Source organism: Dendrobates tinctorius, unplaced genomic scaffold (genome assembly GCF_039654945.1).
Source record: "Dendrobates tinctorius isolate UK_male_01 unplaced genomic scaffold, ASM3965494v1 ptg000086l, whole genome shotgun sequence".
NCBI lineage: Eukaryota > Metazoa > Chordata > Amphibia > Anura > Dendrobatidae > Dendrobates > Dendrobates tinctorius.
In genome coordinates, this window is record NW_027361754.1 from 60,759,058 (window position 1) to 60,831,146 (window position 72,089).

General features: G+C 48.0%; 1 long non-coding RNA gene and 1 other non-coding gene across 2 annotated transcripts; both read left to right on the plus strand.

Moving 5' to 3' along the window:
• Positions 1–2,975: 2,975 nt before the first annotated feature.
• TRNAL-UAG (transfer RNA leucine (anticodon UAG)) lies at positions 2,976–3,057 on the plus strand. The gene has a single exon. It is a non-coding gene; the product is annotated as a tRNA-Leu (tRNA).
• Positions 3,058–13,730: 10,673 nt separating this feature from the next.
• Positions 13,731–29,794, plus strand: LOC141097945 (uncharacterized). The gene is made up of 2 exons (XR_012234099.1): positions 13,731–13,809; positions 29,397–29,794. It is a non-coding gene; the product is annotated as an uncharacterized lncRNA (long non-coding RNA).
• Positions 29,795–72,089: the final 42,295 nt, after the last annotated feature.

Below are 72,089 nucleotides of genomic sequence, written 5' to 3' on the forward strand. Positions count from 1 at the left end.
GACCGCTGAAGGTAGGAAGAGCTGTCGGAGACACAGGGGCTACAGAGACCGTGCTAGGAGGGGGTAGGTATAAGCGATATTCACCTGGCCCCGATCCATTGCTGCACATTGCTCTGTCCTCGGCCTCCTCTGTCAGTGACGTTCAGGCAGCAGAGGGCGCGATGATGTAGTTAGAGCGTGCCGCGCCCTCTGCCTGAACAGTCACTGACAGAGGGACCGGGGACACTTCCCCTGACGAAGCTGCAGGTTGCATCGACACGCGTTGGGTGCTGGCGGGCAATGTGATCTCCCTCGGTAAATGTTTTTTTCCCCGATGCTTTTTTTTTTAACCTGGGTTTTTACAGCTTTTTCTCTTTTTCATGCTTTTTTATTTTTAAACATTGAGATTCTGCATTTAAAAACACAATTGTGTCTTTTCAACTGTTCTTTCAGGCTGCCCATAAAATCTTATCGAGAAAAAAACAGTAAAAAAAAAAAACCCACACCTTTCGGCAGCGTCATTAGTCACCAGTGGGGCAGGAGATCTCACGCAATCACGAACTGTTAAACGAAGCAGATTTTTTGCACAAACACAAAAACAATTGCGGTGTGTGTGTGTATGTGTGTGTGTATGGGGGGGGGGTAATGCAGAGTGTGAACACAGCCTTAAAGTTTTGATTCTTCATCCTCATTTCTTTCTTTTCCAAATCAAAAAAACACTCTTGTGTGTGAGCAATCTGCATCCAAAAAACTTAGGGATAGGGACAATTTAGTGAGTACGTCAGGCTCCCTTAAAAGGTCAATTCACCCAACGAACAAGGGTGCTGCTTGCTCGTCGGGTGAGATGGGCAGCACGATTATTATCGTCTAACACGCTTTCCTAGGATAATCTGCCAACACAAATCTCTTCTTGAATGGACAATCGTTTCTTAAATGACAATTTATGCTGATAAAAAAAAAAAGAAAAGCTCTAAATTAGGAAGGAGAAAAGCGGCGCTCAGCATAGGTGTAATAATAGTATAATAAGGGAGGACACTGTTACATGCAGATAGCAGCTGTTCCGCACCATTGTTTACATCATCTGAATCATACGCTCCTCTTGCATCAGCACTGTTCCACCAGGTCTCCTAATACTCCAGCAAAACTGTCAAGTCTGCGCTGCAGCCAATCAGCGGTTGCTAATAGACTGCCACACTCACATATCAGCACAGCTCTGAATATAAACTTTTCTTATTTTATTTTGGGCGGAGTTCCTTCTCTCTTTTTGGATGACGAATGCCCTTTGAAATTGCAAAGAAATTCCTAAACGGTCTGAAAAAAGAAAATTTTTTACTTTATTATAAACTAGCTGAAGAACCCGGCGCTGCCTGGGCATAGTAACTAACTATGGTTAGTTATAACAAATTATAATGATTATATCTATCTATCTATATATATATATATATATATATATATATATAAAGCTGAGTGTATAGCCCCACCCACTCCGCATAGCCACATTCACTATAATATCCCACATCATCCTGTCAGCCAAAGCCACCGGACTACTAACCCTAATATCCCACACAATCCCGTCAGCCAAAGCCACCGGACTACTACCCCTAATATCCCACATCCCGTCAAAGCCACCGGATTACTACCCCTAATATCCCACATCATCCCGTCAGCCAGAGCCACCGGACTACTACCCCTAATATCCCACATCATCCCGTCAGCCAGAGCCACCGGACTACTAATATCCCACATCATCCCGTCAAAGCCACCGGACTACTACCCCTAATATCCCGCATCATCTCGTCAGCCAGAGCCACAGGACTACTACCACTAATATCCCACATCATCCTGTCAGCCAGAGCCACCGGACTACTACTACTAATATCAGCTGACTCAAGTTAGTCTGCAGTTAGCTATTAGCTATTAGTTAGGTACTAATATTCCATATCATCCAGTCAGCCAGAGCCACCGGACTACTACCCCCAATATCCCACATCATCCCGTCAGCCTGGGGTGAGGACCAGAGCGCTGAGTGGAATTGCCCTAATTTACATATCGGGGATCCCTTTTAATAGAAGCCTGGGGTGAGAATCAGAGCGCTGAGGGATTTACCCTAACTTCCATACCGGAGATCCCTTTTTCAAAAGGCCTGGGGTCAGTACCAAAGCGCAGAGTGGATTTGCCCTCACTTCCGTACCGGGGATCCCTTTAAGAGGGGCCTGGGGTCAGAATCAGAGCGCAGAGTGGATTTGCCCCAACTTCCATACCAATGATTCCTTTAAGAGGCCCTGGGTTCAGAACCACAGCGCTGAGTGGAACAGTCCAAATTCCATGCTGGGGATCCCTTTAAGAGAGGCCTGGGGTCAAACCAAAGCTCTGGATGGATTTGCCTGGACTTTCATGCCAATAATCCCTTTAAGAGAGTCCTGGGGTCAGAATCAGAGCTCTGAGGGATTTGCACTAACTTCCATACTGGAGATCCCTTTAAGAGGGAAGATGTGCCTATGGGATGGAGGATGTGTGATGGGTATATGGGCAGGGAGGGGGGGATTCATTTCTGTCATGTGCTCTCTGCTCCTTTCTGGGGGGCAGACAATGGCTGGGAGCTTATATTTCTCCCACCCAGTCACTGTCTGCTGAGGTGTTGTCATGGTGTGAGAAAACTGTTGCTCATAGCAGCCAATCACAGCTCAGCTTCTTTTAAACAGCTCTGGTGAAATGAAAGATGCTTCGTGATTGGTTGATGACACACGCACGCACACACACACATTCAATTTTATATAGAGAGATATAAAAATAAGGAGGAAAAAAATCAGTGCTTCATGGTCATAAAATCACTTTTAGTTAATGGTGAGTTTAATGAACACTGCTTAGACACGGTAAGGTTTTAACTGAAAAGGTTAAATTTATGGGCGGCTCCCACTCTAACTCGGGGGAGGGGGGCAGGATTTGGGCTGCTGGTATTGGCTCATCCCCTATGCAATTAAAGGGCAAAATCACCTGGTAGCGTGGCCGAGCGGTCTAAGGCGCTGGATTTAGGCTCCAGTCTCTCTGGAGGCGTGGGTTCGAATCCCACCGCTGCCATCATCTTTTTATTTCACCTCTAGGTGTCACTAGATTGTCTATTATTTAATGTGTTATTATTGATGGATCCTAAACTTTTCGGGGACTAAAGTAATTCATGAATTTTCTTCTCCTAGAGAAAACTCCTTTGTAGCTACAGTAACAAGCTTTAGCAGATATATTTATCCTTTCTAGGGAAAGCTGGCCTGACTTCTGAGCCTTGAAAGCTTGCCAACATAATTTCTCTGGTTAGCCAATAAAGGAATCTCTCCTTGAATACTTTTCTCAATTTTTTGGGGGGACATAAGTATTTACATCTAGGGAAAGCTGGGAAAGAGTTTGATAGACTTGATTTTTTGGCATTTTTTTATATTCCTCATCGGTCCTAAGAATGTGCCACAGAACTTGCATGTACTTACACAATAGGAATATATATATATACTAGCTGAAGAGCCCGGCGTTGCCTGGGCATAGTAACCAACTGTTACCAATTATTTATTCAAACCTGTGAAAATCAACTGTGTGCCCACTTTGATGCCAGTTCTGGTGCCAATAACCCATTTGGGCCAGGCTGGAGGGACCTGGGTTTGATGCAGGGCGTCACTATCTGTGTGTTCTCAGTGTGACATCAGTGGCCCAAAGTCATTTAACCCCTTAAAAACATCAGTTACTTATTCAAATCTGAGAAAATTGTCTGTGTGCCCACTTTTATGCCAATTCTGATGCCCAAAACCAATTTGGGCCAGGCTGGAGGAACCTGGGTTTGATGCGGGGCATCAGTTTATGTGTACTCACAGTGTTAAATTATTATTATTATTATTATTTATTGTTATAGCGCCATTTATTCCATGGCGCTTTACATGTGAGGAGGGGTATACATAAAAACAAGTACAATAATCTTAAACAATACAAGTCATAACTGGTACAGGAGGAGAGAGGACCCTGCCCGCGAGGGCTCACAATCTTCAAGGGATGGGTGAGTATACAGTAGGTGAGGGTAGAGCTGGTCGTGCAGCGGTTTGGTCGATCGGTGGTTACTGCAGGTTATAGGCTTGTCGGAAGAGGTGGGTCTTCAGGCTCTTTTTGAAGGTTTCGATGGTAGGTGAGAGTCTGATATGTTGTGGTAGAGAGTTCCAGAGTAGGGGTGATGCACGAGAGAAATCTTGTATGCGATTGTGGGAAGAGGAGATAAGAGGGGAGTAGAGAAGGAGATCTTGTGAGGATCGGAGGTTGCGTGCAGGAAAGTACCGGGAGACGAGGTCACAGATGTATGGAAGAGACAAGTTGTGGATGGCTTTGTATGTCATGGTTAGGGTTTTGTAATGGAGTCTCTGGGCAATTGGGAGCCAGTGAAGGGATTGACAGAGGGGAGAAGCTGGGGAATAGCGGGGGGACAGGTGGATTAGCCGGGCAGCAGAGTTTAGAATAGATTGGAGGGGTGCGAGAGTGTTTGAGGGGAGGCCGCAGAGCATGAGGTTGCAGTAGTCAAGGCGAGAGATGATGAGGGCATGGACTAGGGTTTTTGCAGATTCTTGGGTGAGGAATGAACGGATGCGTGAAATATTTTTGAGTTGAAGTCGGCAGGAAGTGGAAAGGGTTTGCATATGTGGTTTGAAGGAGAGATCAGCATCAAGGATTACTCCGAGGCAGCGAGCTTGTGGGACTGGGGAGAGTGGGCAGTCATTTACTGTAATTGATAGGTTCGTAGGGGGGGTCACGTGAGATGGGGGAAAGATGATGAATTCTGTTTTGTCTATCAGTGGGACAAAGTCATTTAACCCCTTAAAAACATCAATTACTTATTCAAATCTGTGAAAATTGGTTGTTTGCCCATTTTGATGCCAATTCTGATGCCCAGAACGCATTTGGGCCAGGCTAGAGGGACCTGGGTTTGATGCAGGGCATCACTGTCGGTGTACTCATAGTGTGAAATCAGTGGTCCAAAGTCGTTTAACCCCTTAAAAGCATCAGTTACTTATTCAAATCTGTGAAAATTGGCTGTGTGCCCACTTTGATGCCAATTCTGATGCCCAGAACCCATTTGGGCCAGGCTGGAGGGACCTGGGTTTGATGCAGGGCATCACTCTCTCTCTGTGTATTCTTAGTGTGACATCAGTGGCCCAAAGTCATTTAACCCCTTTAAAACATCAGTTACTTATTCAAACCTGTGAAAATCGATTGTGTACCCACTTTGATGCTAGTTCTGGTGCCCATAACCTATTTGAGCCAGGCTGGAGGAACCTGGGTTTGATGCGGGGCATCACTGTCTATGTATTCATAGTGTGACATCAGTGGCCAAAGTTATTTAACCCCTTAAAAACATCAGTTACTTATTCAAACCTGTGAAAATCGATTGTGTGCCCACTTTGATGCCAGTTCTGATGCCAATAACCCATTTGATCCAGGCAAATGGGACCTGGGATTGATGCAGGGCATCACGATCTGTGTATTCATAGTGTTACATCAGTGGCCCAAAGTCATTTAACCCCTTAAAAACATCAGTTACTTATTCAAATCTGAGAAAATTGTCTGTGTGCCCACTTTTATGCCAATTCTGATGCCCAAAACCAATTTGGGCCAGGCTGGAGGAACCTGGGTTTGATGCGGGGCATCAGTTTATGTGTACTCACAGTGTTAAATCAGTGGGACAAAGTCATTTAACCCCTTAAAAACATCAATTACTTATTCAAATCTGTGAAAATTGGTTGTTTGCCCATTTTGATGCCAATTCTGATGCCCAGAACGCATTTGGGCCAGGCTAGAGGGACCTGGGTTTGATGCAGGGCATCACTGTCGGTGTACTCATAGTGTGAAATCAGTGGTCCAAAGTCGTTTAACCCCTTAAAAGCATCAGTTACTTATTCAAATCTGTGAAAATTGGCTGTGTGCCCACTTTGATGCCAATTCTGATGCCCAGAACCCATTTGGGCCAGGCTGGAGGGACCTGGGTTTGATGCAGGGCATCACTCTCTCTCTGTGTATTCTTAGTGTGACATCAGTGGCCCAAAGTCATTTAACCCCTTTAAAACATCAGTTACTTATTCAAACCTGTGAAAATCGATTGTGTACCCACTTTGATGCTAGTTCTGGTGCCCATAACCTATTTGAGCCAGGCTGGAGGAACCTGGGTTTGATGCGGGGCATCACTGTCATTGTATTCATAGTGTGACATCAGTGGCCAAAGTTATTTAACCCCTTAAAAACATCAGTTACTTATTCAAACCTGTGAAAATCGATTGTGTGCCCACTTTGATGCCAGTTCTGATGCCAATAACCCATTTGATCCAGGCAAATGGGACCTGGGATTGATGCAGGGCATCACGATCTGTGTATTCATAGTGTTACATCAGTGGCCCAAAGTCATTTAACCCCTTAAAAACATCAGTTACTTATTCAAATCTGAGAAAATTGTCTGTGTGCCCACTTTTATGCCAATTCTGATGCCCAAAACCAATTTGGGCCAGGCTGGAGGAACCTGGGTTTGATGCGGGGCATCAGTTTATGTGTACTCACAGTGTTAAATCAGTGGGACAAAGTCATTTAACCCCTTAAAAACATCAATTACTTATTCAAATCTGTGAAAATTGGTTGTTTGCCCATTTTGATGCCAATTCTGATGCCCAGAACGCATTTGGGCCAGGCTAGAGGGACCTGGGTTTGATGCAGGGCATCACTGTCGGTGTACTCATAGTGTGAAATCAGTGGTCCAAAGTCGTTTAACCCCTTAAAAGCATCAGTTACTTATTCAAATCTGTGAAAATTGGCTGTGTGCCCACTTTGATGCCAATTCTGATGCCCAGAACCCATTTGGGCCAGGCTGGAGGGACCTGGGTTTGATGCAGGGCATCACTCTCTCTCTGTGTATTCTTAGTGTGACATCAGTGGCCCAAAGTCATTTAACCCCTTTAAAACATCAGCTACTTATTCAAACCTGTGAAAATCGACTGTGTGCCCACTTTGATGCCAGATCTGGTGCCAATAACCCATTTGGGCCAGGCTGAAGGCACCTGAGTTTGATGCAGGGCCTCATTATCTGTGTATTCATACTGTGAGATCAGTCATTTCACCATTTAAAAACATCAGTTACTTATTCAAATCTGTGAAAATTGGCTGATTGACAACTTTCGTGGCAATTCTGATGCCCAGAACCCTTTTGGGCCATGCTGGAGGAACCTAGTTTTGATGCGGGGCATCAGTTTATGTGTACGCATAGTGTGAAATCAGTGGCCCAAAGTCGTTTAACCCCTTAAAAACATCAGTTACTTATTCAAACCTGTGAAAATTGGCTCTTTGCCCACTTTGATGCCAATTCTGATGCCCAGAACCCATTTGGGCCAGGCTGGAGGGACCTGGATTTGATGCAGGGCATCACTATCTGTCTGTTCTTAGTGTGACATCAGTGGCCCAAAGTCATTTAACCCCTTAAAAACATCATTTATTCAAACCTGTGAAAATCGACTGTGTGCCGACTTTGATGCCAGTTCTGGTGCCCATAACTCATTTGGGCCAGGCTGGAGGGACCTGGGTTTGACGCAGGGCATCACCATCTGTGTCTTCTTAGAGTGACATCAGTGGCCCAAAGTCGTTTAACCCTTTAAAAACATCAGTTACTTATTCAAATCTGTGAAAATTGGCTGTGTGCCCACTTTGATGCCAATTCTGATGCCCAGAACCCATTTGGGCCAGGCTGGAGGGACCTGAGTTTGATGCAGGGCATCATTATCTGCATTCTTAATGTGATTTCAGTGGCTCAAATTGATTTAACCCTTTCATTATCGCCCTTTGATGCCCATTTTTGTGCCAGTTTTATAATTTTTGACGCTGATTTTAAGTGTTTTCACATCAGGGCACCTCACTGCATTGTTTTTTATTATTGTGTTGCTTATTTTTTGTTGTTAAACCTGTCAAAACAAGAAAAGAAAAAATTGCCGAATAAGAAACTGACGAATAAGAAACCAACTTCAGCCTCGTTTTCTTCATGATTCGTGAATTTGGCGCAAAGTCAAAAATCATCTTCTTTTTCTGTCTCAACTTGTTTTTTGTGAGTTTTTAATGAAGGATCAGACGCCTTTTCCATCGCTCTCCTCCTAGATACAGTTGTGGCCAAAAGTATTGACACCCCTGCATTTCTGTCAGATAATACTCAGTTTCTTCCTGAAAATGATTGCAAACACAAATTCTTTGGTATTATTATCTTTATTTAATTTGTCTTAAATGAAAAACCACAAAAAGAATTGTCCTAAAGCCAAACTGGATATAATTCCACACCAAACATAAAAAAGAGGGTGGACAAAAGTACTGGCACTGTTCGAAAAATCATGTGATGCTTCTCTAATTTGTGTAATTAACAGCACCTGTAACTTACCTGTGGCACCTAACAGGTGTTGGCAATAACTAAATCACACTTGCAGCCAGTTGACATGGATTAAAGTTGACTCAACCTCTGTCCTGTGTCCTTGTGTGTACCACATTGAGCATGGGGAAAAGAAAGAAGACCAAAGAACTGTCTGAGGACTCGAGAAACCAAATTGTGAGGAAGCATGAGCAATCTCAAGGCTACAAGTCCATCTCCAAAGACGTGAATGTTCCTGTGTCTACCGTGCGCAGTGTCATCAAGAAGTTTAAAGCCCATGGCACTGTGGCTAACCTCCCTAGATGTGGACGGAAAAGAAAAATTGACAAGAGATTTCAACGCAAGATTGTGCGGATGTTGGATAAAGAACCTCGACTAACATCCAAACAAGTTTAAGCTGCCCTGCAGTCCGAGAGTACAACAGTGTCAACCCGTACTATCCATCGGCATCTGAATGAAAAGGGACTGTATGGTATGAGACCCAGGAAGACCCCACTTCTTACCCTGAGACATAAAAAAAGCCAGGCTGGAGTTTGCCAAAACTTACCTGAAAAAGCCTAAAACGTTTTGGAAGTATGTTCTCTGGTCAGATGAGACAAAAGTCGAGCTTTTTGGGCAAAGGCATCAACATAGAGTTTACAGGAGAAAAAAAGTAGGCATTCAAAGAAAAGAACACGGTCCCTACAGTCAAACATGGCGGAGGTTCCCTGATGTTTTGGGGTTGCTTTGCTGCCTCTGGCACTGGACTGCTTGACCGTGTGCATGGCATTATGAAGTCTGAAGACTACCAACAAATTTTGCAGCATAATGTAGGGCCCAGTGTGAGAAAGCTGGGTCTCCCTCAGAGGTCATGGGTCTTCCAGCAGGACAATGACCCAAAACACACTTCAAAAAGCACTAGAAAATGGTTTGAGAGAAAGCACTGGAGACTTCTAAGGTGGCCAGCAATGAGTCCAGACCTGAATCCCATAGAACACCTGTGGAGAGATCTAAAAATGGCAGTTTGGAGAAGGCACCCTTCAAATATTAGGGACCTGGAGCAGTTTGCCAAAGAAGAATGGTCTAAAATTCCAGCACAGTATTGTAAGAAACTCATTGATGGTTACCGGAAGCGGTTGGTCGCAGTTATTTTGGCTAAAGGTTGTGCAACCAAGTATTAGGCTGAGGGTGCCAATACTTTTGTCTGGACCATTTTTGGAGTTTTGTGTGAAATGATCAATGATTTGCTTTTTGCTTCATTCTTTTTTGTGTTTTTTCATTTAAGACAAATTAAATGAAGATAATAATACCAAAGAATTTGTGTTTGCAATCGTTTAAAGGAAGAAACTGAGTATTATCTGACAAATTTGCAGGGGTGTCAATACTTTTGGCCACAACTGTATGTGCTCTTGTGTAATGACTGTGTCACACCCCACGAATAATAGATCTCCCACATTCTGCCAGCTGTGGACACTTGTTACACAGCTATCAGTTAGTACTGAAGTCCCTGGTGGTGCGAACTGTTGTGTCACCTGGGAGCAACATAAGAGTCAGCAGTCAGGATGGCTGAGTGGTTTAAGAAAAGAAAATAAACCTAGAATAAGTGGCAGCATGTGTAATAACAGTCTCCAGGTCTTATAGCCTAATGTATGCACCATAAATATTTATATGTGTGTCTATACAGTTGGTGTATATATGTGTGAGTATATTTTTATGTGTGTGTATATTATTGCTATATTATTGTTATATGTGTGTATATATGTAGGTTTGTGTGTGTGTAATATATATATCCAAGAAGTATAATTTCTCCTTGCGGAGAATAACATGCTAAGCATGTCGAGGTGAGGAGACTTAAAGCCGCAATGCTCCTCTGGGAAATATGCTAATTATGCAAATTGTCTCTTCAGAGAGGAAGAGGACAAGAACTCTAGTGCCACCTATTGGAGGTAGCAATCCTAAAAGTCAATGTTGACCCTTTAACGAGCCTAGTTACATGACTTAGGGCAGTACCCCGAAACACAGTGTCTGCAAATGGAGATTCTGGCTTGGCTTTTATCCTAAGTCATGTAACTAGGCTCGTTAAAGGGTCAACATTGACTTTTAGGATTGCTACCTCCAATAGGTGGCACTAGAGTTCTAGTCCTCTTCCTCTCTGAAGAGACAATTTGCATAATTAATATATATATATATTGTATATACACAAACTTTAGACATATTTATATTTTATACCAGCTAAATATAAGCAAAAGCCTGATATATACAATATATATACAATATATACAATATATACAATATATAACTTCATTCTAATCCAGCTGCTTTTTGGGTTAGAATGAAGTTATATATTGTATATATCAGGCTTTTGCTTATATTTAGCTGGTATAAAACCTGGGGAGGTTAGGAATCCAGCTGCTTTTTGGGTTAGAATGAAGCTATATATAGTATATATCAGGCTTTTGCTTATATTTAGCTGGTATAAAATATAAATTAGGAATCCAGCTGCTTTTTGGGTTAGAATGAAGTTAACCTCCAGATATGGGACTTACACGCATTATGTACAATTACTGGTAAACAAGTTGTTAAAAAGGCTTGCCGACTTCTGGGATCGAACCGGGAACCTTTTGGTCCTCAGTCATACGCTCTCCCAACTGAGCTAACATCGGCCGGAAGCTCTAATTGTCACTTCCTTATATGAGTGCACTATAGAGAAGCCTGGGCTTAAAGGAACCTCGAATAATTGTGTGTATTAACAGTCTCCAGGTCTTATAACCTAATGTATTCACCATAAATATTTATATGTGTGTCTATACAGTTGGTGTATATATGTGTGAGTATATTTTTGTGTATGTATGTGTGTATATTATTGATGTATGTGTGTATATATGTAGGTTTGTGTGTGTGTAATATATATATTGTATATACACAAACTTTAGACATATTTATATTTTATACCAGCTAAATATAAGCAAAAGCCTGATATATACAATATCTAACTTCATTCTACCCAAAAAGCAGCTGGATTCCTAACCCCCCAACATTTAACCTCCAGATATGGGACTTACACGCATTATGTGTCAGGGATTTTCTATGTTCCAATTAGAAATCGTCCAGACCTGAATAAGTAAGATGCTTCTTTATTGGACATGCCGGCATGGAGAGAGAATGACAGCCACACCAGGTGTGGGCCGTCCTCTGTCTAACTCAATACATATTCTTAAGAGTTTAAATAGCAAAACCCAAAGGGTGTTGAAACATATTGCGTTTGCAGAATAGTAAATACAATTTGCTTAGCATTGGGCTATCCTTATCTCTGTTACCAGAGAAGCAAAGGTATGACTTTTATTTTGTGCGTTAGATAAGTTTTGCAACCTAAGCACTACACCCATGTATTACATCAGCTGAAAAGAGTGACTAGGGATAATAATGGCAGAATCATGTACGGTATATACTGTGTATATACACACACATACACACATGTATATAGATATATAGATACATACATATATACACATACACCCATGCACATAAAAGAAAGGACTTTATTACAATTATTATAACATTCCCTCATCTTGTAATAAAATCATCTATCTGTACACATTGGGGACAGATTTCTTTTTTGTCAGATTTCACAGAAGATCTTCATATAATCTAGAGGGAGAGTAATATGTTCAGTATATTTATCATTAAGTCCCAAAATTTTCATTCTTTCGTTGGATTCCAAGGTCTCCATTCCTTGATGCATAGTTTTTGTTATGGCAGAGTCAATCAGTCTTTGAACAAGTCCTCTAATGCATAGAATAGCACAGCGTCCACAAACAGTCAGCACTCCGGCCACGATGGTAAGAGATGTCAACACAGAAATGAATACTCCGGACCATTTCCCAAATCATCCTTCAATCCAGGAATATGTCATCATATCCAGAGTTCTCTGCTAATTCATTAGACAGGGCAGTCAGTCCATCAAGAGCTTTGGAGATACTCCCATCAGGATCTGTATTAGGGATAAAGGGTGCAACAAAAATCCTCCAAACATTTTATATACACCTCCCTTTTCTGCTAAGAACTTGTCTAAAGCCATCCTATTCTACCAAGCCATGAGAGGAGTTGGTCCTAATTGCTCAGCTATCCCTTTAACTGCATCTCGGGTATAATTAACAAATCTCTGCTGGTTATAGTATAAGTAGTTTATCCAATCTACATTCATTTTTATAATCACCCACCAAATTATGGATTCCCACCCGGTTGCTACCTGGCTCCTAGCCTTGTACTCGTTGGTCACTCCCATGGGAGCTCCAATGACATCTCTGTAGATACTAGAATGGAAGGATCCTTGCGGAGTTTCATGCTTCTGTCTCTTCCACTACGTACCTTTGGCCATATCCCTGTTGACAACAGGTGGAACAGCATGATTAGCTGGACCACCGCACAATCCCCTCGGGAACCATGTGGTAGTCTGGCTCTTATGCTTTTATCACCGCATAACCACCATATATCCGCTCTCAGGGTAGTGTGGTTTGACCATATGGCTGAGTACTTGGCCCTGTGGGAGACAATGATCCATTCTCTACAAAAGTCGCCTTGGAGCTCTCCGAAGTCATGCCCATGCCCTGGAAGACTAGAACAAGTAAAGTTACCAGGATTAGCAATCACCTGTGGTGGGATATCCGGTTTCTCAAGTGGAGGATATAAAAATGATAACATTTTATATTTTCCTTCACTTTCTGAGGAGACATAAGTTTTACTATACAACTTAATTTTTTAAACCTTTTTGCAATGTAGTTAAGCCATCCTAACCATTCTTTCTTCTCACAGCCTCTCTCTAGAGCTAGTTTATCTTCATAAGTTAGGTTAGACAATCTAACTATGAACCCTATAGACTCTATTAGGGTTTTTTCTGACATACCTTCCTTGGGTCTATGTATGCTATTATTCTGAACTTCTATGTAGAAATATCATATTGGCTCTAATCCTGACATATCAGCTCCTATAAACTTTGATCCCTCATCTTAGGGTTTTTTAAAAGTTCTCAGTAGCTGATTACAATTATTCTTATTTGTGCAAGGGGATGTTTCCTTTTTCCTAATGGAGAATCTGGCTTTTAAATCTGTGAAACCATTCTACCACCTTGGACTTTCCTCTCCTGCTGGGTCCATTACCCTCCAATCTCCCATCACTATGGTCACGAAGAATATACCTGTGACTAACCCTGATGTACACATCCTAGATCTGACCGTCTTGTCCGGGTAGGGGGATGAATGGGAGACTTCACCAGTTTGAAACAAGCTTTCCCTTGTGGAACACCTCCCTTTGTAGCTGAACTTTGACAAGCAAGTCAGATCCTACTCTGCCCCTACCTGTCTGACAAGTTTACAGTGTGAGCGTTGGATCCAGGAGGTGTGCTCAGCAGTCTTGACCGCAGTAGGAGAAGTCCACAGGACTTGGTAAGGACCTTCCCACTTAGGATGGTGCTGGTGTTTCTTCTTTATCACCTTCACCAGGACCCAGTCTGCAGGTTTCATGATCTCAGGTTTTGTTAGTGGGTTTCCTGGATCAAAACTACGAGTAGAAACTTCTTTGTGAGTTAATATCTTAGCCATATATTCTGCTAATGTACAATCAATTTCCTCATCTATCCTTCTAAAGAGCTTTAGCTGAGGTAACAGAAAAGATCTCACGTATATGACTTCAAAGGCTGTCAGCACTACAGATGTCCGTGTGACATACATATTTAGTACAACCAATAGGAAACAGTACAACCAATTTTTCCTGTTTCCTGCATGGTTTTTGTCAACCTATTTTTCAAGCTCCCACTGTGTCTCCCAACCAGTCCGGCTGACTGAGGATGACAGGCACAGTGGTTTCCCAACTCAATTGACAATGTTTTAGGTAATAATAACATTACTTAGTTTACTATATATTTTCTGGAACCCCAAATCTGGGTATGATTTCCTTTAGAAGGGCCTTCGGTACCATTAATGCATCAGGGTGGACAGCTTCAATCCACCTGCTGAAAGCATCCATAATAACAAGGCCGGACTTTTTCCCTCACACTTGTTCAATAAAATCCATACAAATGTGTTGGAATAAGTATTCAGGGTGAGGACATTGTCCTCTCTCTCTGGTCTCAGGTTCCCTTAGGAATTATTTTTGCACAAGTAATTCAGATTAAACAAAAATTTTAATAGTTAGTAAAGCCATACATCATAAATACGTAAGATATGACCTCTACCATCCCTCCTGTTGAGACGTAGCTTATGCCATGGCTCAATACTGTGACATCTTAGGAGATTACTGGCCAGTTTATACATATAGGTCATCTTTAAAAAAATAACCCCTTTTGTTACCAATTTTTTTTCTTTTCTTTTTTTTAAGTACCAATAGCATGTCATCCACATATAGGAGCATCTGGCTCCCTTCTGGTGACTCACATTGAGCTAGGTTAGCCGATTTTACCTGGAAAACAATAGTAGGTGATTCACAGTACCCTTGTGGGATCCTGGTGAATGTATACCTGCTCCCCTTATATATGAATACAAACCAAACCTGGCTATCTGGATGTACCAGGATGCTGAAGAAGACATTACTGACATCACTGTAAAGACCTTATGTTCAGCAGATTATGGGGGTCTGGCACTGTGGGGGCTCTTGTTATCACAGCCTCGTTTACAGATGGGGGCGCCCTCCCTACTGGAAACAAGGTTGCGTTACAAGGTGAGCTGGACAGGGTATAATCACCCCTTTTATCGATCCCACATCTGCAGGTCATGAGGACCACAAAGATTCTGGGTATGTGGTCAATTCTTCCTCTAATTCTAGGAAAGGATCAGCATTTCTCACTCGTTCTCCTGCCTTGCTGCAGGTGGACACTGGGTTTAGAAATGGTGTTCCACTTTAGTACTTGTGAACATGCCTGCAGTCTGGCATTGTAAAATGAGCCATCACCCAAATCCTCCCATTGTTATTTTCCTTACACTCTTCAACAAAATCACCAAGGAATTTCCATGTTCTACCTTTACATCTGGAGAGGGAAACATGTGGCACAGTACCTCTAAAAAGCAATTTCATTTGTTCTGTCAGTTTACAACTGGCAGCACAATTCCCATTCTGATCCCAGTACAGGGTGTCCAAGAACAGTCTAGAGCATGGTTCATGGAAAAACCTATTTTCATATTTTACATCAGGACCTCTAAAATATCTGTAATACATGGTACAGTGTAGTTCTTCTGGGGTGTGAAAATCTGCATGTGTGTACCCTTTATCTCTTGCTACCTTGATTAAGGATTCAGTAACTGAGGATGGTCCTGCAGTTATTAGATCTAGACTGTGATAGTATCTGGGTTCTCCATACCCCTGGAGCACCATTGTCTCAGCCATGGATTTTACCTGTAGTCCAGCAGCAGTAGGAATTATTCCCAGGCTCAGGGCTTGCATCATATCCCTCCCAAGCAGATTACAGGGACACACAGATGATAATATAATTTGTGCAATTGCACTTTTACCTGTGCTGGGGTCTCGGATCTCCACTGGTGTAGACAATGGTTCTCTGAGGGCCTTACCATTTGCTCCTTTTACTATTATGCAGGCAGCAGACAGTCCAATAGTAGGTATCTCATCTGGATGTACTAGAGTTCTAGTGGCTCCTGAATCAACAAGAAAAGTGACCTCATGGTTCCCCACAAGGAGAGTTACTTCTGGAAGTGAAGTATTCTGTATATACATTTCTTTTTGTACAATTTCTCCTGAATCATAGAATCGTAGAGTTGGAAGGGACCTCCTGGGTCATCTGGTCCAACCCCCTGCTCAAAGCAGGATTCGCTAAATCATCCCAGTCAGATGTCTGTCCAGCCTCTGTTTGAAGACTTCCATTGAAGGAGAACTCACCACTTCTCGTGGCAGCCTGTTCCACTCATTGATCACTCTAACTGTCAAAAAGTTTTTTCTAATATCTAATCTGTGTCTCCTCCCATTCAGTTTCATCCCATTGCTTCTAGTCTTTCCTTGTGCAAATGAGAATAAAGTTGATCCTTCTACAATGTGACAGCCCTTTAGATATTTGTAGACAGCTATTAAGTCTCCTCTCAGTCTTCTCTTTTGCAAACTAAACATTCCCAAATCCTGCAACCTTTCCTCATAAGACAGGGTTTGCAGACCGGTCACCATTCTGGTCGCTCTTTTCTGAACTTGCTCCAGTTTGTTGATGTCTTTTTTAAAATGTGGTGCCCAAAACTGGACACAATATTCCAGATGAGGTCTGACCAAAGAGGAGTAGAGGGAAATAATGACTTCACGTGATCTAGACTGTATGCTTCTGTTAATACATCCTAGAATTGCATTTGCCTTTTTTGCTGCTGCATCACACTGTTGACTCATATTCAGTCTGTGATCTATTAGTATACCCAAGTCTTTTTCACATGTGCTGTCACTTAGCTCTATTCCTCCCATTCTATATATGCTTTTTCCATTTTTATTGCCCAGATGTAGTACTTTGCATTTCTCCCTGTTAAAAACCATTCTGTTAGTTGCTGCCCACTTCTCCAGTTTATTTAAATCTTTTTGAATCCTCTCTCTCTCTTCTCTAGTATTAGCTATCCCTCCTAGCTTTGTGTCATCAGCAAATTTAATCAGTTTACCCTCAATTCCTTCATCTAAATCGTTGATAAAGATGTTGAACAATACAGGGCCCAGGACAGAGCCCTGTGGTACCCCACTTGAGACATTCTTCCAACTGGATGTGCAGCCATTTACGACCACTCTTTGGGTCCGATCACTAAGCCAGTTATGAATCCACCTAACAGTTGCCTTGTCCATTCCATACTTAATCATTTTTTCAATAAGGATTGTATGAGAGACTTTGTCAAATGCTTTGCTGAAGTCAAGATATACTATATCTACAGCATTTCCTTGATCCACCCAATCAGTGATACCGTCATAGAAGGAAATTAAGTTAGTCTGACATGACTTATTAGTTACAAACCCATGCTGACTCTGTTTAATCACTTCATTCTTATCCAGGTATTGACATACATGTTGTTTAATAATTTGTTCAAAGATCTTTCCTGGTATAGTTCCTGGTATAGTTAAATATTTCTTCAGGAATCTTACTTCCTTCCTCTGGCAAAAAGGAGTCTGATATTTGTGATATGATGTTGTTTGTATCAGTTACATTTAGTCATTCGTCTTGTATGTCTGAGGCGTATTGTCTATCTGGGCATTGTCGGATAAAGTGTCCAGTCTTCCCACAATGCCAACAAGATAGTCTGTCTCCTACTCTCTTACCTCTCCCCCTTCCTCTTCCTCTACCCCTGTATCCTTGTTCTTTATTTGGATCTTTTTGGGCAAAGAAGATCTCACACCCATCATCAACTAAAAATACCTGACCCTTTTTAGCTTTTTTCTTGTCTTTGAAGTACCGTTCTGCATGCCTTGCGTAATCTAAAACTTCAGTCAGTCTGGCTGTCCTGTGTGTAACCATGTGTTTGGTAATATACCCACTTATTTGGGACTGACAACCCTTTAAGAAGGCATTTTTTAATTGCTGTTCGTAGGGGGTATCATTCATCATATTAGCAGGTGGGACTATGCCACTATGGATGTCAAATACCTCTTTAATTCTGTGATAATATCTATCGACATCCTCGTCATCCTGCTGTATAGTCATATTAATTTCTGTCCAATTTGCTGTACCTGTGTACCTTGTCCTTACCCTATCCATTAAGTTCCCCAGGGCTGCACTCAACAGTCCTGCTTCATCAAATGGGATTGGAATTGGAGGGTTACCATTCACCCCTCTGAAGTCCCCACAGATGGAGAACCAATCAGGACCCATTATCTTTCTCACCACCCTTTCTAATTCCACACCATTCAATCTAAAACTTCGATAAAGTCCTTTCACATTTTATGAAAGTAAGTTTATCATCCAATACGACCCATCTGTCAAAGGACACATTCAGGGTCTCCTAGTGGCCCCGTCTTATCTCAAAACCACAACCACATTCCACAACAATCCTCATGTTAACAGCTTATCTCCCCACCTCTGGACTGTGTGCTGTGGGTGGTGCCTTCTCCTTGTTTGTCAAGACTAAAAAAGACATTGACAGGCATATACAATGTTTACTCTCTATCTATAATAATAAATGCCCTAAGCAGCTTCCGGTTGTAACAACTTCCGTCCAGTTGTAACCGGTGACGTCACCACACACACGCACATGTTAACCCTCAACACACCACACCGCCTCAACACACACTCCTCTCACCTTTCACCTCCACTCACTCTTTCACTCCACATACGTTCCTTTCTCTCACTCCGTTTCTCATACTCACACCGTCATCGTCGCTGCCCCGACATCTTCCTCCGCCGCCGCGACATGTTCTTGCGGCGACGCCATCTTGAGTATCGTGAAATCCCGTGATAGTCAAGATAGCGTCGCCGGAAGAACATGTCGCCGGCGAGGACGACGTCGGGATCCAAAATGGCATCGGCGAAAACTCGCGAGATTTCGCCGACGCCATTTTGGATCCCGACGTCGTCCACGCCGGCGACATGTTCTTCCGGCGACGCTATCTTGACTATCACGGGATTTCACGATACTCAAGATGGCGTCGCCGCAAGAACATGTCGCCGGCGTGGACAACGTCTGGATCCAGGATGGCGCCGGCGGAAGAAGATGTCGGGGATCGTGGAGCAGCGGCGATGACGGCGTGAGTATGAGAGACGGAGTGAGAGAAGGGGTCGTATGTGGAGTGAAAGAGTGAGTGGAGATGGTGAAAGGTGAGAGGAGTGTGTGTTGAGGAGTGTGTGTGTTGAGGGTTAACATGGCAAGAGGTGTGATGCTATCGCATCCTCCCGATGGGGCCATAATCTAGTTTGTTATAATATGTAAGAGTTAGGCCTATAAGTTACCAATAAGGACACATTGCACATTTGATCTGAAGACTGTTCTCTAAGGATACCTGATGAGAAAGGACCATATCCAGTCTCATTCCAGGGATACCTTCTCGGTACAATCTTAATAACTTTCTAGCCTTCAGATGAAATGGTCAATAACAATCCTGCCTTACAATGAGGACAAGATCATAAAATATATATCTATGGGATAAAGTCCCATAATGATGTTACATAAAATTCTTAAACACAAAAAGACAAACAAGATGAGGACTATACACAATATAAACCCTGGAGCACAATGGATTTCTACCCACTTTTAAGAAGTTTGACAAATATCAGTGAAATTCATATGTCAACAAGAAGATAAAAAACCAATAGCAACAATTCAATTACTGCTACTAATATCCAGGATTCAAATAATCCTCAATGATTACACTATGTCCTAGATATTTACCAGCTTGTATCTCTATATCCTGCCACCTCTGTCCAATGAAGACCTGTAAGGGCCTAGTATGACAACACAGTGTGACAAACGTGAACGGTCCCCAAGGAATGGGGTCACGATGATAAATGTGGTCACTGATCTGATACGAGGGAGTAATACCTCATGTAGTATGCATGTTGCATGCATGTGGTATATATGTAGTATGCATGTTGCATGTAGTATATATGTAGTATATATGTATGTTGTATGCATGTAGTATATATGTGGTATATATGTAGTATCCATGTTGCATGCATGTAGTATATATGTTGCATGTATGTATGTTGCATGCATGTTGTATATATTTGGTATATATGTAGTATGCATGTTGCATGTAGTATATATGTTGCATGCATGTAGTATATATGTAGTATGCATGTTGCATGTAGTATACAGTATATTGCATGCATGTAGTATATATGTAGTATGCATGTTGCATGCATGTAGTATATACACTCACTGGCCACTTTATTAGGTACACCTGTCCAACTGTGTGTTAAGACTTAATTTCTAATCAGCCAATCACATGGCGGCAACTCAGTGCATTTAGGCATGTAGACATGGTCAAGACAATCTCCTGCAGTTCAAACCGAGCATCAGTATGGGGAAGAAAGGTGATTTGAGTGCCTTTGAACGTGGCATGATTGTTGGTGCCAGAAGGGCTGGTCTGAGAATTTCAGAAACTGCTGATCTACTGGGATTTTCACGCACAACCATCTCTAGGGTTTACAGAGAATGGTCCGAAAAAGAAAAAAAATCCAGTGAGCGGCAGTTCTGTGGCCGGAAATGCCTTGTTGATGCCAGAGGTCAGAGGAGAATGGGCAGACTGGTTCGAGCTGATAGAAAGGCAACAGTGACTCAAATTGCCACCCGTTACAACCAAGGTAGGCAGAAGAGCATCTCTGAACGCACAGTGCGTCGAACTTTGAGGCAGATGGGCTACAGCAGCAGAAGACCACACCGGGTACCACTCCTCTCAGCTAAGAACAGGAAACTGAGGCTACAATTTGCACAAGCTCATCGAAATTGGACAGTAGAAGATTGGAAAAACGTTGCCTGGTCTGATGAGTCTCGATTTCTGCTGCGACATTCGGATGGTAGGGTCAGAATTTGGCGTAAACAACATGAAAGCATGGATCCATCCTGCCTTGTATCAACGGTTCAGGCTGGTGGTGGTGGTGTCATGGTGTGGGGAATTTTTTCTTGGCACTCTTTGGGCCCCTTGGTACCAATTGAGCATCGTTGCAACGCCACAGCCTACCTGAGTATTGTTGCTGACCATGTCCATCCCTTTATGACCACAATGTACCCAACATCTGATGGCTACTTTCAGCAGGATAATGCGCCATGTCATAAAGCTCGAATCATCTCAGATTGGTTTCTTGAACATGACAATGAGTTCACTGTACTCAAATGGCCTCCTCAGTCACCAGATCTCAATCCAATAGAGCATCTTTGGGATGTGGTGGAACGGGAGATTCGCATCAGGGATGTGCAGCCGACAAATCTGCGCCAACTGTGTGATGCCATCATGTCAATATGGTCCAAAATCTCTGAGGAATGCTTCCAGCACCTTGTTGAATCTCTGCCACGAAGAATTGAGGCAGTTCTGAAGGCAAAAGGGGGTCCAACCCCTTACTAGCATGGTGTACCTAATAAAGTGGCCAGTGAGTGTATGTAGTATGCATGTTGCATGTAGTATATATTGCATGCATGTAGTATATATGTAGTATGCATGTTGCATGCATGTAGTATATATGTTGTATGTTGCATGCATGTAGTATATATGTAGTATGCATGTTGCACGCATGTGGTATATATGTAGTATGTATGTATGTTGCATGCATGTAGTATATATGTAGTATGCATGTTGCATGTAGTATATATGTAGTATATATGTATGTTGTATGCATGTAGTATATATGTGGTATATATGTAGTATCCATGTTGCATGCATGTAGTATATATGTTGCATGTATGTATGTTGCATGCATGTAGTATATATGTAGTATGCATGTTGCATGTAGTATATATGTAGTATATATGTATGTTGTATGCATGTAGTATATATGTGGTATATATGTAGTATCCATGTTGCATGCATGTAGTATATATGTAGTATGTATGTATGTTGCATGCATGTAGTATATATGTAGTATGCATGTTGCATGTAGTATATATGTAGTATATATGTATGTTGTATGCATGTAGTATATATGTGGTATATATGTAGTATCCATGTTGCATGCATGTAGTATATATGTAGTATGTATGTATGTTGCATGCATGTAGTATATATGTAGTATGCATGTTGCATGTAGTATATATGTAGTATATATGTATGTTGTATGCATGTAGTATATATGTGGTATATATGTAGTATCCATGTTGCATGCATGTAGTATATATGTTGCATGTATGTATGTTGCATGCATGTTGTATATATGTGGTATATATGTAGTATGCATGTTGCAAGTAGTATATATGTTGCATGCATGTAGTATATATGTAGTATGCATGTTGCATGTAGTATATATTGCATGCATGTAGTATATATGTAGTATGCATGTGGTATATATGTAGTATGCATGTTGCATGCATGTAGTATATATGTAGTATGTATGTAGTATATATGTTGCATGCATGTAGTATATATGTAGTATGCATGTTGCATGTAGTATATATTGCATGCATGTAGTATATATGTAGTATGCATGTTGCATGCATGTGGTATATATGTAGTATGTATGTATGTTGCATGCATGTAGAATATATGTAGTATGCATGTTGCATGTAGTATATATGTAGTATATATGTATGTTGTATGCATGTAGTATATATGTGGTATATATGTAGTATCCATGTTGCATGCATGTAGTATATATGTTGCATGTATTTATGTTGCATGCATGTTGTATATATTTGGTATATATGTAGTATGCATGTTGCATGTAGTATATATGTTGCATGCATGTAGTATATATGTAGTATGCATGTTGCATGTAGTATACAGTATATTGCATGCATGTAGTATATATGTAGTATGCATGTTGCATGCATGTAGTATATATGTAGTATGCATGTTGCATGTAGTATATATTGCATGCATGTAGTATATATGTAGTATGCATGTTGCATGCATGTAGTATATATGTTGTGTGTTGCATGCATGTAGTATATATGTAGTATGCATGTTGCATGCATGTGGTATATATGTAGTATGTATGTATGTTGCATGCATGTAGTATATATGTAGTATGCATGTTGCATGTAGTATATATGTAGTATATGTATGTTGTATGCATGTAGTATATATGTGGTATATATGTAGTATCCATGTTGCATGCATGTAGTATATATGTTGCATGTATGTATGTTGCATGCATGTAGTATATATGTAGTATGCATGTTGCATGTAGTATACAGTATATTGCATGCATGTAGTATATATGTAGTATGCATGTTGCATGCATGTAGTATATATGTAGTATGCATGTTGCATGTAGTATATATTGCATGCATGTAGTATATATGTAGTATGCATGTTGCATGCATGTAGTATATATGTTGTATGTTGCATGCATGTAGTATATATGTAGTATGCATGTTGCACGCATGTGGTATATATGTAGTATGTATGTATGTTGCATGCATGTAGTATATATGTAGTATGCATGTTGCATGTAGTATATATGTAGTATATATGTATGTTGTATGCATGTAGTATATATGTGGTATATATGTAGTATCCATGTTGCATGCATGTAGTATATATGTTGCATGTATGTATGTTGCATGCATGTAGTATATATGTAGTATGCATGTTGCATGTAGTATATATGTAGTATATATGTATGTTGTATGCATGTAGTATATATGTGGTATATATGTAGTATCCATGTTGCATGCATGTAGTATATATGTAGTATGTATGTATGTTGCATGCATGTAGTATATATGTAGTATGCATGTTGCATGTAGTATATATGTAGTATATATGTATGTTGTATGCATGTAGTATATATGTGGTATATATGTAGTATCCATGTTGCATGCATGTAGTATATATGTTGCATGTATGTATGTTGCATGCATGTTGTATATATGTGGTATATATGTAGTATGCATGTTGCATGTAGTATATATGTTGCATGCATGTAGTATATATGTAGTATGCATGTTGCATGTAGTATATATTGCATGCATGTAGTATATATGTAGTATGCATGTGGTATATATGTAGTATGCATGTTGCATGCATGTAGTATATATGTAGTATGCATGTTGCATGTAGTATATATTGCATGCATGTAGTATATATGTAGTATGCATGTAGTATATATGTAGTATGCATGTTGCATGCATGTAGTATATATGTTGTGTGTTGCATGCATGTAGTATATATGTAGTATGCATGTTGCATGCATGTGGTATATATGTAGTATGTATGTTGCATGCATGTAGTATATATGTAGTATGCATGTTGCATGTAGTATATATGTAGTATATATGTATGTTGTATGCATGTAGTATATATGTGGTATATATGTAGTATCCATGTTGCATGCATGTAGTATATATGTTGCATGTATGTATGTTGCATGCATGTTGTATGTATGTGGTATATATGTAGTATGCATGTTGCATGTAGTATATATGTTGCATGCATGTAGTATATATGTAGTATGCATGTTGCATGTAGTATATATTGCATGCATGTAGTATATATGTAGTATGCATGTGGTATATATGTAGTATGCATGTTGCATGCATGTAGTATATATGTAGTATGTATGTTGTATATATGTTGCATGCATGTAGTATATATGTAGTATGCATGTGGTATATATGTAGTATGCATGTTGCTTGCATGTAGTATATATGTAGTATGCATGTTGTATATATTGCATGCATGTAGTATATATGTAGTATGCATGTTGCATGCATGTAGTATATATGTTGCATGCATGTAGTATATATGTAGTATGCATGTTGCATGCATGTAGTATATATGTTGTATGTTGCATGCATGTAGTATATATGTTGTATGTTGCATGCATGTAGTATATATGTGGTATATATGTAGTATGTATGTTGCATGCATGTAGTATATATGTAGTATGCATGTAGTATATATGTAGTATGTATGCATGTTGCATGCATGTTGTATATATGTGATATATATGTAGTATGTGTGTTGCATGCATGTAGTATATATGTCGCATGTATGTTGCATGCATGTAGTATATATGTAGTATGTATGTTGCATGCATGTAGTATATATGTAGTATGCATGTTGCATGCATGTAGTATATATGTTGTATGTTGCATGCATGTAGTATATACAGTCATATGTAAAAGTTTGGGCACCCCTATTAATGTTAACCTTTTTTCTTTATAACAATTTTGGTTTTTGCAACAGCTATTTCAGTTTCATATATCTAATAACTGATGGGCTCAGTTATATTTCTGGATTCAAATGAGGTTTATTGTACTAACAGAAAATGTGCAATCTGCATTTAAACAAAATTTGACCGGTGCAAAATTATGGGCACCCTTATCATTTTCTTGATTTGAACACTCCTAACTACTTTTTACTGACTTCCTGAAGCACTAAATTGGTTTTATAACCTCATTGAGCTTTGATCTTCATAGCCAGGTGTATCAAATCATGAGAAAAGGTATTTAAAGTGGCCACTTGCAAGTAGTTCTCCTATTTGATTCTCCTATGAAGAGTGGCATCATGGGCTCCTCAAAACAACTCTCAAATGATCTGAAAACAAAGATTATTCAACATAGCTTTTCAGGGGAAGGATACAAAAAGTTGTCTCAGAGATTTAACCTGTCAGTTTCCACTGTGAGGAACATAGTAAGGAAATGGAAGAACACAGGTACAGTTCTTGTTAAGCCCAGAAGTGGCAGGCCAAGAAAAATATCAGAAAGGCAGAGAAGAAGAAAGGTGAGAACAGTCAAGGACAATCCACAGACCACCTCCAAAGACCGACAGCATCATCTTGCTGCAGATGGTGTCACTGTGCATCGGTCAACAATACAGCGCATGCATAATGCCTTTTTGTATGACCAAACAACTCAATCTTTGTTTCATCAGTCCACAGGACCTTCTTCCAAAATGTAACTGGCTTGTCCAAATGTGCTTTTGCATACCTCAGGCGACTCTGTTTGTGGCGTGTTTGCAGAAACGGCTTCTTTCGCATCACTCTCCCATACAGCTTCTCCTTGTGCAAAGTGCGCTGTATTGTTGACCGATGCACAGTGACACCATCTGCAGCAAGATGATGCTGCAGGTCTTTGGAGGTGGTCTGTGGATTGTCCTTGACTGTTCTCACCATTCTTCTTCTCTGCCTTTCTGATATTTTTCTTGGCCTGCCACTTCTGGGCTTAACAAGAACTGTACCTGTGTTCTTCCATTTCCTTACTATGTTCCTCACAGTGGAAACTGACAGGTTAAATCTCTGAGACAACTTTTTGTATCCTTCCCCTGAAAAGCTATGTTGAATAATCTTTGTTTTCAGATCATTTGAGAGTTGTTTTGAGGAGCCCATGATGCCACTCTTCATAGGAGAATCAAATAGGAGAACTACTTGCAAGTGGCCACCTTAAATACCTTTTCTCATGATTTGATACATCTGGCTATGAAGTTCAAAGCTCAATGAGGTTACAAACCAATTTAGTGCTTCAGGAAGTCAGTAAAAAGTAGTTAGGAGTGTTCAAATCAAGAAAATGATAAGGGTGCCCATACTTTTGCACTGGTCAAATTTTGTTTAAATGCAGATTGCACATTTTCTGTTAGTACAATAAACCTCATTTGAATCCAGAAATATAACTGAGTCCATCAGTTATTAGATATATGAAACTGAAATAGCTGTTGCAAAAACCAAAATTGTTATAAAGAAAAAAGGTTAACATTAATAGGGGTGCCCAAACTTTTACATATGACTGTATGTAGTATGTATGTAGCATGTATGTAGTATGTATGTTGCATGTATGTAGCATGTATGTAGTATGTATGTAGTATGTATTATTATTTTTTTTTTTTTCACATTCAACACATTAGCCGGATGATGGGACTACTACTGTCCCATCATTGGCTAATGTGTCAATTACCGTCATGGTAGCAGGCATCGCCCGATGGGACTTGTAGTCCCATCGGACGATGCCTGCACAGACCCCCGCAGCCTGCACAGACCCCCGGACAGTCGGCACATACCACCGGCAGGCCAGCACAGGCCCCCGGCAGGCCGGTACAGACCCCCGGCAGTCCGCACAGACCCCCGGGCAGCCGGCACAGACCCCCGGCAGGCCGGCACAGACCCCCGCAGCCTGCACAGACCCCCGGACAGTCAGTAAAGACCCCCGGCAGTTGGCATAGACCCCCGGGCAGTTGGCACAGACCCCCGGCAGGCCGGCACAGACACCCCGGCAGGCCGGCACAGACACCCGGGCAGGCCGGTACAGACCCCCCGGAAGGCCCGAACTGACGTCGCATCATGATGATGTCATTTTGGCAGCCAATCAGAGCCACAACAGTGGCTCATTGCATTATGGGAACTTCCGATTCCGATATTGAAAAAATATAGGTACTCGGTATCGGAATTCCGATACAGCGAATATCGGCCGATACCCGATATTTGCAGTATCAGAATGCTCAACACTAACTATCACTAATATCCCACATCATCCCATCAGCAAGAGCCACCGGACTACTACCCCTAATATCCCACATCGTCCCGTCAGCCAGAGCCACCAGACTACTAATATCCCACATCGTCCCATCAGCCAGAGCCACCAGACTACTAATGTGGAGCCCCTGAGGGTTCAGTCGCCACAGAGGTACTGCACCTCCTCCTGAGGTGTGGTAACCCACCATCCAGGTAAGGTGGAGTCACCTGACCACACTCCAACACCTGCATCCCACGCAACATAGTAGTGTAGCAAAGCACCTTTGGTGGCTCCCTGCTTGGAACACGAAGAGCGCTGGGAGGTGGGTGGAGCTATGTCTGCACCAAAGAGCAGGAGAAGATAGGATTCAGGAGTAGTTGATGAGAGAAGATCCCCTGAGTGGGATGGATGGAAGGAAGTGCTGCAGCAGACCTCAGTGACCTGGAGCTGCTGGCACAGGAAAGAGATATTCGGAAAGCCTAATTCTCCATAAGAAAGATAGTTTTGTACGGAACGTAAGGAGAAGAGAACTAAGGACTAGGATTAGAGCAGAGCCCTTCCTCAAGTTCTAAGCGCATGGCCGGGGTCCGGTCCCCGAGGTTGTATGGATACTAATGGTCCTGCAGCAGACACCGGAGGAATAGAAGTTGTCACCACTTTATTCCCACACAAGACTTGTAACGTGAGTGAGCCGGGACTTAGTAGCAAGGAGTCCCCGAAGCAGGCTACAGCTGTCTGCCGTACAAGTAGAGTTCAAAGAACATCTGAAAGGAGGAACTCCAGAGTAACTCAATACTGTGAGTACTTCAAATAGGCGCTAGAAGGGAAACGTTCTGGAAAGGCACATGCTGGCGGAGTACTTCATCTTGCCTGGCGGTTGGCTGAGCCCCTGACCTGGAGGACACGGCACAGATGCGGGCACCTGTATGCACAACAGACTGTGAGTAAAGCTTTGGAACTACATGCCCTGGTGTCCTCCGCTTATTCCGGCGCCAACACACTCAGCACTGCTACATCTCTGTGCCTAACACTGCACCATCTACGTCTCTTCCCTATCTCTTCATCTACTCTGACCTGGGACTACATTCCTACCTGTGGAGGGCCACAACATCATTGCGGCACCACACCATCTGTTCCAGAGGATCTGTCTTCAGCGTCGGCTTAACATCTTCATTGCCAAACACCACAGGTGGCGTCACGAATCATACACTCATAAACTTTAATCATTATCCACACGTACTTGCAATCCCCCTTTTACAATGGACGCCCAGGGCCATGGACCGGGTCACAGCTACCGTGACAACTCCCATTGAGATCAACGGTCCCGGTACCGAGTACCCCACTGCCCTGGCGAGCGATCCACTAATATCCCACATCATCCCGTCAAAGCAACCGGACTACTACCCCTAATATCCCACATCATCCCATCAGCCAGAGCCACTGGACTACTACCCCTAATATCCCACATCATCCTGTCAGCCAGAGCCACCGGACTACTACCCCTAATATCCCACATCATCCCGTCAGCCAGAGTACTTTCTTTGAAAAACTGAGTCAGCAAGGCTATATAATCCTGATTATATGATGAGCATTTTATGAGTCCAGTAGTTAGACAGAAAAAAAGTTTAACAAAGAATAATTCAGCCGTTCTCATGTGAATTTTCAAAGTAAGTACACCAGCCTCATCATGTACTTTTAATAATGTATGCAGTTTGTATTATGACAGATCTCGTTAACATCCTATAATCTTATGAATCATCACTAGATTACATCATCATTTAACCCCTGGGACCTCCGCCTATCCTGATAATGAAGGTACAACGGCCGCCCCAGAACCTCAGTGTTTGTGCAAAACGCAGCGGCCTTGGTATCCAGCAAATTTACCACAATCCTAAGCTTTACCCTGACATTGGGCACCCAGCTTGGGATCAACTGCAGTATTCAACATTTTTATTCTTCCCTTTTGTGTCTCTTCCCAGGAGGTGAGAGGTTCAGAGTTCCCGTACAAGAGGAGAGCACGAGTTCAGACTCCAGTCCTCCCAAGGACGGTTCAGCATGACGGAGGTCTCGCAATGGAGCGCAGTTCGTGGACTGCTTATTACTCACTGGTATCCAGTGGCTTATTCTACCGGACAGCGATACGGGAGAGATCCATAGACTCGCCACTCGAAAATCTCTGCACCAAAGCGATTTGTCAAGGATTTAACCTTTTCACAACCAGACCGGTTTAACTTGAAGCTGATTTTTATGTTGTTTTCCCCCTCGAAAGATGCGTCTTTATTTTTGTAAAAAGCTGGAAAAGATACAATTTTAATAATTTAGTTTCTTTAATTATGCATAGTGAACTTGAAAATTAAAATTTAGCTTAATTCTGATATATGTGATTTTTATTGATTTTCTACTCATGGTTAGGCCACGTTCACATAGTCAGTATTTGGTCAGTATTTTATATCAGTCTTTGGAAGCCAAAACCAGGAGTGGGACAATCAGAGGAAAAGTACGCTGCTCCAAAAAATAAAGGGAACACTTAAACAACAGAGTATAACTCCAAGTAAATCAAACTTCTGTGAAATCAAACTGTCCACTTAGGAAGCGACACTGATTGACAATCAATTTCACATGCTGTTGTACAAATGGAATAGACAACAGATGGAGATTATTGGCAATTATCAAGACACCCTCAATAAAGGAGTGGTTCTGCAGGTGGGGACCACGTCTCAGTACCAACGCTTTCTGGCTGATGTTTTGGTCACTTTTGAATGTTGGTTGTGCTTTCACACTCGTGGTAGCATGAGACGGACTCTACCACCCACACCAGTGGCTCAGGTAGTGCAGCTCATCCAGGATGGCACATCAATGCGAGCTGTGGCAAGAAGGTTTGCTGAGTCTCAGCATAGTGTCCAGAGACTGAAGGTGCTACCAAGAGACAGGCCAGTACACCTGGAGATGTGGAGGGGCCGTAGGAGGGCAACAACCCAGTAGCAGGACCACTACCTCAGCCTTTGTGCAAGGAGGAACAGGAGGAGCACTGCCAGAGCCCTGCAAAATGACCTCCAGCAGGCCACAAATGTGCATGTGTCTGCACAACGGTTAGAAACCGACTCCATGAGGATGGTCTGAGTGCCTGACGTCCACAGATGGGGGTTGTGCTCACAGCCCAACACTGTGCAGGACGCTTGGCATTTGCCACAGAACACCAGGGTTAGCAAATTCGCCACTGGCGCCCTGTGCTCTTCACAGATGAAAGCAAGTTCACATTGAGCACATGTGACAGAGTCTGGAGATGCCATGGAGAGCGATCTGCTGCCTGCAACATCCTTCAGCATGACCGATTTGGCAGTGGGTCAGTAATGGTGTGGGGTGGCATTTCTTTGGAGGGCCACACAGCCCTCCATGTGCTCGCCAGAGGTAGCCTGACAGCCATTAGGTACCGAGATGAGATCCTCAGACCCCTTGTGAGACCATATGCTGGTGCGGTTGGCCCTGGGTTCCTCCTAATGCAGGTCTATACCAGACCTCATGTGGCTGGAGTGTGTCAGCAGTTCCTGCAAGATGAAGGCATTGAAGCTATGGACTGACCCACCTGTTCCCCAAACCTGAATCCGATTTAGCACATCTGGGACATCATGTCTCGCTCCATCCACAAACGTGTCACGTTGCACCACACACTGTCCCGGAGTTGGCGGATGCTTTAGTCCAGGTCTGAGAGGAGATCCATCAGGAGACCATCCGCCGCCTCATCAGGAGCATGCCCAGGTGTTGTACAGTATTGAGGTCGTACGGGCACGTGGAGGCCACCCACAATACTGAGCATCTTTTCCTTGTCATGAGGCATTTCCACTGAAGTTGGATCAGCCTGTAATTTGATTTTCCACTTTGATTTTGAGTATAATTCCAAATCCAAACCTCCATGGGATATTCATTTTGATTTACATTAATAATCGTTATGTTCTATTGTTCTGAACACATTCCACTATGTAATGAATAAAAATCTGAAACTGGAATAATTCATTCAGAGATAGCTAGGATGTGGTATTTTAGTGTTCCCTTTATTTTTTTGAGCAGTGTATAATTAGAAACATGTCCCCACTTCTGGTTTTGGCTTATAAATACTGATGTGAAATACTTACCAAATACTGAAGGTGTGAGCGTGGCCTTAGGGATATTGGTATGACTGGCTGTGACTTTATCATTTCTTTGAGGCTATGGTCAGACAGCTGTGGCTTCCCTCATCTGAGATAATTGAGTCAATTATGCTAATAAGATTATGATCACAGTTTCATCTGATTCTCATAATGGAGAAGATGGAGAATTTTTTTCCCCATCTTCCTTATTGTGCCAGTCTGTGAATATCAGGCTGCAATCAGATATCATCCGAGTGCAGTCTGATGTTTTCTACAGACACATTTACTTGCATGGCCGAGAGTGCTCTGAATATTTGATCCAACTCGGGCATGCTGCGTTTTTGTGGTTTGTCTGAGGAAAATATGGGACATACGCACTGCCTCTTAGACTAACATTGGTCCAAGTGCAAACCAATATTTTGTCAGATCAACATTCGGACTGAAAGTATGGCAATGTGCATGAGCCCTTAGTATGATATCTGCTCTAATATCTGCAGCATAAATTGACATGCCGACATTTCATTTTCATGAGGAAGATTTTCATGACCGGATGTCGGAACTTTAGGTCCAGTCACAGTCACACTGCAATGTTATTGTGAACGTTAGGAAGTCTCGTTTCATAATCGTGCAGTCTGAACAGCCACGAGACATGCAGCCAAGGGGACTCAAACATATTATTCGAGCACGCCGAAGTCACTCGGTTAGCACCCGAGCATGCTCAGATAGCACCTTATCCCAGCACGATCAATCATCACTAGTCTTAGTGTGTCTGTGCCACATTTCTTTTTCTGATGGCTCCGCCAGAAGAATGAAACTCCAGTGTGCACGTGTCCTGAAGGTTTTTGTACCGCGACATTAAAGCGGATCGTCTCCAAAATCCACAAAGAATAGTGTATTTGGAGCAGTTCTTGTATTTTGTACCAGATCCACTCCTAAATCCACATGAAAAAAAAAGTGGTGCGTCCTTTCCGACAGGCACATACCGGTGCTTCTCACTAAATTATAACTGAACAGCCAGCTTCTTTAGCAATGACCTTTTGTGACTTACCCTCCTTGTGGAGTGTGTCAGTGACTGCCTTCTGGACATCTGTAAATTCAGCAGTCTTCCCCATGATTGTGGAGCCTACTGAAACAGACTAAGGGACCTTTTTAAACACTTAGGAAGCCTTTGCAGGTGTTTTTTGTTAATTATTCTAATTTACTGAGATAATGACTTTTGGGTTGTCATTGGCTGTAAGCCGTAATCATCAACATTAACAGAAATAAACACTTGGAATAGATCACTCTGTAATGACTCTATATAATATATGAGCATCACTTTTTGTATTGAAGACCTGAAATAAATGTTTGATGATGTTCTTATTTTGTGAGATGCACCTGTAAATGACCCGAGCGAGCCTCGATCTTAAAATATAAGTAGCCAATCATCTCTCTTACTCCATGAGGCAAGTTACGAGAAAGAAGGAAAAGGGTCGCTTTTAAAATCGCTCAGCTTGTAGCAATAACACAAAAATATTACCAGCTACTCCCTTGTCCGCAGCCAATTTCAAGAGTTTTTCCAAAAGTCACGTGGCTTGGGTATACTATTGTTAGCAGGACGAGCAATTATTTTCCATCACGTTCTGTAATGATTCTCGGGGTATTTTCAGAGCGTTTTTTCTTTTTCTTTTTAAAGGTGGAAATATCTGACGCAGCTTACAAGAGAAATCCATATCAATTTTTATTTCAGTCTTTTGGTTTCAATATAACGTTTGGAGCAGATTGCACAAGGAAACCAGATCAAAGAAGGGAGGCGACACAATGTTTACACGGCTCATTGTTTGCATAGTTCATTGTTTGCTTGGCTTACTGTTTACACAAATCGTTGTTTACATGGATTCATTGGTTAACCCATTAGCAATCGCCGATACGCCTTTTAACGGCAGTAATTAAGTGTACTAAAACCACAGCGCCGCTAATTCACAGCGCTATGGAGAAAGCGAATAGCGCCCCCCAGTGACGGATTTTCTCCGGGGTCTCGGCAGCCAGGGGTAGCCGAGACCCCAGAAAACATGAATCGATGGGTTTTTACCGACCCCGCTTTTGTGATCACCGTTATTAACCCTATAGAAAGAAAATGGCGGGCGCATGCGCTGTGCGCCCGCCGGGAATCTGCCGGCTCCGGCTGGCAGATTACATTCATTCATTTTGATCACTATGATAAACTATCATAGTGATCAAAATAAAAAAATAGTACATAACCCCCCGTTTATCACCCCCTTAGTTAGGCCAACATAACAAAATAAAGAAAATATTTTTTTTTTCAGTTTTCCATTAGGGTTAGGGATAGAGTTAGGGCTAGGGTTAGGGCTAGGGTTAGGGTTAGGCTAAGGTTAGGACTAGGGTTAGGGTTAGGCTAGGGTGAGGGCTAGTGTTAGGGCTAGTGTTAGGGCTACGGATAGGGTTGGGCTAGGGTTAGGGTTAGGGCTAGGGTTAGAATTAGGGTTAGGGCGAACTAGGATTAGGGTTGGAATTATGATTAGGGATTAAGGTTGTGATTAGGGTTAGGATTAGGGTTAGGGGTGTGTTGGGGTTAGGGTTGGAGCAAGAATTGAGGGGTTTCCACTAATTACCAACTTTGGGGGTCTAAAAATTGGGGTCTAAAAAAATCACTTTTGTGGAAATAAAAAAGACTTTTTATTTTCACGGCTCTGCGTTTATAAACTTCTGTGAAGCGCTTGGAGGTTCAAAGTACTCTCCACACATCTAGATAAGCTCCTTGGGGGTCTAATTTCCAAAATGGGGTCACTTGTTGGGGGTTTCCACTGTTTAGGCCCATCAGGGGCTCTGCAAATGCAACATGACGCCCGCAGACCATTCCATCAAAGTCTGCATTCCAAAATGGCACTCCTTCTCTTCCAAGCTCAAGTATGACCCCAAGCTCAAGTATGACCCCAAGCCCCGCTGTCTTGGGGTCATACTTGATTACGAGCTTTCCTTTGCCACCCACATTCGATCACTGGCTCGCTCTTGTCATCTGCACCTCAAAAACATTTCTAGAATTCGACCTTTTCTTACTTTTGACTCTGCAAAAACTCTTACTGTTTCTCTTATTCATTCTCGTCTCGACTATTGTAACTCTCTTCTAATCGGTCTCCCTCTTACCAAACTCTCCCCTCTCCAATCTGTCTTGAATGCTGCAGCCAGGATCATATTCCTCACCAATCGTTACACCGATGCCTCTACCTTGTGCCAGTCATTACACTGGCTACCCATCCACTCCAGAATTCAGTATAAACTTATTACCCTCACCCACAAAGCCCTCCATGGCTCAGCACCACCCTACATCTCCTCCCTTGTTTCAGTATACCACCCTACCCGCGCCCTCCGTTCTGCTGATGACCTGAGGTTAGTATCCTCAATAGTCAGAACCTCCCACTCCCGTCTCCAAGACTTTACACGTGCCGCGCCAATTCTTTGGAATGCACTTCCCAGGTCAATACGATTAGTCCCCAATCCCCACAATTTTAAGCGTGTCCTGAAAACGCATTTATTCAGACTGGCCTATCGCCTCAACACATTAACCTAACCTATCCCTATGTGGCAGAGCCAAAAGTTTTACCATAACCAGGTTCCCAGCATCATGTTCCCACATGCTTTATGCATCCATTAGCCCTCTGTGTCTGTACTGTTACACACTTAACATTATGGCTGGTCCATACAATCAGGGCAACTGTTACCACCCACCTTTCGTGTCTACCTCTTTCCTCATAGACTGTAAGCTTGCGAGCAGGGCCCTCACTCCTCTTGGTATTTGTTATAATCTACTGTATGTGATTATTGTTATGCTGTAATGTCTATTGTCTGTACAAATCCCCTCTGAAATGTAAAGTGCTGCGGAATATGTCGGCGCTATAAAAATAAAATTTATTATTATTATTATTAAGCTCTCCCATGCGCCCAAACAGTGGTTCCCCCCACATATGAGGTATCAGCGTACTCAGGACAAATCGCACAACAACTGTGGGGGTATGATTTCTCCTGTTACTGTTGTAAAAATAAAAATTTGGGGGCGAAAAGATCATTTTTGTGGAAAAAAAATGATTTTTAATTTTCACGGCTCTACGTTATAAAATTCTGTGAAGCACTTGAAGGTTCAAAGTGCTCACCACACATCTAGATAAGTTCCTAGTTTCCAAAATGGGGTAACTTGTTGGAGGTTTCCACTGTTTAGGCACATTAAGGGCTCTCCGAACGCAACATGGCATCCGATCTCAATTCCAGCCAATTCTGCGCTGAAAAAGTCAAACAGCGCTCCATCCCTTGCGAGCTCTGCCGTGTGCTGAAAAAGTGGTTTACCCCCACATATGGGGTATCAGCGTATTCAGGAGAAATTGTACAACAAATTTTGTGGTGGATTTTCTCTTTTAACACTTGTGAAAATAAAAAAAATTGGTTCTGAATTAAATTTTTTGCAAAAAAAAGTTAAATGTTAATTTTTTCCTTCCACATTGCTTTAGTTCCTGTGAAGCGCGTAAAGGGTTAATAAACTTCTTGAATGTGGTTTTGAGCACCTTGAGGGGTCTAGTTTTTAGAATGGTGCCACTTTTGGGTATTTTCTGTCATGTACACCCCTCAAAATTACTTTAAATGTGATGTGGTCCCTAAAAAAAATGGTTTTGTAAATTTTGTTGTAAAAATTAGAAATCGCTGGTCAACTTTTAACCCTTATAAGTTCCTAACAAAAAAAATTTTGCTTCCAAAATTGTGGTGATGTAAAGTAGACACGTGGGAAATGTTATCTATTAAGAAATTTGTGTGACACATCTCTCTGATTTAAGGGCACAAAAATTAAAATTTTTAAAATTGCAAAATATTCAAAATTTTTGCCATATTTCCATTTTTTCATAAATAAACATAAGACTTATTGAAGAAATTTTTCCACTAACATGAAGTACAATATTTTGTAAAAAAACAGACTCAGAATCAGCGGGATCCGTTAAAGCGTTCCAGAGTTATAACCTCATAAAGTGACAGTGGTCAGAATTGTAAAAATTGGCCTGGTCATTAAGCTGCAAAATGACTCTGTCACTAAGGGGTTAAACAGCTCATTGTTTATTCAGATTCATTGTTTACATGACTCTGTTTATGCGGATTCATTGTTTACATGGCCCATTATTTACACAGCTCACTGTTTAAACATCTCTTTGTTTACATAGATTATTTGTTTACACAGCTCATTGTTTGCATGACTCATTGTTTACATGGTTCACGGTTTACACTGCTCATTGTTTACCTTCCTCACTGTTTACACCGCTCAGTGTTTACACAACTCATTGTTTACACGGCTCACTGTTTGCACAACTCACTGTTTACACAGCTCAGTGTTTACATGGCTCATTGTTTACGCTGTTTGCACAACTCACTGTTTACACATCTCTTTGTTTACATAGATTCATTGTTTGCACAACTCATTGCTTACATGGTTAATTGTTTATACAACTCATTGTTTACATGGTTCACAGTTTACACTGCTCATTGTTTATCTTGATCACTATTTACACAGCTTGTTGTTTACACAACTCATTGTTTACATAGCTCATTATTTACACGGCTCACTGTTTGCATGGCTCACTGTTTACACGACTCATTATTTACACCGTTCACTGTTTACATAGTTCAGTGTTTATACAACTCATTGTTTACACGGCCCATTGTTAACACAGCTTACTGTTTTACACATCTTTTTGTTTACATAGATTCATTGTTTACACAGCTCATTGTTTACACGACTCATTGTTTACACGGCTCACTGTTTACATGGCTCACTGCATACACGGCTCACTGTTTACAGGACTCATTGTTTACACGGTTCACTATTTACACAGATCAGTGCTTATGTGGCTTAATGTTTACGCTGTTTACACAGCTCACTGTTTGCATGGCTCATTGTTAACACAGTTCATTATTTACATAGCTCATTGTTTTTGTGGCTCATTGTTTTTGTTGCTCATTGTTTCCACGGCTCATTGTACACCTACATGTACATGGCAGTAGATTCTCTCATCCCAGCGTATCGGCCCAATAATGCTGCCATATTTCTCTTTACACCCGCTGCTGCAATTTTCAGGCTTTGTACACACAACATTTTTTGTAAAGTGTCAAATTTGGAGCGGATTCCACGAGGGATCCTCTTCAGAGAAGTGACATCTCACTGCTTCATCAGAAAAAAAGTTCTGTCTCGCCGGATGAACTACAAAGTGGGTTTCCATGGAATGAAATAGGAAGAGGATTTTGGAGCCGATCCACTTAACAAATCCTCCGTGCCTAATGGGCAAAACAGCATCCATGTCCTGACCAAAGTGCAAAAAAGAAACCATCCCCTGTGCATACAGGTGTAGGAAATCTATATCTCCACTAAATCTCAGAGCGAAGACCAAAGCTGCGGTGTAGGGTCGACCCTGGACCTGGGGAGGGTATGTAGCGCCCAGTTTGTTTTTAATGATTAATGCCGTTTCTAGTAGACAGTTTGGGATATGTTCACACATTGTGTTTTTGCAGGGTTTTTTACTGCACCAAAAACGAGAGCCGTGGCAGGAAACCACTGAATGTTTTATGCAGCAATTACACAGAAAAAAGCCACATGTGAACATATCCTTACAGCGGATGAGATTTCATGAAAACTGTTTTTTCTTTTTCTTTGGTTGCATTTTTTTTCCTATAGTTGAATGCCCCCCATAAAACCGCATGTAAAAGGTACTGATTCCCCGTGTTTATGCACTAAAAAAAAGCATTTGACGCTCTGCTTCAAATCTGCACCAAAAAGGGAAAAAAGGCAGAAAAACAGCAGCGGCTTTGAACGTGGTTCTGCTGCACGCAGTTTCACCGACCTTGTGGATCAGTTGCCATGCTTGGCATGAGGCTGAAGTTGGTTTCTTATTCAGCAATTTTTTCTTTTCTTGTTTTTACAGGTTTAACAACAAAAAATAAGCAACACAATAATAAAACATGCTCATTTTTGTGCCAGTTTTATAATTTTTGACGCTGATTTATAAGTGTATTCACATCAGGGCACCTCACTGCATTGTTTTTTATTATGGTGTTGCTTATTTTTTGTTGTTAAACCTGTCAAAGCAAGAAAAGAAAAAATTGTCGAATAAGAAACTGACAAATAAGAAACCAACTTCAGCCTCGTTTTCTTCATGATTCGTGAATTTGGCGCAAAGTCAAAAATCATCTTTTTTTCTGTCTTGACTTGTTTTTTTTGAGTTTTTGGTGCCAAAAGCCGCACATAGCAGGCAGAAGAAAAAAGGATCAGACACCTTTTCCATCGCTCTCCTCCTAGATATGTGCTCTTGTGTAATGACTGTGTCACACCCCACGAATAATAGATCTCCCACATTCTACCAGCTGTGGACACTTGTTACACAGCTATCAGTTAGTACTGAAGTCCCAGGTGGTGCGAACTGTTGTGTCACCAGGGAGCATCCTCAGTGTCAGCAGTCAGGATGGCCAAGCGGTCTAAGGCTACTTTAACACATCAGGTTTTCGGCGTCAGGCGCGATCCGGCGTCGTGCCAGAGCGCCGGATCAGGCAAATATTTCGTAAAACCGGATGTGACGGATCTGTTTTTCTGCCGGATCCATCTTGTTCTTGACAGACAAAACCGGATCCGTCTCATCCGGTTCATCCGGTTTTTGTTCCGTTTTTCGACGGATTACGCCGGATCCGGTTTTTAAAATCGCCCCTTGTGGCCTTCCGAACGGGATTGGCTACTGAAAAACTATATATAGCGTGTTCCTACAGCCCTTCTTTGACAGGTTGTAGAGGAGAAAGTGCAGGTTGGAGAGAAGAGCAAGTTACTGGCGAAGATGGATGTTGTGATTGGAAATTTTTTGAAGAATTTGGCAGATTTTACAGCGGAGGCGAATCGTTTGAGGGTGATTGTTCTGGAGAAGGAGAGAGCGAGACAGCAGCGCATCAGGCATCGTAGACGACGTTTGTGGATCCACCCCATCACAGCCAAGAGAATGACGCGTGGGGTCTATTCTACACTCTGCATGGACCTTCGACGAAACCCGGATAAATTTTTTGGATATGTTCGGATGAAAATGGAGAATTTTGATTACTTGGTGGAGCGCATTGCACACCTCATAAGAAAAGCAGACACCTATTGCCGCTTCTCTGTTTCACCCGCAGAGCGTCTGATGGTGACTTTAAGGTAAGCCACATTTATTGGATATGCTCGCATTAGAGCACACTTTCACTGCAATCTTGTTGGTGGTAGTTTGTATCTCCAAGTGTTATAGCTGAGTTTTGGTATGTAATGCTATGATTTTAAACTAATTGATTGTTTTTTAATTCCCCACAGATTTCTTGCAACTGGAGAATCCCTTTCGTCACTGCATTTCCAGTACAGACTCGGGATTTCCACCATATCTGGAATTGTGAAGTACACATGCCGTGCACTGTGGGACTCCTTAACTGAAGAGTTTTTACCAGAGCCCACAACAGAGAGGTGGATTGAAATTTCAGAAAAGTTTCAACAGATATGTCAGTTTCCCAACTGCTTGGGCGCTGTGGACGGGACACATATCCGCATTGTAAAGCCAGCCGGATCGGAATATTTCAATTACAAGAAATATTTTTCAATTGTCCTCATGGCCATCGCTGACGTGGAATACAAATTTATTGCTGTTGATATTGGGGCCTATGGCCGCTCCAATGACTCTCAAGTTTTCAAACTGTCTGCCATGGGGCGTAAACTGTATGGAAACACCTTCCAGTTCCCACCCCCTAGACCGCTGCCGCAAACATCTGGTCCACCTATGCCATTTGTCTGTGTAGGGGATGAAGCCTTCCAGCTGTCAGAACACCTTTTGAAACCGTACGGTAGCAGAGGATTGTCAAGAACAAAACGCATTTTTAATTACCGCCTCACAAGAGCAAGAAGAATGGTTGAATGTACCTTTGGTATTCTGACAGCCAAATGGCGGGTCCTATTGACTGCGATCAACCTCAAGACAGAAACTGTGGACGAGGTGATCAAAGCTTGCGTGGTACTCCACAATTTTGTTATCTGCAAGGAACCCATTTCCATTGAGGACACCTCTGAAGAAACCACCTTGCAAGATTACCATGACATTACCACTAGAAGTTCTGAGACGGTTTCAGTAATGAGGGACAATTTTGCACTATACTTTATGTCACCTCAAGGCAGAGTACACTGGCAGGATGACAGAGTGTGAAAGATTTGTGCCCTAACCAAACTTGTGTACCTTCTGTACCAACAGTATATACCTTTGCCAACCAAAGTTGGCTATCTTGTCATGGTCTTACTATTTTTACCTTTAATCCACAGGTGTGTACCTGGTTGTGTTTTATGCAAAGTATTTCACCTTTTAACAAAAGTTGTGTACATTGTTAGGAAATCACCAACAATAAACACAACTTTTTAGGTGAAATACTTTGCTTCAAACACAACCAGGAACACAACTGTGGCAAAAAGCTACAGTTATATACCTGGTTTTGAATACCTTTTTACCTTTGAAATACCCTGTATTTAACCTTTTTTTTAAACATAGTTCGCCGCAGAAAGAAATGACAGACAACCATTGTGAAACGATAATTTAACTTTTATTTAAAATATTTTTTTTTTGTAAAATGTTTTTAATGTGCAAAAAACTTTTTTAATAAAGGTTTTAAACCCAATGGGCATTTTTATTAAAAAACACATTATAAATCTGTGTAGTGTGGGGTGGAAATACTGCTGGAGGGGCTGCGGGACACTTCGACACTGGGAGTGTGGAGAGAGGACTGGGGAAGGAACAGTTAGAGGTGAAGGTGTGGAAAAAGCTACAGAATGGGTGGACATGTGGGAGGCAGAAGAGGTGGTGGGCGGTGGAGTGGAGGGTTGGGCAGGGACTGTAGGAGCAGATGATGTTGATGGCAAGTTGTATGGGGAAGGAGTTTGGTACGGGGCAGGCTGCTGGAAGTGGGGAGATGTCTGGTACTGGGGAGGTTGCTGGTACTGGGGAGGTTGCTGGTACTGGGGAGGTTGCTGGTACTGGGGAGGTGGCTGGTGCTGGGTAGGTGGCTGGTATGTAATAGGAGGGGGAGGATGGAAAGTGGCTGGAGGGGGTGCAGGTGGAGGAACTACTGGGGTGGGAAGAGGAGGTTGGGAGGTAACGTGCTGGAGAGCACCGTGGCATGAATGCATTACATGCATCTGCTGGGTAGGAGATAGCGTTTCCATGCGCTCCACAACAGACCTGAAAAAGGTGTGGTTTGGCAAAGATCTTGCTTCTGAATGCATGGTTTGCAGAAGTGTCTTCACCTCCAGAATGCTGGAGTTGATCTGCTGAAAGCCTGCGGAGATTTCCTCTGACAAGACTTTTAGACAGTTCTGGAAAGATGCATTCAGATGCAAGAACTCTGGCGCATAAGTCTTTTCCTGACCCCTCTGCCGCTGCCGCCCAGTACCCGCAGGTGTACTAGAGGTGGCAGGGGCAGAAGGGTGGGGTAAAGGGAAAGCGATCTCCTCACCAGCAGCTTCATGTAATGTAGGCGGCCACGATGCTCCTGTGCTGGTGGATGGGACAGATGGGTCGAAAGTGTGGGAAGGCTGGGAAGGTGCAGATGTACCGGGGCAGTCGAAGTGTCCCTCGGTGCCGGTCTCCTCAGGGATCGCCTCAGAAGGGTCCAATCGTGCAGGCTCCCGAGTGCTGCTCACCGTGCTGTGGAATAAAGAGAAAAAAAACAATTAAAATAGTGACATGGCATGGCCCTGGCTGAAAAAAAATTGTTACATCTAAACATTTTTTTTCACATGTGGTGTGTAATATTTACCTTCTGGTGACCATTGTATCCCGGAGGAACGACAGGGCTCGTGCGTACTTGTACTTGCTCCTGCGTCCTCCAGATCCACTCGGGGCCCGCATCTCTTTATTGAACTCCTTCTTGAAACGATCCCTCACAGACCGCCACCGCTTCACAATTCTGTCCCCTGAAACGAGAAAGGACAAAGTGGTTAGTATACAACATCAGTGTTTCCCAAACTCCAGTCCTCATGGTCCCCAGGGGTCATGTTTTCAGGATTTCCATAGTAATTAGAAATCCTGAACACATGATCCGTGGGGACCACGAGGACTGGAGTTCGGGAAACACTGGTTTACATCAAGCAACCGGTACTGTATATACTTACGCTCTTTAATCTGGGCCCGAGCATCGAGGTCCTCCCAGCGGTCCACAAGGAGCGAACAGATTTCCTCCCAGAGTCGTCGGGTAACGATAAGGTCAGTGTGGCGGCAGTCAGCCATATTCCAGAGCGGCTCCCTTTCTCTGACGAGATCGATGAGGTGGTCCACATCAATTCCTCCATCCTCACCGTCAGAGTCGGGAGCACGCTGTGATGGCTGTTAAAGTAAAAGCGAAAAATAGCAAAATTAGTCACCACACTTAAGACATGAAATAAAAAGTGTACCAAAATTTCACTTAAATATTATACTTACACGCTGGTGACGGCCGCGTTGCTGTCGCCGACGACCCTGGGAGGCACTGCGAGGACCTCTTGGCCGAGCACCAGATTGGGAAGACTAGAGAAGAAAAGAAAAAAATTTATGTGTTTGGATGTTGGCATTTGTTTGCTGTGTGTGGTCTGCAGAACATTGTTTTCTATGTGTTGTGTGTAGTGTGATGTTGTGTTTCTGCGTTTGATGCAAAAAACTTACCAATTGTGAGCCCACTCCAGGTGTCTGTCCACCCCTTCCTTCTTCTTCTGGGAGCTCCTCTTCAGCTTGTGATTCCTGTTTTGAAATAAAAGGAGACGATGGATTTTGGAAATAAAAACTTACCGTCAAATGCTGATGATGCGAGGGAGGGCTCCCAGAAGAAGATGTGCTGTCTTCCTGCTGGCCAGACTCCATGCCTGTGGGTCGTGGTACTGCTGCTGCCAGTGCTTCCAGTGCTGCCACTGTTGCTGCTGCTGCATCTCTTGGGCGACTGTTGAATAAAGAGAAACAAAGGGCCAATGAATATCTTGATATTCCATGGCCCTAGTTTGGAGGAATGGGGGATTTGATAATTACCGTCTCTCATCTGCTGCTGGACTCCGCCCCCGTTGTTCAGCATGCTGCTCCATTTGGGGTGGTGGTGCTGATGGTGCTGCAGTGGTCTCCTGCCTTCTCCTGCGCCTGGTTGCTGTCTTGGGTGGCATGTTGGGTGTGGCTGAGGGTCCCACTGTCATGCTTTTATATATGTGTCTTATGGGCAGAGCTACTGAGCATGCTCAGACCAAAAAAAACGGATCCGGCCACCGGATCCGGCTGTCGCCAGATCCGGCGCATTGCGGCGCTAATAGGCTTTCATTGTGTGAAAAAGACGGAGACAAAAAACGTTACAGTAGCCGTTTTTTCCAGACGCCGGATCGCGACACATTGCCGGATCCGGCGAAAACCGGATGAAACACATGGCCATCCGGCTTGATCCGGCTCTAATGCAAGTCAATGGGGGGGAAACCGGATCCGGCATTGCATTTCGCCGGATCCGGTTTTTGTCAAAAGTGCCGGATCGCGCCTGACGGCGAAAACCTGATGTGTGAAAGAGGCCTAAGGCGCTGCGTCCAGGTTGTGGTCTCCCGTGGAGGCGTGGGTTCGAATCCCACTTCCCACTTTTTTTTTAAGAAAAGAAAATAAACCTAGAATAAGTGGCAGCGTGTGTAATAACAGTCTCCAGGTCTTATAACCTAATGTATTCACCATAAATATTTATATGTGTGTCTATACAGTTGGTGTATATATGTGTGAGTATATTTTTGTGTATGTATGTGTGTATATTATTGATATATCATTGTTATAAGGCGTTATAAACAGCTGTATGTGGATGGATACCATGTTTTGGCATAGGTGGTTTCCTTCATTGGAGACTGCCCTTCCCGTGGTTGTTCCTTCCCAGGCAAAGACCTGGCTGGTCATTGCTTGCGTTGAGAAACACGTGATGGTGTCTCCGCGGCTTATGTTTTGCATGTTTTACATATTTCCCATAAGGGATGGGGGCAGTGCTCTAGAATCACTGCGTTGAGAAACACGTGATGGTGTCTCCGCAGTGTCGGATGTTGATCTCCATGAGTTCATTCATCCTCCTCTTCATAGTCTTTTTACTAGGCATTGCTCCTACCAGCCAGTTTCCTACTCCACACTGATGAGGGGCAATACCCTGAAACAGCTGTATGTGGATGGATACCAAGTTTTGGCATAGGTGGTTTCCTTCATTGGAGACTGCCCTTCCCGTGGTTGTTCCTTCCCGGGCAAAGACCTGGCTGGTCATTGCTTGCGTTGAGAAACACGTGATGGTGTCTCCGCGGCTTCTGTTTTGCCCCTTTAAGAGAGACTTGCCTGCTGCCCCTGCAAGACTTTCAACTAAGGATCCGTTTTAACTGTGGGTGCCTCTCAGGGGCCACTTTGGCCTGTGGGGCCCCTCAGGGTCTGATTTGGTGGGTGGGGCCCCTCAGGATCCGATTTGGTGGGCAGGGCCACTCTGTGTCCGATTTGGTGGGCGGGGCCACTCTGGGTCCGATTTGGTGGGCGGGGCCACTCTGGGTCCGATTTGGAGGCCAGGGTGGCTCAGCCTCCGATTTGTAGGCCAGGGTCGATCAGCCACAGTGCATAAAATTAGTGTTTCTTAAACCTGTAACCAGCTGTTCAGCAATAAGCACACTAAGGCCCCCCTTTGTACTTTTCTGCCTATCTTTCTCAGTCTAGCAAGATGAAGAAGGCAGGGAGTAAGGCACGTGGCCGTGGGCGTGGAGTTTCAGCAGGGAGAGGACGTGGGGATTCTGCAGGGAGAGGACGTGGGGATTCTGCAGGGAGAGGACGTGGGGATTCTGTGCCTGCTGTTGGCACCAGTGAGTCAGCATCCCCCAGTTTTAGCAGGCAACAATCCTTTATGCGTAGCTTTGTAGGACCTCACCGTACCCCACTGCTGCGGGAGGAACAAATTGAAGGCGTTGTGGGATGGATGGCAGCTAACACATCGACTTCAATCACTTCCACATCCTCTCAGGGCCAGAGCACCGAAGAGCAACCATATGTCTCTTCACCACCTGCCAAAGTGCCCGGGCAGTCAGAGAGCCCTGGACAGGAGCCATCACAGTCTCTACTTCTGTTCTCAGAATCTGTTGGTTTGGAAAGAGGGGGCCAGCCAAGCAGCATTCCAGAATGTGAAGAAGAGGGAGTATGCAGTGATGCGCAACTTCTTTGTCCCTCTGAATCTGAAGAGGCGGGTGGGCCAGTGCCTATGGTCAGCACACCTCAGTACGCATCAGATGATGACGAGACACAGGTGCCACTTTCTGTTGCATACGGTGCTGGCGAGACAACCCAGGAGAAGCAGGTGTTTGAAGAGGGGAGTGTAGATGATGAGGTCCTTGACCCATCATGGCATGAGGAACAGGAAGGTGGTGGGAGCCGCTCTGAGGAAGAGATTCCCCGAACGGCAAAAACCGGAGGGAGAGGGAGGGCGCAGACTTGGTTGCCTGTAGCCTCCACTTCGGCACCCGTTAGGAGCATTCCACTTTCAAAAGGCAAAATGGGCGCTCCCAAGACTTGCAGTGCGTGGTCCTTTTTTGACACAGTTGCAGATGACATTTGCTTTGTCAAATGCAAGCTGTGTCATCAGAGAGTCAAAAGAGGGAAAAATGTCAGCAACCTCAATACCACTAATATGTGGAAACATGTGCGGACCAAGCACGAGGTGGAGTTACACAGACACACTGAAGACGTAGGCCAACGTACAGCACCACCTACCACCTCTTCAGCTCGTGATGGGGCCTCTTCCTCCAGCTCACACACAGCTGGTTCGGCTTCCTCACAGGATCGCCAAGGAAGAACCTCTGGCACTGTTGTCCGGAGACCCTGTGACATTCCACCCACAGCACCACATTCCAAGTCATCCTCACAGTCCCAGGCCACTCGACAGCCATCGGTAGCACAGACATGGGAGAAAAGGTGGCCATACTCGGCAAATCATCACCGAGCACAGGCTCTGAATGCTGGCATTGCCAAACTACTGGCACTTGAAATGCTGTCATTCAGGCTGATGGAGACTGACACCTTCCGGGACTTCATGGCATTGGCAGTCCCACAATACACCGGGCCCAGCTGCTTTTATTTCAGCAGGCAGAAACATGTGGAGGCAAACATAAAACATGCGCTACTAAACGCCGTCAGTAGCAAGGTCCACCTGACCACCGATGCGTGGACCAGTAACCATGGACAGGGACGATACCTTTCCCTCCCTGCCCATTGGGTCAATGTTGTGGAGCCGGGTACAGATCTGGAGAGTGGCGCTCTACGTGTTGTGCCAACTCCACGGATTGCAGGAATCCAGTCTGTACACACTGATTCCTCCTCCTACTCAAGTTCCTCTGAAACAGCGCAGCAGGAGCCTGTTACGACCGATATGAGCACAGCCGTGGCCAAACGTCAACAGGCCTTACTGAAATTAATTTCTTTGGGGAATTGAAGCCACACAGCGCAGGAGCTCTGGAATGCCATCAAGCAGGAGAGCGATGTGTGGTTTGTGCCAGCGAATCTCCAGCCGGGCTTGGTAGTGTGTGACAATGGCCGAAATCTGGTGGCAGCTCTTGGCCTTGGCAAGCTCACTCACATCCCATGTCTGGCACATGTGCTCAACTTGGTCGTGCAGAGCTTTCTGAGGGACTATCCGGATCTTGATGCACTGCTGCACAAGGTCCGCATAGAGTGCGCTCACTTGCGGCGTTCCAGCACGGCAAGGTCGCGCCTTGCTGCTCTGCAGCGCCGATTACGCCTTCCGGAACATCGTATCATATGTGACCTACCCACCAGGTGGAATTCTACATTACATATGTTGGAGCGGTTGTGTGAGCAGCAGGCAGCAGTCATGGAGTACCAGCTGCATCAGGCGCAAACAAGTCGCACTGTGCGCCGGTCACACTTCAGCACCACTGACTGGGCCTCTATGAAGGACATCTGCCTCGTTTTGCATGCCTTCGATGATTCCACTTGGATGGCGAGTGCAGATGATGCACTAGTCAGCATGACTTTCCCCCTTATCTGCCTGCTTCAAAAAACACTGCAAGCACTAAGGGATGAGGTTTTGGAAGAGATGGAGGATGAGGAGTCCCAAATGCCATCTGCTTGTGGACAGTCTGCGCTACGTGCTTCCTCACAAAGGCCTAGGCAGGGGACACTTTGTGAGGAGGATGAGGAGGAGTCGATGGAGGAGGAAGACATCTCTCCAGAGGAGGGAGGTACACAAAGCTTTAGTCAGTATGTACAGCGAGGCTGGGGTGATGCAGAGCAGGCAGAGATCACGCCTCAAGCAGGGGACAGCGGTTCTTTGGCAGTTGGGAGTCTGCAGCACACGGTTGACTTCATGCTGCAGTGCCTGAGAAACGACCGCCGCATCGCCCACATTCTCTACACGGCTGATTATTGGGTGTACACCCTCCTAGATCCTCGCTACCGGGACAACTTGCAAACCCTCATACCAACGTTGAACCGGGAGCGTAAACTGCGGGAGTACCAAGATACACTGGTGCAGTCCATCATGTTTTCCATTCCACCCGACAGCAGTGGTGCTAGTGCTTTACAAAGCACCTCTGTGCGTCGAGCCAGTGGAGGAAACTCGGCACAAAGAGGGAGCAGAGGCAGCGCCTCAGCAAAAGGCAAGACCACTATGGCCCAAATGTGGCAAAGTTTTGTGTGTCCGCCACAATTGTCTACACCATCACTGACGGCTCCAGTCAGCAGGAGGCAACGATTCCATCAGATGGTGACAGACTACATGTCTTGCCCTGTGAGTGTACTCCCAGATGACTCTTCCCCCTTCAAGTTTTGGGTCTCTAAGCTGGATACATGGCCAGAGCTTAGCCAGTATGCATTGGAGGTGCTGGCTTGCCCTGCTGCCAGAGTCTTATCGGAACGCGTCTTTAGTGCCGCAGGTGGTGTACTAACAGACCGTCGCACGCGACTTTCTTCTGATAACGTCGACCGGCTTACTTTTCTGAAAATGAACAAGGCCTGGATCTCCCCAGAATTTGCAAGTCCTCTTCCCGACTAAATAATTGGTTGGCAATTGTATCCAGGTCTCCTGTTGTGATCATGTTTCTACCACCTGAAATATAATCCCTGGGCTTCAACACAGCCAGTTGTCGCTCAGATGTGTCGTCTGCACAGAGAAAAACACTAGCTCCTGTGTTATTGGGGTTCAGTAATGCCAGCTGCTCCCCTGCTGTGTGGATGGCAAAGTCTCCTGCTCCATCCACATTCAAACTACTACTGATTTTTAACCCTGCTCCACTTAGGCCTCTGGCTCCACTGTCTCTAGTATTTCCCCTGGCCTCCAACCCCGCCAGTTGCTTCTCTGAAGGGGCATCTGTACAATCCACATTTGTTCCTGAGTTACTGGGGCTCAGTCACGTCAGTTGATCCCCTGATGTGTGTCCGGCAATGTCTCCTGCTCTGTCCACATTCCTATTACTAGTAGTGGGAATGTGGACAGAGCAGGAGACCTTGCTGGACACACATCAGAGGATTAACTGACGTGACTGAGCCCCAGTAACTCAGGAACAAGTGTGGATTGTGCAGACGCCACTTCACATCAACAACTGGCAGGGTTGGAGGCCGGGGGAAATACTAGAGACAGTGGAGCCAGAGGCCATAGTGAAGCACGGTTACAATCAGTAGTAGTCTACAACCTATATAAAACTTGCTGCAAGTTGGCCTCCGCCTGCTGCATGACTGATCCAGGGCTCCAACAACGCCAGTTGGTGTTCAGAAGTGCCGTCTTCACAGAGAAAAACACATTAGCTCCTGTGTTACTGGGGTTCAGTAATGCCAGCTGTTCCCCTGCTGTGTAGATGGCAAAGTCTCCTGCCTCCACATGCCAACATCAGGCCTCAGCCTGCTCCATGCCTCAACCTGGGCTCCAACAACGCTAGTTGGTGTTCAGAAATGCCGTCTTCACAGAGCAAAACACACTAGCTCCTGTGTTAGTGGGGTTCAGTAACGTCAGCTGTTCCCCTGCTGCCTCCACATGCCAACACCATCAGGCCTCAGCCTGCTCCATGCTTCATCCTGGGCTCCAACAACGCCAGTTGGTGTTCAGAAGTGCCGTCTTCACAGAGCAAAACAAACTAGCTCCTGTGTTAGTGGGGTTCAGTAATGCCAGCTGTTCCCCTGCTATGTAGACGGCAAAGTTTCCTGCTCCATCCACATGCCAACACCATCAGGCCTCAGCCTGCTCCATGACTCAACCTGGGCTCCAACAACGCTAGTTGGTGTTCAGAAGTGCCGTCTTCACAGAGCAAAACACACTAGCTCCTGTGTTAGTGGGGTTCAGTAACGTCAGCTGTTCCCCTGCTGTGTGGACGGCAATGTCTCCTGCTGCCTCCACATGCCAACACCATCAGGCCTCAGCCTGCTCCATGCTTCATCCTGGGCTCCAACAACGCCAGTTGGTGTTCAGAAGTGCTGTCTTCACAGAGAAAAACACACTAGCTACTGTGTTAGTGGGGTTCAGTAACGTCAGCTGTTCCCCTGCTGTGTGGACGGCAATGTCTCCTGCTGCCTACGCATGCCAACACCATCAGGCCTCAGCCTGCTCCATGCTTCATCCTGGGCTCCAACAACGCCAGTTGCTGTTCAGAAGTGCCGTCTTCACAGAGCAAAACACACTAGCTCCTGTGTTAGTGGGGTTCAGTAACGTCAGCTGTTCCCCTGCTGTGTGGATGGCAATGTCTCCTGCTGCCTCCACATGCCAACACCATCAGGCCTCAGCCTGCTCCATGCTTCATCCTGGGCTCCAACAACACCAGTTGGTGTTCAGAAGTGCCGTCTTCACAAAGCAAAACACACTAGCTCCTGTGTTAGTGGGGTTCAGTAATGCCAGCTGTTCCCCTGCTGTGTAGACGGCAAAGTCTCCTGCTCCATCCACATGCCAACACCATCAGGCCTCAGCCTGCTCCATGCCTCAACCTGGGCTCCAACAACGCTAGTTGGTGTTCAGAAGTGACGTCTTCACAGAGCAAAACACACTAGCTCCTGTGTTAGTGGGGTTCAGTAACGTCAGCTGTTCCCCTGCTGTGTGGATGGCAATGTCTCCTGCTCCATCCACATGCCTACACCATCAGGCCTCAACCTGCTCCATGCCTCATCCTGGGCTCCAACAACGCCAGTTGGTGTTCAGAAGTGCCGTCTTCACACAGAAAAACAAACTCGCTACTGTGTCTGTAGGGTTCAGTAATGCCAGCTGTTCCCCTGCTGTGTAGACGGCAAAGTCTCCTGCTCCATCCACATGCAAACTACTACAGATTTGTAACTGTGCTCCACTTAGGCCTCTGGCTTCACTGTCTCTAGTTTTTCCCCTGGCCTCCAACCCCGCCAGTTCCTGCTCTGAAGTGGCGTCTGCACAATCCACACTTGTTCCTGAGTTACTGGGGCTCAGTCACGTCATTTGATTCCCTGATGTGTGTCCGGCAAGGTCTCCTGCTCTGTCCACATTCCCATTACTAGTAGTTAAACGACTTTGGGCCACTGATGTCACACTAAGAAGACACAGATGGTGATGCCCTGCATCAAACCCAGGTCCTTTCAGCTTGGACCAAATGGGTTATTGGCACCAGAACTGGCATCAAAGTGGGCACATAGTCGATTTTCACAGATTTGAATAAGTAATTGAGGTTTTTAAGGGGTTAAATGACTTTGGCCCACTGATTTAACACTGTGAGTACACATAAACTGATGCCCCGCATCAAACCCAGGTTCCTCCAGCCTGGCCCAAATTGGTTCTGGGCATCAGATTTGGCATAAAAGTGGGCACACAGACAATTTTCTCAGATTTAAATAAGTAAGTGATGTTTTTAAGGGGTTAAATAACTTTGGGCCACTGATGTAACACTATGAATACACAGATAGTGATGCCCTGCATCAAACCCAGGTCCCATCTGCCTGGATCAAATGGGTTATTGGCATCAGAACTGGCATCAAAGTGGGCACACAGTCGATTTTCACAGGTTTGAATAAGTAACTGATGTTTTTAAGGGGTTAAATGACTTTGGGCCACTGATGTCACACTATGAATACACAGACAGTGATGCCCTGCGTCAAACCCAGGTCCCTCCAGCCTGACTCAAATGGGTTTGAGAGACCTGGGTTTGATGCATGGCATCACTGTCTGTGTATTCATAGTGTTACATCAGTGGCCCAAAGTCATTTAACCCCTTAAAAACATCAGTTACTTATTCAAACCTGTGAAAATCGACTGTGTTCCCACTTTGATGCCAGTTCTGGTGCCCATAACTCATTTGGGCCAGGCTGGAGGGACCTGGGTTTGACGCAGGGCATCACCATCTGTGTCTTCTTAGAGTGACATCCGTGGCCCAAAGTCGTTTAACCCTTTAAAAACATCAGTTACTTATTCAAATCTGTGAAAATTGGCTGTGTGCCCACTTTGATGCCAATTCTGATGCCCAGAACCCATTTGGGCCAGGCTGGAGGGACCTTGGTTTGATGCAGGGCATCATTATCTGTATTCTTAATGTGATTTCAGTGGCTCAAATTGATTTAACCCTTTCATTATCGCCCTTTGATGCCCATTTTTGTGCCCGTTTTATAATTTTTTACGCTGATTTTAAGTGTTTTCACATCAGGGCACCTCACTGCATTGTTTTTTTTTATTATTGTGTTGCTTATTTTTTGTTGTTAAACCTGTCAAAACAAGAAAAGAAAAAATTGCCGAATAAGAAACTGACGAATAAGAAACCAACTTCAGCCTCGTTTTCTTCATGATTCGTGAATTTGGCGCAAAGTCAAAAATCATCTTTTTTTCTGTCTCGACTTGTTTTTTGTGAGTTTTTGGTGCCAAAAGCCGCACATAGCAGGCAGAAAAAAAAAGGATCAGACACCTTTTCCATCGCTCTCCTCCTAGATATGTGCTCTTGTGTAATGACTGTGTCACACCCCACGAATAATAGATCTCCCACATTCTACCAGCTGTGGACACTTTTTTTAAGAAAATAAAATAAACCTAGAATAAGTGGCAGCGTGTGTAATAACAGTCTCCAGGTCTTATAGCCTAATGTATTCACCATAAATATTTATATGTGTGTCTATACAGTTGGTGTATATATGTGTGAGTATATTTTTGTGTATGTATGTGTGTATATTATTGATATATCATTGTTATATGTGTGTATATATGTAGGTTTGTGTGTGTGTAATATATACATATATTGTATATACACAAACTTTAGACATATTTATATTTTATACCAGCTAAATATAAGCAAAAGCCTGATATATACAATATATAACTTCATTCTACCCAAAAAGCAGCTGGATTCCTAACCCCCCAACATTTAACCTCCAGATATGGGACTTACACGCATTATGTACAATTACTGGTAAACATGTTGTTAAAAAGGCTTGCCGACTTCCGGGATCGAACCGGGAACCTTTCGGTCCTCAGTAGTGTTGAGCGATACCACCCGATACTGAAAAATATCGGATCGAAATGGATCGGCAGATCTTAAAAAAAAGTATCAGGTATCGCCGATTCCGATCCCGGAAGTCCCATTCAAGTCAATGGAACTGAAATATCGGAAATAAAAAAACCCCTTTCTTTCCCTGTAGGTTAATTCTGCATGAAGAAACACAACTAATAACTAGATGTGTATTTCCTGAAGGAAGAAACAGATAGTGGTTTGAAATGGTGCCCGGGCTGCCCCTTTAAGAGAGACTTGCCTGCTGCCCCTGCAAGACTTTCAACTCAGGATCCGTTTTAACTGTGGGTGCCTCTCAGGGAACACTTTGGCCAGTGGGGCCCCTCAGGGTCTGATTTGGTGGGTGGGGCCCCTCAGGATCCGATTTGGTGGGTGGGGCCACTCTGGGTCCGATTTGGTGGGCGGGGCCACTCTGGGTCCGATTTGGAGGCCAGGGTGGCTCAGTCTCCGATTTGTAGGCCAGGGTCGATCAGCCTCCGATTTGGAGGCTGGGGTGGCTCAGCCTCCAATTTGGAGCCTGGGGTTACTCTGCTTTCGATTTGGCGCGCCGGCCCTTTAAGAATCACTTAGGCGCGTCGGCCCTTTAAGAGCCAGTTTGGCGCACTGGGCTTCTAAATCTACTTTGGCACACATTCTCTCTCTGGGGCATGCGTCATGTGATGAAGCTAGATTTGCATTTGTGCTTTGGGTTTCGCTTTAAGAGCTGATATTATCTGGCAGAAACTGTGTCCTGCTGGGGTCATGTAAAGTTCGTATTAGTTGGTATAGTAACTGGGCGTGCCTGCGCCAGGGCCGACTCCAGGTTTTTGAGGGCCCCGGGCGAAAAAGTCTCAGTGGCCCCCCCTTAACACATACCACGACTCATGCCGTGTGACATCCGTGGTGACCGCCAAAAACGGACTTGTCTCCGTGTGGATCACACGGACACGCATGTGATCCACACGGACACTCGCTCTGTGGCAAAACATGTTCATGTGAAGGAGGCTACTGATTAGTAGTGTACGCATGAAAGAAAGAAGAGAGAGAAAGAACAGAGAGAGAACAGAAAGAAAGAGGGGAAATAAAGAACAGAGAAAGAAAGAGAGAAAGAATGGAAGGAAGAACAGAGAGAGAAAGATACAGAGAGCGAGAGAAAGAAAGAAAGAACATAGAAAGAACGAACAGAGAAAGAAAGAAAATAAAGAACAGAGAGAAAGAAAGGAAGAACAGAGAGAGAAAGAGAAAGAAAAAAACAGAGAGAAAGAGAAAGAAAGAGGGTAAAGAAAGAAAGAACAGATAGAGAAAGAAAGAGGGGAAAGAAAGAACAGAGAGAAAGAAAAAAGAAAGAAAAAGAACAAAGAGAAAGAAAGAGTGGACAGAAAAAAAGAACAGAGAGAGAAAGAAAGAAAGAAAGAAAGAAAGAGGGGAAAAAAGAACAGAGAGGAAGAGAGAAAAAAGAGGGGAAGAAAGAACAGAGAGAGAAAAAGAGTCGACAGAAAAAAGAACAGGGAGAGAGAGAAAAAGAAGGAGGGAAAAGAAAGAACAGAGAGGTAGAGAGAAAAGAAAGAGGGGAAAGAACAGATAGAAAGAAAGAGGGGAAAGAAAGATCAGAGAGAGAGAAAGAAAAAGAGGAAAGAGAGAACAGACAGAGAGAGAAAGAACAGAGACAGAAAGAAAGAAAGAGAACAGAGAGAGAGAAAAAAAAAGATTAGAGAGAAAGAACAGAGAGAGAAAGAAACAGAGAAAGAAAAATTCTATAAAGATACCATAGCAGCCCAGCTCCCACTGTAGTGCCTACCTGAGCCTCCTGGTGCAGGACATATCATGAACCGCTCACATGGCCGGCATCCCCGATTCCAAGGCAATCCCGCTGTCCGCTCTGTCAGAGGAGGACACTTTGATGGATCTGAAGCATTCCCTGAAGTGCCTCCATGGTTCCGTCACAATCTCCTACTGAAATTACCTAATTTCTGGTCAGCTTCCAGCACACTTCCGATAGAACGTTACGTGCAAGTTTTAAATTGCTCCTTGGGGCTCCGCTGTGTACTCCTGTGTCCCACGGGGAAAGTATGCTCCCGTCTGGACCAGTCTCTCTCTCAAAATTGGGACTGTCTCGCTGGATCCGGGACGGTTGGGACTCGGGAGGTATAAATGCTCCCCACCATACACCTCGTACACGCACGACTCCACTCCGTACTCCTTGTACACACGCGGCTTCACTCCGAACAACCCCGGCTCTGCTCCGCTCCATAAACACACGGCTCAGCTCCGTACACACAGGGCTCCGTTCCGTACATCTCGTACACACACGGCTCTGCTCCATACACCTCGTACACACACGGCTTCGCTCCGTACACATCGTACACACACGGCTCTGCTCCGTACACCTTGTACACACACGGCTCTGCTCCGTACACCTCGTACACACACAGCTCTGCTCCGTACACCTTGTAAACCCCTCCTGACCCCACCAAAGAACACACACGCCTCTGCTACATCCACCTTGTAAAACCCCTCCTGAACCCACACAAGTACACACACGGCTCTGCTACATCCACCTTGTAAAACCCCTCTTTCTGGCCCCACACAAGTACACACACGGCTCTGCTACATCCACCTTGTAAAACCCCTCCTGACCCCACACAAGTACACACACGGCTCTGCTACATCCACCTTGTAAACCCCTCCTGACCCCACACAAGTACACACACGGCTCTGCTACATCCACCTTGTAAACCCCTCCTGACCCCTCACAAGTACACACACGGCTCTGCTACATCCACATGGTAAAACACCTCCTGACCCCACACAAGTACACACACGGCTCTGCTACATCCACCTTGTAAAACCCCTCCCTGACCGCACACAAGTACACACAGGGCTCTGCTACATCTACCTTGTAAAACCCCTCCTTTTGACCTCACACAAGTACATACACGGCTCTGCTATATCCACCTTGTAAAACCCCTCCTTCTGACCCCACACAAGTACACACACGGCCCTTCTACATCCACCTTGTAAAACCCCTCCCTGACCCCACACAAGTACACACACGGCTCTGCTACATCCCCCTTGTAAAACCCCTCCCTGACCCCACTGTCCCACACATAAACGTTACCTCATCCATCCAGCCCAGCACCATAATGACAAGCGACCAGCACAGCAGAGTCCTGCAGCCACCCTGATCATGTGACCACTGACTCCTCCCATCCGGTGACCTCATCACAGGTCCTGTACCGCACCGCACACACGATTACAGCCGAAGGAAGCGATGATCATTGCTGGCTGTAAGGGGCTGCGTCACTGCGTAGGTTTGTGGCCGGGGCCCCTCAGGGTCTGATTTGGTGGGTGGGGCCCCTCAGTGTCCAATTTTGTGGCCACGGCCCCTCAGGGTCTGATTTGGTGGGTGGGGCCCCTCAGGGTCCGATTTTGTGGCCGGGGCCCCTCAGGGTCCGATTTGGTGGTTGGGGCCCCTCAGGGTCCGATTTTGTGGCCGGAGCCCCTCAGGGTCCGATTTTGTGGCCGGAAACCCTTAGGGTCCGATTTTGTGGGTGGGGCCCCTCAGGGTCCGATTTGGTGGCCGGGGCCCCTCAGGGTCTGATTTGGTGGGTGGGGCCCCTCAAGGTCCGATTTTGTGGGTGGGGCCCCTCAGGGTCCGACTTGGTGGGTGGGGCCCCTCAGGGTCCGATTTTGTGGCCAGGGCCCCTCAGGGTCCAATTTTGTGGTCGGGACCCCTTAGGGTCCGATTTGGTGACTGGGGCCCCTCAGGATCCGATTTTGTGGGTGGAGTCCCCTGGGTCTAATTTGGTGGGCGGGGCCACTCTGGGTCCAATTTGGTGGGGGGCCCCTCAGGGTCCGATTTGGTGGGCGGGATCCCTCAGGGTCCGATTTGGTGGGTGGGGCCACATGGGGGCCGATTTGGTGGGGGTGGCCACTCGGGGGCTGATTTGGTGGGGGGGCACTCGTGGGCCGATTTGGTGCGGGGCCACTCGGGGGACGATTTGGTGGGAGGGGCACTCGTGGGCCGATTTGGTGCGGGGCCACTCGGGGGCCGATTTGGTGGGAGGGGCCACTCGGAGGCCGATTTGGTGGGCGGGGCCACTTGGAGGCTGATTTGGTGGGCGGGGCCACTAGAGGGCCGATTTGGTGAGCGGGGCCACTCGGGGCCGATTTGGTGGTGGTGGGGGCCCTCAGGGGCCGATTTGGTTGGCGGGGCCCCTCAGGGTCCGATTTGGTGGTTGGGGCCCCTCAGGGTCCGATTTTGTGGCCGGGGCCCCTCAGGGTCCGATTTTGTGGCCGGAAACCCTTAGGGTCCGATTTTGTGGGTGGGGCCCCTCAGGGTCCGATTTGGTGGCCGGGGCCCCTCAGGGTCTGATTTGGTGGGTGGGGCCCCTCAAGGTCCAATTTTGTGGGTGGGGCCCCTCAGGGTCCGACTTGGTGGGTGGGGCCCCTCAGGGTCCGATTTTGTGGCCAGGGCCCCTCAGGGTCCAATTTTGTGGTCGGGACCCCTCAGGGTCCGATTTGGTGACTGGGGCCCCTCAGGATCTGATTTTGTGGGTGGAGCCCCCTGGGTCTAATTTGGTGGGCGGGGCCACTCTGGGTCCAATTTGGTGGGGGGCCCCTCAGGGTCCGATTTGGTGGGCGGGATCCCTCAGGGTCCGATTTGGTGGGTGGGGCCACATGGGGGCCGATTTGGTGGGGGTGGCCACTCGGGGGCCGATTTGGTGGGGGGGCACTCGTGGGCCGATTTGGTGCGGGGCCACTCGGGGGACGATTTGGTGGGAGGGGCACTCGTGGGCCGATTTGGTGCGGGGCCACTCGGGGGCCGATTTGGTGGGAGGGGCCACTCGGAGGCCGATTTGGTGGGCGGGGCCACTTGGAGGCTGATTTGGTGGGCGGGGCCACTAGAGGGCCGATTTGGTGAGCGGGGCCACTCGGGGCCGATTTGGTGGTGGTGGGGGCCCTCAGGGGCCGATTTGGTGGGCGGGGCCACTCGGGGCGGATTTGGTGAGCTGGGCCACTCGGGGGCTGATTTGGTGGGAGGGGCCACTCGGGGCCGATTTGGTGGTGGGGGGGCACTCGAGGGCCAATTTGGTGGACGGGGCCACTCGGGGGCTAATTTGGTGGGCGGGATAACTCGGGGACTGAATTGGCGGGCGGGGCCACTCGGGGGCGATTTGGCGGGCGGGGCCACTCTGAGTCTATTTTGGTGGGCGGGGCCACTCTGGGTCCGATTTGGTGGGCGGGGCCACTCTAGGTCCGATTTGGTTGGCGGGGCCACTCAGCCCCTCAGGGTCCGATTTGGCGGGCGGGGCCCCTCAGGGTCCGATTTTGTGGCCTGGGCCCTTCAGGGTCCGATTTTGTGGCCGGAGCCCCTCAGGGTCCGATTTTGTGGGTGGGGCCCCTCAGGGGCTGATTTGGTGGCCGGGGCCCCTCAGGGTCCGATTTTGTGGCTGGGGCCCCTCAGGGTCCGATTTGGTGGTTGGGGCCCTTCAGGGTCCGATTTTGTGGGTGGGGCCCCTCAGGGTCCGATTTGGTGGCCAGAACCCCTCAGGGTCCGATTTTGTGGCCGGGGCCCCTCAGGGTCCGATTTTGTGGCAGGGGCCCCTCAGGGTCTGATTTTTTGGCCAGGGCCCCTCAGGGTCCGATTTTGTGGCCGGAACCCCTAAGGGTCCGATTTTGTGGGTGGGGCCCCTCAGGGTCCGATTTTGTGGCCGGGGCCCCTCAGGGTCCGATTTTGTGGCCAGAACCCCTCAGGGTCTGATTTTGTGGGTGGGGCCCCTCAGGGTCTGATTTTGTGGCCGGGGCCCCTCAGGGTTCGATTTTGTGGGTGGGGCCCCTCAGGGTCCGATTTGGTGGGGAGCCCCTCAGGGTCCGATTTGGTGGGCGGGGCCCCTTAGGGTCCGATTTGGTGGGTGGGGATCCTCAGGGTCCGAATTTGTGGTTGGGGCCCCTCAGGGTCCGATTTTGTGGTTGGGGCCCCTCAGGGTCCGATTTGGTGGGCGGGGCCACTCAGGGTCCGATTTGGTGGGTGGGGCCACTGAGGGTCCGATTTGGTGGGCGGGGCCCCTGAGCATCCGATTTCATGGGCGGGGCCACTCAGAATCTGATTTGGTGGGCGGGGCCCCTCAGGGTCCGATTTAGTGGCCGGGGCCCCTCAGGGTCTGATTTTGTGATTGGGGCCCCTCTGGGTTCGATTTTGTGGCCGGGGTCTCTCAGGGTCTGATTTTGTGGTTGGGGCCCCTCAGGGTCCGATTTTGTGGCCGGCGCCCCTCAGGGTCCAATTTTGTGGCCGGAGCCCCTCAGGGTCCGTTTTTGTGGATGGGGCCCCTCAGGGTCCGATTTTGTGGGTGGGGCCCCTCAGGGTCCGATTTTGTGGGTGGGGCCCCTCAGGGTCCGATTTTGTGATTGGGATCCCTCAGGGTCCGATTTTGTGGCCGGGGTCTCTCAGGGTCTCATTTTGTGGTTGGGGCCTTTCAGAATCCAAATTGGTGGGTGGGGCCCATCAGGGTCCGATTTGGTGAGCGGGGCCCCTCAGAGTTCAATTTGGTGAGCAGGGCCCCTTAGGGTCCGATTTGGTGAGCGGGGTCCCTCAGGGTCCGATTTGGTGGGCGGGATCCCTCAGGGTCTGATTTGGTGGGCGAGGCCCCTCGGGGTCCGATTTGGTGAGCGGGGGCCCACAGGGTCTGATTTGGAGGGCGGGATCTCTCAGAGTCCGATTTGGTGGGCGGGGCGCCTCAGGGTCCGATTTGGTGGGCGAGGCCCCTCAGGGTCTGATTTGCTGGGTGGGGCCCTTCAGAATCCGATATGGTGGGCGGGGCCACTCAGGGTCTGATTTGGTGGGCAGGGTCACTCAGGGTCCGATTTGGTGGGCGGGATCTCTCAGAGTCCGATTTGGTGGGCGGGATCTCTCAGGGTCCGATTTGGTGGGAGGGGCCCCTCAGGGTCCGATTTTGTGGTTGGGGCCCTTCAGAATCCGATTTGGTGGGCGGGGCCACTCAGGGTCTGATTTGGTGGGCGGGGCCACTCAGAATCCGATTTGGTGAGCGGGGCCCCTCAGGGTCCGATTTGGTGGGCGGGGCCACTCAGAATCTGATTTGGTGGGCGGGGCCCCTCAGTGTCCGGTTTGGTGGGCGGGGCAACTCAGAATCTGATTTGCTGGGCGGGGTCCCTCAGGGTCCCATTTTGGTGAGCGGGGCCCCTCAGGGTCCGATTTGGAGGGCGGGGCCACTCAGAATCTGATTTGGTGGGCAGGGCTCCTCAGGGTCCGATTTGGTGAGCGGGGCCCATCAGGGTCTGATATGGTGGGCGGGGCCCCTCGAGGTCCAATTTGGTGGGCGGGGACCTTCAGGGTCCAATTTGGTGGGCGGGGCCCCTCAGGGTCCGATTTGGTGGGTGGGGCCCCTCAGGGTCCGATTTGCTGGACGGGGTCCCTCAGGGTCCTATTTGGTGGGTGGGGCCCCTCAGGGTCCGATTTGGTGGGCGGGGCCCCTCAGGGTCTGATTTGCTGGGTGGGGCCTCTCAGGGTCCTATTTGGTGGGCGGGGCCCCTCAGAGTCGGATTTGGTGGGCAGGGCCCGTCAGGGTCCGATTTGGTGGGCGGGACCCCTCAGGGTCCGATTTGGTGGTTGGGGCCTTTGAGAATCCGATTTGGTGGGCGGGGCCCCTCAGGGTCCGATTGGGTGAGCGGGGCCCCTCAGAGTTCAATTTGGCGAGCAGGGCCCCTTAGGGTACGATTTGGTGAGCGGGGTCCGTCAGGGTCCTATTTGGTGGGAGGGGCCACTCAGAATCTGATTTGGTGGACGGGGCCCCTCAGGGTCCGATTTGGTGGGCGGGGCCCCTCAGGGTCTGATTTGCTGGGTGGGGCCCCTCAGGGTCCTATTTGGTGGGCGGGGCCCCTCAGGGTCGGATTTGGTGGGCAGGGCCCGTCAGGGTCCGATTTGGTGGGTGGGACCCCTCAGGGTCCGATTTGGTGGTTGGGGCCTTTGAGAATCCGATTTGGTGGGCGGGGCCCCTCAGGGTCCGATTTGGTGAGCGGGGCCCCTCATGGTCCGATTTGGTGGGCGGGATCTCTCAGAGTCCAATTTGGTGGGCGGGGCCCCTCAGGGTCCGATTTGGTGGTTGTGGACCCTTCAGAATCCGATTTGGTGGGCGGGGCCACTCAGGGTCTGATTTGGTGAGCGGGGTCACTCAGAATCTGATTTGGTGGGAGGGGCCCCTCAGGGTTCAATTTGGTGAGCGGGGCCCCTCAGAGTTCAATTTGGTGAGCGGGGCCCCTCAGGGTCTGATTTGATGGGCGGGGCCACTCAGAATCTGATTTGGTGAGCGGGGCCCCTCAGGGTCCAAATTGGTGAGCGGGGCCCCTCAGGGTCCGATTTGGTGAGCGGGACCCCTCAGAGTCCGATTTGGTGGGCGGGGCCCCTCAGGGTCCGATTTGGTGGGCGGGGCCCCTCAGGGTCTGATTTGGTGAGCGGGGCCCCTCGGGGTCCGATTTGGTGGGCGGGATCCCTCAGGGTCCAATTTGATGGGCAGGGCCCCTCAGGGTCCGATTTGGTGAGCGGGGCCCCACAGGGTCTGATTTGGTGGGCGGGATCCCTCAGGGTCCAATTTGATGGGCAGGGCCCCTCAAGGTCCGATTTGGTGAGCGGGGGCCCACAGGGTCTGATTTGGTGGGTGGGATCTCTGAGTCCAATTTGGAGGACGGGCTCCTCAGGGTCCGATTTGGTGGGCGGGGCCCCTCAGGTTCCGATTTGGTGGGCGGGGCCCATCAGGGTCCGATTTGGTGGGGGGGACCTCAGGGTCCGATTTGGAGGGCGGGGCCCCTCTGGGTCCGATTTGGTGGGAGGGGCCCTTCAGGGTCCGATTTGGTGTGCGGGGCCCCTCAGAGTTCAATTTGGTGAGCGGGACCCCTCAGAGTCCGATTTGGTGGGCGGGGCCCCTCAGGGTCCGATTTGGTAGGCGGGGCCCCTCAGGGTCTGATTTGGTGGGCGGGGCCCCTCGGGGTCCGATTTGGTGAGCGGGGGCCTGCAGGGTCTGATTTGGTGGGCGGGATCTCTCAGAGTCCGATTTGGTGGGCGGGGCGCCTCAGGGTCCGATTTGGTGGGCGGGGCCCCTCAGGGTCTGATTTGCTGGGTGGGGCCCCTCAGGGTCCTATTTGGTGGGCAGGGCCCGTCAGGGTCCGATTTGGTGGGCAGGACCCCTCAGGGTCCGATTCGGTGGTTGGGGCCTTTGAGAATCCGATTTTGTGAGTGGGGCCCCTCAGGGTCTGATTTGGTGGGCGGGGCCACTCTGGGTCCGATTTGGAGGCCGGGGTGGCTCAGCCTCCGATTTGGAGGCCGGGTTGGCTCAGCCTCCGATTTGGAGGCCGGGGTGGCTCAGCCTCCGATTTGGAGGCCGGGGTGGCTCAGCCTCCGATTTGGAGGCCGGAGTGGCTCAGCCTCCGATTTGGAAGCCGAGGTCGCTCAGTCTCCGATTTGGAGGCCGGGGTCGCTCAGCTTTCGATTTGGCGTGTCGGCCCTTTACGACTCATTTCGGTGCGCCGGCCCTTTAACAATCACTTTGGCGCGTCGGCCCTTTAAGAGCTAGTTTGGCTCACTGGGCTTCTTCTAAATCAACTTTGGGGCACATTCTCTCTTAGGGGCATGTGTCATGTGATGAAGCTAGATTTGCATTTGTGCTGTGGGTTTCGCTTTAAGAGCTGATATTATGTGGCAGAAGCTCTGTCCTGGGGGCGTCATGTGACGTTTGTAGGCGTTGGCATAGTAACTGGGTGTGCCTGCGCATATCAATGAGCTTAACTGCCATTTCAATCGCCTCAGGTCACGTTCTGCCATTTCCCATTGAAAAGCATTGGAGACAGTGCAGTCTAATGACGGGAAAAAAAATTTTCAAACGCAAATTGCGCAAAAACTACAAATCCGATCGACACGAAAAATACTTAGCACACCTCTTGTGGACGCTGGCTTCGAAACAACACCTCAACGGAGTCTGTGTGTGTATCGGTTCGGGCCGTATTAATTGCGGAAATCAACTGAATAATAATAAGAACTAGATGTGTATTTCCTGAAGGAAGTACAGATAGTGGTTTGAAATGGTGCCTGGGCTGCCCCTTTAAGAGAGACTTGGCTGCTGCCTCTGCAAGACTTTCAACTCAGGATCCGTTTTAAATGTGGGTGCCTCTCAGGGGCCACTTTGGCCTCAGGGTCTGATTTGGTGGGTGGGGCCCCTCAGGACCCGATTCGGTGGCCTGGGCTCCTCAGGATTTGAATTAGTGGCCGGGATTCCTCAGGGTCCAATTTTGTGGGTGGGGCCCCTCAGGGTCCGATTTTGAGGGCGGGGCCCCTCAGGGTCCAATTTTGTGGGCAGGGCCCCTCAGGGTCCGATTTGGTGGGCGGGGCTCCTCAGGGTCCGATTTTGTGGGCGGGGCCCCTCAGGGTCCGATTTTGTGGTTGGGGCCCCTCAGGGTCCGATTTTGTGGCCGGGGCCCCTCAGGTTCCGATTTTGTGGCCGGGGCCCCTCAGGTTCCGATTTTGTGGGTGGGGCCCCTCAGGGTCCGATTTTGTTGGTTGGGCCCCTCAGGATCCGATTTTGAGGGTGGGGCCCCTCAGGGTCCGATTTTGTGGCCGGGGCCCCTCAGGGTCCGATTTTGTGGTTGGGGCCCCTCAGGGTCTGATTTTGTGGGTAGGGCCCCTCAGGGTCCGATTTTGTGGGTGGGGCCCCTCATGGTCCGATTTTGTGGGTGGGTCCCCTCAGGGTCCAATTTTATGGGTAGGGCCCCTCAGGGTCCGATTTTGTGGGTGGGGCCCCTCATGGTCTGATTTTGTGGGTGGGGCCCCTCGGTACGATTTTGTGGCCGGGGCCCCTCAGGGTCCGATTTTATGGCCGGGGCCCCTCAGGGTCTGATTTTATGGCCGGGGCCCCTCAGGGTCTGATTTTGTGGGTGGGGCCCCTAAGGGCCTGATTTTGTGGCCAGGACCCCTCAGGGTCCGATTTTGTGGCCGGGGCCCCTCAGGGTCTGATTTTGTGGCCGGGGCCCCTCAGGGTCCGATTTTGTGGCCAGGGCCCCTCAGGGCCCGATTTTGTGGCTGGGGCCCCTCAGGGTCCGATTTTGTTGGTTGGGCCCCTCAGGGTCCGATTTTGAGGATGGGGCCCCTCATGGTCCGATTTTGTGGGTGGGGCCCCTCAGAGTCCGATTTGGTTGGCGGGGCCCCTCAGAGTCCGATTTGGTGGGCGGGGCCCCTCAGGGTCTGATTTTGAGGGCGGGGCCCCTCAGGGTCCGATTTTGTGGGCGGGGACCCTCAGGGTCCGATTTGGTGGGCGGGGCCCCCTTAGGGTCCAATTTTGTGGGTGGGGCCCCTCTGGGTTCGATTTTGTGGCTGGGGTCTCTCAGGGTCCGATTTGGTGGCCGGGGCCCCTCAGGGTCCGATTTTATGGTTGGGGCCCCTCAGGGTCCGATTTTGTGGTTGGGGCCTCTCAGAGTCCGGTTTTGTGGTTGGGGTCCCTCAGGGTCCGATTTTGTGGCCGGGGCCCCTCAGGGTCTGATTTTGTGGTTGGGGCCCCTCAGGGTCCGATTTTGTGGCCGGGGCCCCTCAGGTTGCGATTTTGTGGCCGGGGCCCCTCAAGTTCCGATTTTGTGGCTGGGGCCCCGTCCGATTTTGTGGCTGGGGCCCCTCAGGGTCCGATTTTGTTGGTTGGGCCCCTCAGGATCCGATTTTGAGGGTGGGGCCCCTCAGGGTCCGATTTTGTGGCCGGGGCCCCTCAGGGTCCGATTTTGTGGTTGGGGCCCCTCAGGGTCTGATTTTGTGGCCGGGTCTACTCAGGGTCCGATTTTGAGGGCGGGACCCCTTAGGGTCCTATTTTGTGGTTGGGGCCCTCAGGGTCCGATTTTGTGGGTGGGGCCCCTCAGAGTCCGATTTGGTTGGCGGGGCCCCTCAGGGTCCGATTTGGTGGGTGTGGCCTCTCAGGGTCCGATTTTGAGGGCGGGGCCCCTCAGGGTCCGATTTTGTGGGCGGGGCCCCTGAGGGTCCGATTTGGTGGGCGGGGCCCCTCTGGGTTCGATTTTGTGGCCGGGGTCTCTCAGGGTCTGATTTTGTGGCCGGGGACCCTTAGGGTCCGATTTCGTGGTTGGGGGCCCTCAGGGTCCAATTTTGTGGGTGGGGCCCCTCAGTGTCCGATATGGTTGGCAGGGCCCCTCAGGGTCCGATTTGGTGGCCGGGGCTCCTCAGGGTCCGATTTTGTGGGTGGGGCTCCTCAGGGTCCAATTTGGTGGGTGGGGCCACTCTAGGTCTGATTTGGTGGGCGGGGCTCCTCAGGGTCCGATTTGGTGGGCGTGGCCTCTCTCGGTCCGATTTAGTGGGCAGTGCCCCTCAGGGTCCGATTTGGTGGGCGGGGCCCCTCAGGGTCCGATTTGGTGGCCGGGGCCCCTCAGGGTCCGATTTTGTGGCCGGGACCCCTCAGGGTCCGATTTTGTGGCCGGGACCCCTCAGGGTCCGATTTTGTGGCCGGGGCCCCTCAGGGTCCGATTTTGTGGCCGGGGCCCCTCAGGGTCCGATTTTGTGGCCGGGGCCCCTCAGGGCCCGATTTTGTGGCCGGGGCCCCTCAGGGTCCGATTTTGTTGGTTGGGCCCCTCAGGGTCCGATTTTGAGGGTGGGGCCCCTCAGAGTCCGATTTGGTTGGCGGGGCCCCTCAGAGTCCGATTTGGTTGGCGGGGCCCCTCAGGGTCCGATTTGGGGGGCGGGGCCCCTCAGGGTCCAATTTTGTGGGTGGGGCCCCTCAAGGTTCGATTTTGTGGCCTGGGTCTCTCAGGGTCCGATTTTGTGGCTGGGGCCCCTCAGGGTCCGATTTTGGGGTTGGGGCCCCTCAGGGTCCGATTTTGTGGTTGGGGGCGCTCAGGGACCGATTTTGGGGTTGGGCCCCTCAGGATCTGATTTTGTGGCTGGGGCCCCTCAGGGTCCGATTTTGTTGGTTGGGCCCCTCAGGATCCGATTTTGAGGGTGGGGCCCCTCAAGGTCCGATTTTGTGGCCGGGGCCCCTCAGGGTCCGATTTTGTGGTTGGGGCCCCTCAGGGTCTGATTTTGTGGCCGGGTCTACTCAGGGTCCGATTTTGAGGGCGGGGCTCCTCAGGGTCCGATTTTGTGGGCGGGGCCCCTCAGGGTCTGATTTGGCGTGCGGGGCCCCCAGGGTCCAATTTTGTGGGTGGGGCCCCTCTGGGTTCGATTTTGTGGCCGGGGTCTCTCAGGGTCCGATTTTGTGGTTGGGGTCCCTCAGGGTCCGATTTTGTAGGTGGGGTCCCTCAGGGTCCGATTTTGTGGCCGGGGCCCCTCAGGGTCCGATTTTGTGGCCGGGGCCCGTCAGGGTCCGATTTTGTGGCCTGGGCCAGTCAGGGTCTGATTTTGTGGTTGGGGCCCCTCAGGGTCCGATTTTGTGGGTGGGGCCCCTCAGGGTCCGATTTTGTGGGTGGGGCCCCTCAGGGTCCGATTTTGTGGGTGGGGCTCCTCAGGGTCCGATTTTGTGGGAGGGGCCCCTCAGGGTCCGATTTTGTGGGTGGGGCCCCTCAGGGTCCGATTTTGAGGGTGGGGCCCCTCAGAGTCCGATTTGGTTGGCGGGGCCCCTCAGAGTCCGATTTGGTTGGCGGGGCCCCTCAGGGTCCGATTTGGTGGGCGGGGCCCCTCAGGGTCCAATTTTGTGGGTGGGGCCCCTCAAGGTTCGATTTTGTGGCCTGGGTCTCTCAGGGTCCGATTTTGTGGCCGGGGCCCCTCAGGTTCCGATTTTGGGGTTGGGGCCCCTCAGGGTCCGATTTTGTGGTTGGGGCGCTCAGGGTCCGATTTTGTGGGTGGGGACCCTCAGGGTCCAATTTTGTGGGTGGGGCCCCTCAGGGTCTGATTTTGTGGTTGGGGCCCCTCAGAGTCTGATATGGTTGGCGGGGCCCCTCAGAGTCCGATATGGTGGGCAGGGCCTCTCAGGGTCCAATTTTGAGGGCGGGGCCCCTCATGGTCCGATTTTGTGGGCGGGGCCCCTCAGGGTCCGATTTTGTGGTTGGGGCCCCTCAGGGTCCGATTTTGTGGTTGGGGCCCCTCAGGGTCCGGTTTTGTGGTTGGGGCCCCTCAGGGTCCTATTTTGTGGCCGGCGCCCCTCAGGGTCCGATTTCGTGGCCGGGGCCCCTCAGGGTCCGATTTTGTGGCTGGGGCCCCTCAGGGTCCGATTTTGTGGCCGGGGCCCCTCAGGGTCCGATTTTGTGGTTGGGCCGCTCAGGGTCCGATTTTGTGGCCGGGGCCCCTCAGGGTCCGATTTTGTGGCTGGGGCCCCTCAGGGTCTGATTTTGTGGCTGGGACCCCTCAGGGTCCGATTTTGTTGGTTGGGCCCCTCAAGATCCGATTTTGAGGGTGGGGCCCCTCAGGGTCCGATTTTTTGCCTGGGGCCCCTCAGGGTCCGATTTTGTGGTTGGGGCCTCTCAGGGTCTGATTTTGTGGCCGGGTCTACTCAGGGTCCGATTTTGAGGGCGGGGCCCCTCAGGGTCCGATTTGGTGGGCGGGGCCCCCAGGGTCCAATTTTGTGGGTGGGGCCCCTCTGGGTTCGATTTTGTTGCCGGGGTCCTCAGGGTCCGATTTTGTGGCCGGGGCCCCTCGGGGTCCGATTTTGTGGTTGGGGCCCCTCAGGGTCCGATTTTGTGGGTGGGGTCCCTCAGAGTCCGATTTGTTTGGCGGGGCCCCTCAGGGTCCGATTTGGTGGGCGGGGCCTCTCAGGGTCCGATTTTGAGGGCGGGGCCCCTCAGGGTCCGATTTTGTGGGCGGGGCCCCTCTGGGTTTGATTTTGTGGCCGGGTCTCTCAGGGTCCGATTTTGTGGCCGGGGCCCCTCAGGGTCCGATTTTGTGGTTGGGGCCTCTCAGGGTCTGATTTTGTGGCCGGGTCTACTCAGGGTCCAATTTTGAGGGCGGGGCCCCTCAGGGTCCGATTTGGTGGGCGGGGCCCCCAGGGTCCAATTTTGTGGGTGGGGCCCCTCTGGGTTCGATTTTGTGGCCGGGGTCCTCAGGGTCCGATTTTGTGGCCGGGGCCCCTCAGGGTCCGATTTTGTGGTTGGGGCCCCTCAGGGTCCGATTTTGTGATTGGGGGCCCTCAGGGTCCGATTTTGTGGGTGGGGTCCCTCAGAGTCCGATTTGTTTGGCGGGGCCCCTCAGGGTCCGATTTGGTGGGCGGGGCCCCTCAGGGTCCGATTTTGAGGGCGGGGCCCCTCAGGGTCCGATTTTGTGGGCGAGGCCCCTCTGGGTTCGATTTTGTTGCCGGGTCTCTCAGGGTCCGATTTTGTGGCCGGGGCCCCTCAGGGTCCGATTTTGTGGTTGGGGCCCCTCAGGGTCCGATTTTGTGGTTGGGGCCCCTCAGGGTCTGATTTCGTGGTTGGGGCCCCTCAGGGTCTGATTTTGTGGCCAGCGCCCCTCAGTGTCCGATTTCGTGGCCGGGGCCCCTCAGGGTCCGATTTCGTGGCCGGGGCCCCTCAGGGTCCGATTTTGTGGCTGGGGCCCCTCAGGGTCCGATTTTGTGGATGGGCCGCTCAGGGTCCGATTTTGTGGCTGGGTCCCTCCAGGTTCCGATTTTGTGGGTGGGGCCCCTCAGGGTCCGATTTTGTGGGTGGGGCCCCTCAGGGTCCGATTTTGTGGCCGGGGCCCCTCAGGGTCCGATTTTGTGGTTGGGGCCCCTCAGGGTCTGATTTTGTGGCCGGGTCTACTCAGGGTCCGATTTTGTGGGTGGGGCCCCTTAGGGTCTGATTTTGTGGGTGGAGCCCCCTGGGTCCATTTTGGTGGGCGTGGCCTCTCTCGGTCCGATTTAGTGGGCAGTGCCCCTCAGGGTCCGATTTGGTGGGCGGGGCCCCTCAGGGTCCGATTTGGTGGCCGGGGCCCCTCAGGATCCGATTTTATGGTCGGGGCCCCTCAGGGTCTGATTTTATGGCCGGGGCCCCTCAGGGTCTGATTTTGTGGGTGGGGCCCCTCAGGGTACGATTTGGTGGCCGGGGCCCCTCAGGGTCCGATTTTATGGTCGGGGCCCCTCAGGGTCTGATTTTATGGCCGGGGCCCCTCAGGGTACGAATTTGTGGCCGGGGCCCCTCAGGGTCCGATTTTATGGTCGGGGCCCCTCAGGGTCTGATTTTATGGCCGGGGCCCCTCAGGGTCTGATTTTGTGGGTGGGGCCCCTCAGGGTCCGATTTTGTGGCCGGAACCCCTCAGGGTCCGATTTTGTGGCCGGGGCCCCTCAGGGTCCGATTTTGTTGCCGGGGCCCTCAGGGTCCGATTTTGTGGCCAGGGCCCCTCAGGGCCCGATTTTGTGGCCAGGGCCCCTCAGGGTCCGATTTTGCTGGTTAGGGCCCCTTAGGGTCCGATTTTGTGGTTGGGGGCCCTCAGGGTCCGATTTTGTGGGTGTGGACCCTCAGAGTCCGATTTGGTTGGCGGGGCCCCTCAGGGTCCGATTTGGTGGGCGGGGCCCCTCAGGATCCGATTTTTTGGGCGGGGCCCCTCAGGGTCCGGTTTTGTGGTTGGGGGCCCTCAGGGTCCGATTTTGTGGCCGGGGCCCCTCAGGGTCTGATTTCGTGGTTGGGGCCCCTCAGGGTCCGATTTTGTGGCCAGCGCCCCTCAGTGCCCGATTTCGTGGCCGGGGCCCCTCAGGGTCCGATTTCGTGGCCGGGGCCCCTCAGGGTCCGATTTTGTGGCTGGGGCCCCTCACGTTCCGATTTTGTGGATGGGCCACTCAGGGTCCGATTTTGTGGCCGGGGCCCTTCAGGTTCCGATTTTGTGGCCGGGGCCCCTCAGGGTCCGATTTTGTGGGTGGGGCCCCTCAGGGTCCGATTTTGTGGCCGGGGCCCCTCAGGGTCCGATTTTGTGGTTGAGGCCCCTCAGGGTCTGATTTTGTGTCCGGGTCTACTCAGGGTCCGATTTTGTGGGTGGGGCCCCTTAGGGTCTGATTTTGTGGGTGGAGCCCCCGGGTCCATTTTGGTGGGTGGGGCCACTCTGGGTCCGATTTGGTGTGCGGGGCCCCTCAGGGACTGATTTGGTGGGCGGGGCCCCTCGGGGTCTGATTTGGTGGGCGGGGCTCCTCAGGGTACCATTTGGTGGGCGTGGCCTCTCTCGGTCCGATTTAGTGGGCAGTGCCCCTCAGGGTCCGATTTGGTGGGCGGGGACCCTCAGGGTCCGATTTGGTGGGCGGGGCCCCTCTGCTTCCGATTTGGTGGGCGGGGCCCTTCATGGTCCGATTTGGTGGGCGGGGTCACTCTGGGTCCGATTTGGTGGACGGAGCTCCTCAAGGTCCGATTTGGTGGGCAGGGCCCATCTGGGTCCGATTTGGTGGGCGGGGCCCTTCAGGGTCCGATTTGGTGGGTGGGGCCACTCTGAGTCTGATTTGGTGGGCGGGGGCCCTCAGTGTCCGATTTGGTGGGCTGTGCCACTCTGGGTCCGTTTTTGGTGGGCGGGGCCACTCTGGGTCCGATTTGGAGGCCAGGGTGGCTCAGCCTCCGATTTTAAGGCCGGGGTGGCTCAGCCTCCGATTTGGAGCCTGGGGTCACTCAGCTTTCGATTTGGCGCGTCGGCCCTTTAAGACTCATTTCGGTGCGGCGGCCCTTTAAGAATCACTTTGGCGCTTCGGCCCTTTAAGAGCCAGTTTGGCTCACTGGGCTTCTAAATACACTTTGGCGGACATTCTCTCTCAGGGGCATGTGTCATGTGATGAAGCTGGATTTGCATTTGTGCTGTGGGTTTTGCTTTAAGAGCTGATATTATGTGGCAGAAGCTCTGTCCTCGGGGCGTCATGTGACGTTCGTAGGCGTTGGCATAGTAACTGGTTCTGCCTGCGCATATCAATGAGCTCAACTGTCATTTCAATCGCCTCAGGGCACGCTTTGCCATTTCCGCGTTCAAATGCATTGGAGACAGTGCATTCCAATGACGGGAAAAAAAATTTTCTAACGCAAATTGCGCAAAAAGTACAAATCCGATCGACACGAAAAATACTTAGCACACCTCTCGTGGACGCTGGCTTCGAAACGACACCTCAACGGAGTCTGTGCGTGTAGCGGTTCGGGCCGCATTAATTGCGGAAATCAACTTAATAATAATAATAATAATAAGAAGAAGAAGAAGTTAGCAGCGTTCGGATTACAATATAGTGGTTTTTTCAAACCACTATAGTAATGCAGAATGTATTGTGGGAGGTGGAGGAGACATTAAAGCCATAGAGTTTTAGCCCAATCAAATGGAATAGCAGGAATTAAATTTTTTTTTTTTAAAGTCGTTTGGAGTTACAAAGATATTTACTATGTTAACCTCTTTTATATTTTGTCAGATATGTACTGTATGTTTCACTACTTCCATGCTCTTCACCTTTTTTACTTCTCCCACACTTTCTCCTTCACCATCCTCAGCAGGATCTTTTTCATCAACTTCTTCTTCTTATTATTATTATTATTAAGTTGATTTCCGCAATTAATGCTTTTCAATGGGTAATGGCAAAACGTGCCCTGAGGCGATTGAAATGACAGTTGAGCTCATTGATATGCGCAGGCAGACCCAGTTACTATGCAACGCCTACGAACTTCACTTGAACCCCAGCACAGAGCCTCTGCCACATAATATCAGCTCTTAAAGCGAAACTCACAGCACAAATGCAAATTTAGCTTCATCACATGACACATGCCCCTGAGAGAGAATGTGTGCGCCAAAGTGGATTTAAAAGAAGCCCAGTGAGCCAAACTAGCTTTTAAAGGGCCAATGCGCCAAAGTGATTGTTAAAGGGCCAGCGCACCCAAATGAGTCTTAAAGGGCCAACACACCAAATCGGAGGCTGAGCCACCCCGGCCTCCAAATCGGAGGCTGAGCTACCCCGGCCTCCAAATCGGAGGCTGAGGGGCCCCGCCCACCAAATCGGACCCTGAGGGGCCCCGGCCTCCAAATCGGACCCTGAGGGGCCCCGCCCACCAAATCGGACCCTGAGGGGCCCCGCCCACCAAATCGGACCCTGAGGGGCCCCGCCCACCAAATCGGACCCTGAGGGGCCCCGCCCACAAAATCGGACCCT